A 72,089-nucleotide genomic window follows, 5' to 3' on the forward strand; every position below is an offset into this window, starting at 1 on the left:
TGAGTGGTTTATATTTTTAATTATCCATGCATCCTATGGAATACCACCATCCAAGGAACTTGAAGGCTCTATGTTTATTAGATAAACAACAATATCTGCAACATTTTCCCAAAATTGTAAGGGCAATCTTGCATGCAATCTCATGCACCTTACACACTCCATAATTGTCATGTTCATCCTTTCTGACACACCATTTTCCTGTGGTGTTTCTAGAACTGTCTTTTCTAGATGAATCCCATGCTTTGAACAGTGGTTATAAAACTCTTTGTTGTATTACTCACCTCCATTGTCGGATCTGAGACACTTCAAATTCTTTCTTGTATCATTCTCAACCAAAGATTTCCATTTCTTGAAAGTATCAAATACATCAGATTTATTCTGAATACAATAAATCCAGGTTTTTATAGTTGCATCATCAATAAAAGTAACATAATAGTGAGAGCCACCGAGAGATGATACCTGAGGAAGTCCCCATATATCTGTATGCACAAGCTGTAAGTTTTTTTTGTTCTTTTCCTTCCCAACTCTGACAAATCTGACTCTCTTCTAGTATTTTCCATAAACACAATTTTCACGGAAATCCAAATCAACATGCTTCAAACATGACAACAAATTTCTTGAGTGAAGAATCTACATCCCTTTCTCACTCATGTTCCAAAGCCTATGATGCCACAACATCATATCTACTCCTATGGAGGTCAAAGAATTAACATAATAAGAAATATTGTTGCATAAATACAATGTACTAACATTTTCTCATTTTGCTATTACCAAAGCTCCTTTAGTGACCCTCTAGGTTTTGTGTGTGAATGTAGTTACACAACCTTCACCAACTAAATACCCTATTGAAATTATATTTTTCTTTAGATCTGGAACATGCCTTACCTCCTTCATGTAGAATTTTCTCTACAAATCAGCTAGCTCACTGATATCATATAGAAATTTCACCTGCAAATCCAACTGATATATGCAATGTACTAAAGCATAATACTAGATCTACATCTACCATAAACTTTGGGGAAGCTTAATCAAACATGAGAAACATCAAGCATGAATAGATACAACTTAGAATGAGAAGTAATCAACCATAACATAGAAGATATAACTTGGGGAAGGCACCAGCCTAAAACCCCATCTATGTATTATCAATCAAGTGAAATTCCTCAACAACATACAAAAAGAATCAGCTCAAAAGCTATCTTGCTCTCTCTGTACTCTGATGATGTGGCTCATGGACTACCTAGGCCTATATATATAGGCTGCACAAGTCCTCCAAGCTCCTATTTCGTTGAGTAGTTTTGATTGGGATCCAATGTTATAACATGTATGAATTGGCCATATCATACCTGTTGTAACCTCAGGTTCAACTACGCAATCCATAAGGAATAATATTCCTTCTACATGCAAGGAATATTCACCAAGGAATATCTTAGCAACTGATAGTACATTTTCCCTCCATCTGATCTCAACTGGGTCTCTGTCTGAATTGACATGCATGAGTTATCCATGAGTAAATACTTAGTTATCTGAAATACAGTGGTTACATGCACGCAAACATTAACTAACTGAACTCTCATTAATTTAGCAACTTGTTAAATTAATCTAACTATGCTTGACTCAATTAACTGAGCCAACTAATTACAACTCATCCTCATCCTTTAACTGATGGTTAAATCCCTCAATCAAAGGAGAAACTGTTGCATGTCCTCACATAGACTTCAAGTTCATAATTCCTTAACTAATTAACTCAAACTAAATTAATTAATTAATTTACAAATTGCTGTTAATATCAAATTCGAATTTTACTTCCTATTTTTATTCCAGGGACTGGCTAAAATAGGAATCCTTCCTGAACTGCGAAAAATAGAATACTATTTTTAGCACTTCCATTTTTCATTCCCTGTTGCTCAATCCAACACTGGTACCCAAACTACTATTTTTAGCAGTGTTATTTTTAGCACTTCTATTTTTAGCATTTCTTGTTGCCATTTTCAACACTCCCTCTCAACAAGAAAGGCTTCAACTCGAACCCGATCTTGTACTTCTAGAATGTTCTGCATGTAACACTTCTACCAAGTGTGGTTGCTCCAGCAACTCTCGGAACAAAAAAAAACTCCCAACTGACCTCTCTGTTGGGCTAGAAACATACTCTGATGCTGAAGCTCTACCTGTTGCTGACAAGTACTCCCTCTCTGACCTCTGCGCTACTGCAACATCTCCATGCATATCGTACCGCTGCACACCTCTCTGTGCTACCCTACACTGTGCAACACACTTGTGCCTCTTGCATTGCTACAACCTGCTAGCTTTGCGCTGTCCTGAGATTCCCTGCACTGTAGCTCTCTCTGCCGCTCCATCCATATATGTCTCTACCCAATCAGTCAATTCTACTACTCCTCATCGGGACTCTTGTAGCAAAGTCGAATCAAAGAGGTTAGGTACCTCAAGGATCCTGCCCCTCCTCCTTGGGACGATCACTCCACATCACCCCACCTCCTATTTGGAGGTATGGCTGCATGTGATCCCTCAGCCCACATGGCTCGAATTTTCCCCCTATTGGAGGTCTCTACATGAGTAGATGTCTCTACTCGATCTCCACTTAGCTTCCCCTATTGTGGCTGCTCCACAACCTCCTGAAGCTGCTGCATGAATCGTGGCTCCTCCACAATTGTCTGAGACTTCTAGCACTACATGTTGAGAGGTAATATACTCTCCCTCTCAACCACCAGTCTCCATTAGTTTCCTTGCTTCTCAAGGCTTTGCATGCATCTTGAACCTCAAGAGCATACAGGTTCTAGACCCGTGAATCGCTCTCCTTCACCTGTCTAGTGATGATGTGTCTAAGGAAAACCTTTCCCTTACTGAAGACTACATCATAGCCTCTGTCTTCCAGCATCGTGATTGACACCAAGTTTCTCTTCAGTCCTGGTACATACTTGACATCGGTCAAGGTAAGGCGAGCTCCATGCTTCCTCTGAAAAATAATCGTGCCTACACCTGAGACATTATACTTTTCATCATTACCCATCGCTATGAGTATCTGGAGATCTTTCTCCTCCAAAGTACTGAACAAACTCTTGTCGCTGGTCATGTGGAAAGAAGCTCCACTGTCAAGAAACCAACCACTTCCCACCATGGATGAAACCATGCATGCGAAGAGTGTGAAATCCAACTCGAACTGTGAATCAAGTGCCTCACCTTCAGATCCTTCCCATTGGATTTCCTCTGTGGACAATTTGTAACAAAATAGCCCACCTCATGACAATGAAAGCATCGCACTTTCGATTTTTCAAACTTCTTCCCACCATGGGAAGAACTGGACTCGGAAAGAGAAACCTTCTCCTTCCCCTTCTTCACCTTACTCGCTAAGGCACAATTTTCTTCATTGTCCATGGATGAAGAACCATCTCCGGTGCTTCTTCTTATCTCCTCTTGCATCAAATCCGACTAAAGTCGTTCCCAATCTGGCAGTTTCTCTCTTCCATTAACTGAGTCCTAGTAGCTATGCCAGCTCTTAGGAAGACCAAGGAGTGCAAGACTCACCATGTCATCATCAACTGTCATGATCCCTACACTTCCAAGCTCATCCCTGCATGAGGTGAGCTTGTTGAGATACATAGAGATCATGTCACCCTTTCACACTTGATCTTTCAAAGTTTATCCTTCAGTGCCAGCTTCCTCTGATCACTGCTATTCTGATAAAGATCTTTCAATGTTTTCCAAATCGAAAACAGAGTCTCCTTCCCATGGAGGCTCGAGACAATGTGATCTCGAACTCCCTCCAGGAGGATTCTCCTAGCTCTAGCCACACACTTCTTCCATTCTGCCAGTTGAGTAACATCAGTCGGCTTCTGGACTTCTTGATCAATGAAGTCCTTTAGACCATTATCTTCTAATACTGCCTCCATGTGATCCTTCCAGGCTATATAATTTGAACTGCCATCAAGGGCATATTCGAGTCTCAAACCATAGAATGCCATCGGTGAAATAGATGTGATAAGAACTCAATTCAATATTTAGAAACCACAAACTTCAACTTCTCCCTTCTTGTCTACTGTTCTTCCTTGATCACATGTGCTCTGATACCATGTAGAATTTTCTCTACAAATCAGCTAGCTCACTGATTTCATGTAGAAATTTCACCTACAGATCCAACTGATATATGTGATGTACTAAAGCATAATACTAGATCTACATCTACCATAAAATTTGCGGAAGCTTAATCAAACATGAGCAACATCAAGCATGAACATATACAACTGAGAATGAGAAGTAATCAACCATAACATAGAAGATATAACCTGGGGAAAGTACCAGCCTAAAACCCCATCTCTGTATTATCAATCAAGTGGAAATCCTCAACAACGTACAAAAAGAATCAGCTCAAAAGCTATCTTGCTCTCTCTGTACTCTGATGATTTAGCTCATGGAATACCTAGGCCTGTATATATAGGCTACACAAGTCCTCCAAGCTCCTATTTCCTTGCACAGTTTTGATTGGGATCCAATGTCATAACATGTGTGAATTGGCCATATCATACCTGCTGTAACCTCAGGTCCAACTACGCAATCCATAAGGAATAATATTCCTTCTGCATGCAAGGAATATTCGCCAAGGAATATCCTAGCAACTAATAGTACACTGTCCCTCCATCTGATCTCAACTGGGTCTCTATTCGAACTGACATGCATGAGTTATCCATGAGTAAATACTCAATTATCTGAAATACAGTAGTTACATGCATGCAAGCATTAACTAACTGAACTGTCATTAATTTAACAACTTGTTAAATTAATCTAAATAGACTTGACTCAGTTAATTGAGCCAACTAATTACAACTCATCCTCATCCTTTAACTGATGGTTAAATCCCTCAATCAAAGGAGAAACTGTTGCATGTCCTCACATAGACTTCAAGTTCATAATTCCTTAACTAATTAACTCAAACTGAATTAATTAATTAATTTACAAACTGTTGTTAATATCAAGTTCGAATTTTACTTCCTATTTTTAGTCCAGGGACTGACTAAAATAGGAATCCATCCTGAATTGCTAAAAATAGAATGCTATTTTTATCACTTCCATTTTTCATTCCCTATTTCTCAATCCAGCATTGGTACCCAAACTGCTATTTTTAACAGTGCTATTTTTAGCTCTATTATTTTTAGCATTTCTTGTTTCCATTTTCAACACTTCAATAGCCATTTCTTTCCATTTTGTTTCTTTATAAAAAACTTACCCATTCCAATGATTTTATAGGGTTTATCATCACCCAAACAAACATGTCCAAAATCTCCTTGAACATAGTCATGAAAATGTTTCCTATCAGGTGTGGCATGAAATGAGGCCCCTAAATCTACCACCTAGGCATAAACAATATTCTCTAATGAAAGAATCAAAGCATCTTGCAACACATAAACTGTCACATTCACTTCATGATTGTTCTCTTGTTGTCCATCTCTTTCTTTTACTTTTCGAGATTTGCATTCTTTCTTCACGTGTCATTTCTTCCCGCATTTCCATCACACTATCCCTGATCTAAATTTGCATATTCCCTTTCTTGACTTACTGTGATTTCTTGGGTTCTTTTCTCTTTCCATCTTTCTTCCTTTAGTCTCTGCAATCAAATAATTAGCTGATGTCTCACCTGAGCTTTTTCGTCGCATTTCCTTGCTAAGGATAGCACCAACAACATTGTCAAACTTTAAAGTACCAAATCCAGAGACAATGTTATAGTTAGCCATAACTAAGCCATTCCATTTTTTTGGCAATGAGCACAGAAACAACATATCCCTAACTTCATCATCAAAATTTACCCCTACAGAACTTAACTGACTAGTAACTATTTTAAATTTATTTAAATTATCAACAAAAAATCCACCTTCTGACATATTCATCTTAAATAGATGCTCAATAAGAAATACCTTATTTGAGGCCAAGTGTTTTTCATATAGTTTTTCCAATTTCGTCATTAAACATTCTATTGTGATTTCCTTTCAAATGTTGAATGCCACTAATGCTTCCAAACGCAGTTGTAATGTTCCTAGTGCCTTTCTGTCGAGAATCTTCCATTCTATGTATGTCATACTTGTCAGCTTCTTTCTTTTTCCTCTCAATGGTAGGTACAAATATTTCTGATACATATAATCTTCCATCTACATCTTCCATAGCTGGTAGTTTTGGTCGTTAAATTTCTCGACCCTAAACCTACCATCTTCTTCCATTTCTCCCACTTGAACTAGGAACCCTTCTCTCCTGCGAGTTTATCAACCAAATAGACCTTTGGATCTGATACTAGTTGTTATAAATTAATTAATGGAACAATTAAATAAACGAAATATTGTGGAAACACAAATTTAGAAACCCATAAAATAAGGGAGACACAAATATACGTGGTTCACGCAATTTGGGCTACGTCCACAGAGAAACAACCAGTCCTTCCTTTTATATTTTCCAACAAAATGAAGAGATACAACCTACAACAAATTTGTTATAATTTCCTCTTCACTTTCACACAACCTCCTCTATCTTTCTCGCTTAGAATAATAATCTGCAGTTGTAATACAATTCCCTCATATAAATCGAGGGGTGCCTTCTAGGGCAAAAAACCTTAAATTAACATAACTTCTACCGTTAGATCATCTAGATTGACTACGAAATTACAATATTTTACAAGGCAATTTTTCATCTATTTTTAGCTTTAGGGGTGCTACCCCAAAAATCCCTTTGGGGGGGCTCATAAAATCATCGTCGCCCTCCCCCCCCCCCCCAAAGAACCCCCTGACGGCGATTAAAAACTAGTTTTGTCACCTCGTTGGGAACAAGGGTCCAACGCGACTTAAACAAAAACCTCTGAATAATCAAGAAGATAATCAGGCTCCACATCCAACACATGTTGATATATGATTAGTTGAAACATAAAATCTTAGGTTACTATGCTAGTTAGAAGATAAAATAATACATCAAATCTCTTATACCAACCATCTTATTAGTTAAAATTCTGAAATCAACAGACATATGCATACAAGAATCAATTATTAGTTTATATACTATAATTCTCTACAATTCTTAACATAGATTCTAACATTATCCTTCTAGGCCTATCCAGTTCGAGTGATGAACTTGGGTGCTCTGGTACCACACTGTAACACTCCCTCCCACCTCCTTGTTCCTTTCAAGCTATGAGAGGTGTTACACTATAATTAAATCAACCTATAAAGTATATTCATTAGGGGAATTTTGAGGTAAAAATTTAGCCTGAAAACAAAAGAAGTATTAACAAAGTTAACACGAAAATGACCAAAAATAAAATAAAAATAAAAAAATTTATCAAGCATTCAAGCTGTTTAGTTATCCATTGTTTCAGTATTGTAAAATTTCTATCAGCTACTACATTCTTATTAAATGGTTGCTTCTTCTCCTTTATTGTGCCAAAAATGGGTGCACACAAACTCTGAAATTATTTATAAACTTTCGGTAGGAACTTGTAAGACCGTGAACAATTCTTACCTCAAACAAATTCCTTAGAATAGGTTAGTTAATGATTGCCTTCACTTTATCTAGATCCATATTCAATCCTTCTTTCGAAATCATAAATCTCAGGTATACCAACTCATTCTTCATGAAGCTACATTTATTTAAAATTTATCAACAACTTCTCTTGTTGTAGGGTGCTCAAAACTAATTTGAGATGCTTGAGATGCTCTTCTTTTGTTTGGCTACACACTAAAATGTCATCCAGATAAACAATAACAAATTTACATGTAAATTCTTTCAAGACTTAATTCATTAATCTCATAAATGTGCTAGCTACATTCGTAAGGCCAAAAGGAATTACCAACCACTCATACAATCCATTGTTTGTTTTGAAATTTGTTTTCCATTCATCCCCCTCTAAGTCTAATATGGTGATAGCTATTCTTAAGATCAATTTTAGAAAAATACTTAGCACCACTCAAACAATCAATCGGATCTTCAATGCGAGGAAGTGGAAATATGTACCTGATTGTAATTTTATTGTTGGCCCTTGAATTAGTACACATTCTCCATCCACCATCTTTCTTTGGGATGAGAACGGTGGGAACAACACATGGACTTAATCTCTCCTTTATTAATCCTTTTTCCAACAACTCCTGCGCCTGTTTCTTTATCTCTTCATTTTCTTGTGGAGTCATGTGGTATGTTGCTTTATTCAGAAGGATTTCTCCTGGAATTAGATCTATATGATGACTAATGCTTCGAAAAGGAGGAAACTTACTTGGAAATTCATCAACAATTATATCTGCAAACTCATCCAACATAACCTTGACTTCTTTAGGCAAATCATTTAAACTTGTGCTAGTAAGAATTACCTTGGGCTTACCAATCAAAGCAAAATGAATTTCTTCTTTCTTTTTGAGCTCTTGCAGTAGTTCCTTCCCGTCCATAAGTAGCACACTAGGACCAACTTCCTCTTTCAGATCCTTATCCTCCAAAGGAAATAACATATGTTTTTGGCCATTTTTCTCAAGAGTGTAGGTGTTCTTCCTACCATCATGAATGGATTTCCTGTCATACTTCCATGGTCTTCCCAACAACACATGACACACATCCATTGGCATTATATCATATAATACCTCATCCTTGTAATTACCAATATGGAACTTCACTTTACACTGCTCATTCACCAATATATAATGGCCTTTTTGTAGCCAAGACACCTTGTAAGGTGTGGGATGTGCTATTCTCTACTTCAATCACCACTTTGCAACACTTTCCTCCTGATTTGCATGTGGTTCTAAATAAGATTTTTCTTTGTGCTACTTCATTAACTTCTTTTTTAGACTTAATCAACATTCTCTTCTTCAATACTGATTCTCCTACCTCTGTTGTTTCTTCATGGATAAATGCAATTACATTTTCTTGTTATGCTTTTGTTATATTTTTCCTCTTTGTCTTGTAGGATTATTTTTTAGACAACCCCATGACATATGTCCCAATTTACCACATTTGTAACACTGAACTTGGTAACCTCTACCTCGACCACGTCCTTTCGAGAAATGCCTTGTTCCTCTTGATTCACCTCCTCTTGATGGTTTACTGGTTGAACTACCTTCACCTTTCTTTGGAGTCTAAGTTTTCTCCTGATAGTTGGTTTTTCCTCTTCTCCTTATAAGACTCCTCCCTCTATTCCTTTGGCTTTGCTTTCTATCCAAATTTTCCTTTGTTTTCAAGGCGAATTAGTAAGCATCTTCTACAACCCTAGATGAAAATAGGCTAAACTCATCTTGAACCTCAAACCGCAACCTATTGATATATATGGAAACCTTTTTAGGTGTTTCTTCAATGTATCCTTCTCTAATATTCACCTTGTAAAATTCTTCAGTATACTCTTTCACAATCAATGACCTTTGTTTCAATTTTTTCATTTTCCTAAATAAAGACAACTGGTAATCTTTGGGCAAAAAGTTACCTTTCAGCTTCGCCACCATTTTGCTCTAGCTTTTGATCTTGCCTTTGTTCTTTCTTCTTCTTTCTTCTTGGAATCCATCCCACCAAAGAGATGCGTATCCTCTCAATCTAGTAACATCAAACTTCACCTGTTTGTCTTCAACTACCTCGTACTCAAAATGCTTATCTAAAGAATTGGATCTAATTTATTAATTATTTCGTTCAAAGCTACCACTGTAGGTAGGCATCTTCATTTTAGGCCTCGAAATATCCCCAATCATTGACCTCATCAATTTAATTTATGCAGGCTCTCTGGCATGTTCTTCATCTTCTGCTGGAGACTCTACCTTATATTCGTTGTTGTCTCCAGTATCTGGATCTCTTTTCTTGTTCATCTCTAAGGCTTCTAGCCATTCTTGGACATGTCTCATGTCCTCCCTACCTACAACATCTGCTACTGGTCTTCCCTTTCGACTTCGTCTTCCCCCTTGAGCGTGAAATGTCATTTCACACTTTTTTTCTATTGTCGTAGCTCTAATACCAAAATTGATACCAGATCATGCAACAAGATTAATGGCTAGAGTGTGCAAGCAACATTAAATAATTCTCACTGTTAGAATTACATTTTCAATTCACATAACCTCCAACAACTTTCTAATATATATTTTTATTTTCTTCGGAATTGCAAAAAACTAAGTACATACCTTCATAGATAATCATATATAATCTAATTCCTCTTCTATCATTACTAAAACTACTAAAAATTGGATGAGTTGGAATTTTCCAAAAAGGAATCCAAGCTCCCTGTTTTTTTCAAAAAAGTCTTAGCTTTCTTCAGATTTTTTTCTCCTACAAATCTATTCTATTTTCTAGACTTAATAAAAAAAACTACTTCCATCTCTATCCACAAAAGCGGATAATATTTTTTATTTTTTTTCTAACATCATTCCTATCCAAACTTTTTTATTGTTAACCTAAGACAAAAATAATTTACTAATAAAATAAAGGAATCTAATTCCTTCCACATTTCATTTGTTTTTTCCCAATTTCAAGAGTAATATGCTCTTGTATCACATATTCATGTAGATAACTCTGTAGCTTATGAGAATATCAACAAACACACAGATCCATAAGTTCAACATAGCCATGATAACATAAATCAAATCATTCATCATAAACATATAGAAATATCAACATTCCTCCATAGGCAGTGTTGATCCATACACTCTCCCATCACAACTTAGACACTGTTCATAATCCAGCGTACAATGGATACAAGTAATTATTATATTATCTATTCAACTTGAATGGCTGGAAACTAAGGGAGGGAAATCAACTCTCCACCAAACCATATGCCAACTCCATGCAATATTTCTTACAACTGAACATCCTCACACCATATTTAGAGTTTGAGGAGTTAATTGTTCAAGGAAATTTCACACTGATGTCAAGTTAACCAGATGAGAGAGGGAGTGCATTGTCTAGGTTCTTTATCAATTGCCTCATGCAGTAAGCACAATAGTGACTCCTTTTCCTCTTTAAAATAAATCACAGTGATTCAGCCAAGGCTTAGTGATTTTTTTATTTTTATTTTTTATTTAATTATTATTTATTTTATTTATTTATTTATTATTATTTTTTTTTTTTATTTTTTATTTTTTTAATTTTTAATTTTTTAATTAATTAATTAATTAATTTTTTTATTTTATTTTATTTATTTTTATTTTTATTTTTAATTATTATTATTATTATTATTATTATTTTTGCAGTCCAAAAGAATGATCTCTCTTTAAGGGTGGTGTATCAACTTGATTTTAAAGGCAAGCACCGTAGGAATCTAGATCCCACTATCTTAGTGGTTTATTAGCTTATTTCGAAAGCACTTAAGTGGTTTATTAACCCCAAGGAAATCACTTGGTGGTTTATTAGCCTGTCCAACAAGATCTAAGTGGTTTACCAAACCCCAATGCAAGCATTTATAGGTTTATCAACTACTCAACAAGCACCAAATGAGTCAATGTCTCCATTGAGTCTTCACTGGCCAATCCAACACTGATAAACAATATTGGGCACACCAAAATTACACAGAATGACGTCCCATTACATAGTATTGGCTCATATCCATTTGTTCTTCTCTTCTCTTCTCTTATGTGCTTCCTCCTCTCTCCTTTGTGTGCTCTCTTACACCCACATGTCCTCGTCTTTCCTTTTTCCTTTTCATCATATTGCCTCCTCGCCCGCCTTTTTCGCGCCCTTCTCTTCCCTTGCATGATGACTTTCCCGAACACATCCCACAAGAACAAGGACAACGTGGGGCCTTGTCCTTCACTTGGGAAATCCATACTCAACTTCATTTTCTATTGTGCAGTTAATTTGTTATAGGATAGGTATAATGGAATAAATGAAGTGGCAAGGGTTAATCACATCACAAGAAACCTCTCCTCCTTAGATCTTTGAATCTGTGTCCACTTGTCTAGCTCAGTCATAATTTGCATTTCACATAATTTACATAAAAAAAATTCATATAATGATATTTACATGGTGGGGGGGGGTGGGGAACAAAAAGGATTATTACAGATCCTCACAAATCTAAGTTCCAATGTGAGTTCTTTGTCTTAATTTCAAATTTTTTTATTTGCAGTAAAGTAATCGATGCTCAACACTAGTTCTTAACCTCTCACATTCACCAAGTAAAATAAATTCTTAGCAATATAGGAATTCCTTTTGAAGGATTAACTACATGTATGAAACCATGGGAATCCAAAACCATGTGCCCAAAACCACCATTTCTTGACTACATAACTTTTCCTCTTTCACTAAGTCAAGTTTAACCTAACAATTTATATATTTTTGTATTATCTAGGAAAAATTGATTGAAATTTCATAGAAGCAATCACATATAAAGACGATAAGTTCAATGAGTATTTTGTTTCAATATATTTTTCAGTTATTACCATGTTTGCTAATATGTTTTTGTGTGTGTGTGTGTGTGTGAGAGAGAGAGAGAGAGAGAGAGAGAGAGAGAGAGAGAGATTCAGTTTATAGGGAGAAAAGCATTAAAAAATAAATTACAAGGAAACAATAGTAAGCATTGTTGTCTAAAATATAAATTTTAAGGGGTTATCCCATGGGGTGTAGAGAAGACGGTGACAGGGTGTTCAGTTGAGGTACTCTATGGTGTAAAGGTCTCCATTTTGAAACTTGGTGGGAAAAAATATAGCCATTCTAAGGGCTAAAGTGGCACAAGACAGGTGCGTTCCCCATGTGATTTTGATGGCTTAGATGCGTCTGGATAATGGCTACTCAAGCCACAAGTTAGGTGTGCTAGTCATATCAGGACTCATATAACCTAGCAAAAAAGGAATGGTTGAATAATTTTACTCTACATCAATGTTAACAACATCCTACCACATCCTACCTCATAATTTTCCCAAACACTATTAGGTCTTTTCAGTGATTAGTGTATCTATGATATATATAATCCACTACACACATTTGTTTACCCATGTTTAATAAAATTAGAAATATATATATATATATATATATATATATATATATATATATATATATATATATATATATATATATATATATATACTTTTGATCATGTCTTAACATCATATTTTTTATTGACCTCATCAAAGAATAATACTTTGGTTAGCTAAAATATGTGGTAGGATACTTCCACACTTAAAAAACATTTCTCATCATGCTCTCATAGTAAAGAATAGTGCTTTAGTTTATTAAAGTATTTATTAGCATAACTCCACATTTAAAATGCACCTTCCATCATGTTTCCATTTTAATATAGTTATGTTCTACTATTTTAATAAGAGTAAGTTAATATATGAACAAATTTGAACATTTAATGAGTTCATTTTTGTTGATGAAAACTTCTAGAGAACTATGTTTTGTGTTCATGGATATGCACAACGTTTTAGGTGAACACTTCACCCATCTTCAGGAACATGAAGCTTAACTGATGATGTGAAGTGTTTTAGACCCAGAGAAATAGAAGATGAAGTTAAAATATAATTGTTAGGGTAGGTAAAAATATAATTGTTAGGGAAGGTAAGAATGATGAGACCATTGATTAATATTGACTTTAATGAAAGATAGAAACTATTGAAAAAGGGGAATATAAAAGAAGAAAAGAAAAAAAGAAAAAAAAAGAATTGAATTATTTCAAGATATTTTAAAGGGTTATTAAGAGGTCAAATAGGGAAAGTAAAATTAGCTGCTCAAATTAAAGTAGGTGAAATAATCTAATAGATCAAAAAAAAATTTAGTATTTAATTGTGAACTATTATCATTAATAATAGGTCAAAATATTAATATTAACTTAACTTAGTATGAATTAGAGAAAAACATATTGTTTTATTGGAATGACATATTATTTTATTAAAATAAAATTTAGATTAAAAAATATTATCATTAAATAGGAAGAAGAAAGAGTTTAACTTTGGTAAAATTAAATTAAATATAGAATTAATCTAGAATTGAAAATTTAGGGATTTAAATTATATTAAGACTTATAAGAATTGATTTAAGGAAAGAAATATAACTATTAAATAAGAATCATTAAATGAAATTGGAATAAATTTTAAAATAATTGTTTTTCAAAATAAATAAGATTAAATAAGTAAAAGAATGAGGCTGAAAATTAGATAGAATCTAAAGAAAATTAAGTTAAATATTAAAGGAAAGAATATATAAATAGTGTTAGTTCATCTTTGGATTTTCTTATGTTTCTACTGTAATGGTTTTATATATATGGTAAAGTAATTCATTTAGGTAATATCAAGGTCATGCTAGCTATGGCTCATAACTACATGGTATCAAGTCTCTAGGAAACACGAGGAAAGTAGACTTCATATGTTGTTTTGTAAATTTTTGACTAGGCAGAAGAATGTTAGTAGTGTGATGGACAAAAGACTAACAAAAACCTGGTATCACTACGATTGATCTGGTTTCCAGAGTGGTAGACCAGCTTGCAGATGGTGTAATTATTTTAAATAGAAACAGAACTATCAATGCTTACGTGCATAAAAAATAAGATATTACTAATAGAAATAATACAATAAGAAGGAAGAGAAAGGGGGAATTTGAAAATTAAAATATTTATTAAGTGGATAGAAGGGAACAATCAAAAGGATAGGAGAAAGAGGAATAAAGGAAGAAGAGGGAGGGTGGAGCGTGGTGCATGAGGGGTTAGAATTGATATTAAAGAGATGAGGTTTAGAGGACAAGAAATGGATATTGGCTTTCACGAATGGTTTAGTTGATGTCCATCATCCGAATTAAAGTTGTTAGGGTGATTTTCAATTTCTAGGGCTTCCCTAATGACACAGTTGGCTCGGAAGGGGGCACAGGCTAAGATTTGGGTTTTATCAAAACAAATAAAATGCTTGGTATTATGGGAGTGTTCAACGATGACAGATTTAACAATGTGGTTATGGTAGGTCACAGCATATACTCTTTGAATCGAGCTTTGAATTCAATCTTGAGTTTTTTTCAAGATTTCAATAATTTAAATTATTTTAAATATTATATATAGAGACAAAATTTCCGTCGTTCATGGAAAAAAATAAAACTTTCATTTGATATTCTCTTATTAAATTTGTCTATATTTTCATTCTAAAATAGTTATGTCTCACTGTTTTGATAAAAATAAGTTAACATATAAACAATTTTTAACATTTTAATTAGTTCATTTTTTTCAACCAACAAAATGTGAACTATCATTATTTTTTTTCTTCAAAATTTCAATAATCTAAATTAAAAACAAATAAAATCAAAGTTTCCGTCCATTAAGGAAAATCATAAACACGTAAAAGCAAAGTTTCCATCAATTAAGGAAAAGGACAAACACATAAAAGCAAAATTTCCATCTAAACACATAAAAACAAAGTTTCCATCATTTTTTGGAGAATGATAAACACATAAAACAAAGTTTCCATCAATTTCCATTTAATATGTTATTATTAAATTTGTCCCATACATAACAACTTTTCAAAGTTTTTTTAGTGATAAGTTGCATAGCAACTTTTCAAAGTTTTTAGTGATAAGTTGAATCTTAATGTGAGAGCTTTTCCACTTCATTATGTGGTTTTTTGGAGAATGATAAACACATAAAAACAAAGTTTTTATCAATTTCCATTTAATATGTTATTATTAAATTTGTCTTATGCATAATATTTTTCAAAGTTTATTTAATAATAAATTGAATTTTAATGTGAGATCTTTTCCACTTCATTATGTGGGTATTCCTTAGTCTTATCGTTATAATACCTACCCCTTGGACCACTTATACGGAAAAAAAAACTAACATGTACTGAGGCTAGGGATCTTCAATTTTTTGGATTATGTGATTTGTAAGCTTATATAGAATACTACTAACAAGATTGTTATAGGCACTTTAAATCAGATTTTGAATTGGAAATATCATTAAAGTTTGAAGACAAAATAAAGTTTGAAGACAAAAATGATTAAGCTTATCAAAGTGGTATTATGCCCCTAAATTTTATATATATATCTATATATATATAAAATGAATTGGAAAAATTTTAATTTTATTATTTATTTAATTTTTTCTAATTAAAAAATATGTTATATAATTAAATATAATAAAATTGAATTAAATAATAAATAAATATAAATCTATTTTGGAATTTTAAAGTTAATATTTTATTTAAATAATTATTTTTTTAAAACAAATGATTATATTGATTATTAAAAACCTATTCAAAATATACATTAATTTATATTTAAAATAAAAGAATAACGTTTCATTTATCTTACTCTACTAGAATGTTTTATTATAATAATTGGGACAAGAGGGGCTCTCCAATCTAGTATGGTGGAAATGTTGTAGTGTAATGTCATATAACAAAATAAAAATAACCCTATAAAAAATAATAAAAATAAAAACAAAAATGACCCATGGTATTCATGTGGAATGTACCCTATTTAAAAGGGTAAATTAAACCAACCTAGATACATCTAACTCGGGATCTACCAAGCCTCCACTCAGCACTTGGTACATCCGAATTTAAGATAGATCTAAACATGTTAATATTAAGTTCTTGAATAAAGAATATTGTGTTTTTATATGTCATTCTTGTTATTGTAAGTAGATATAATAAAGAGCTATATGCTTTGATAGGATTAAAATTAATAAATATTTATCAATTATAATGTTAATATTTACATTAATAAAATTTTATTATATTGTGTGTGTGTGTGAGAGAGAGAGAGAGAGAGAGATTCAATTTATAAGGAGAAAAGCATTAAAAAATAAATTACAAGGAAACAATAGTAAGCATTGTTGTCTAAAATATAAATTTTAAGGGGTTATCCCATGGGCTGTAGAGAAGACGGTGACAGGGTGTTCAGTTGAGGTACTCTATGGTGTAAAGGTCACCATTTTGAAACTTGTTGGGAAAAAATATAGCCATTCTAAGGGCTAATGTGGCACAAGACAGGTGCATTCCCCATGTGATTTTGATGGCTTAGATGCACCTGGGTAATGGCTACTCAAGCCACAAGTTAGGTGTGCTAGTCATATCAGGACTCATATAACCTAGCAAAAAAGAAACGGTTGAATAATTTTACTCTACATCAATGTTAACAACATCCTACCACATAATTTTCCCAAACACTATTAGGTCTTTTTAGTTATTAGTGTATCTATGATATATATAATCCACTACACACATTTGTTTACCCATGTGTAATAAAATTAGATATATATATATATATATATATATAAGTTTGATCATGTCTTAAGATCATATTTTTTATTAACCTCATCAAAGAATAATACTTTGGTTAGCTAAAATATGTAGGATACTTCCACACTTAAAAAACATTTCTCATCATGCTCTCATAGTAAAGAATAGTGCTTTAGTTTATTAAAGTATTTATTAACATAACTCCACATTTAAAATGCACCTTCCATCATGTTTCCATTTTAATATAGTTATGTTCTACTATTTTAATAAGAGTAAGTCAATACATGAACAAATTTGAACATTTTAATGAGTTCATTTTTGTTGATGAAAACTTCTAGAGAACTATGTGTTGTGTTCATGGATATGCACAACGTTTCAGGTGAACACTTCACCCATCTTTAGGAACATGAAGCTTAACTGATGATGTGAAGTGTTTTAGACCCAGAGAAATAGAAGATGAAGTTAAAATATAATTTTTAGGGTGGGTAAAAATATAATTGTTAGGGAAGGTAAGAATGATGAGACCATTGATTAATATTGACTTTAATGAAAGATAGAAACTATTGAAAAAGGGGAATATAAAAGAAAAAAGGAAAAAGAAAGAGAATTGAATTATTTCAAAATATTTTAAAGGGTTATTAAGAGGTCAAATGGGGAAAGTAAAATTAGCTGCTCAAATTAAAGTAGGTGAAATAATCTAATAGATCAAAAAAAATATTTAGTATTTAATTGTGAACTATTATCATTAATAATAGGTCAAAATATTAATATTAACTTAACTTAGTATGAATTAGAGAAAAACATATTGTTTTATTGGAATGACATATTATTTTATTAAAATAAAATTTAGATTAAAAAATATTATCATTAAATAGGAAGAAGAAAGAGTTTAATTTTGGTAAAATTAAATTAAATATATAATTAATCTAGAATTGAAAATTTAGGGATTTAAATTATATTAAGACTTATAAGAATTGATTTAAGGAAAGAAATATAACTATTAAATAAGAATTATTAAATGAAATTGGAATAAATTTTAAAGGAAAGAATATATAAATAGTGTTAGTTCATCTTTGGATTTTCTTATGTTTCTACCGTAATGTTTTTATATATATGGTAAAGTAATTTTAAAATAATTGTTTTTCAAAATAAATAAGATTAAATAAGTAAAAGAATGAGGCTGAAAATTAGATAGAATCTAAAGAAAATTAAGTTAAATATTAAAGGAACGAATATATAAATAGTGTTAGTTCATCTTTGGATTTTCTTATGTTTCTACTGTAATGGTTTTATATATATGGTAAAGTAATTCATTTAGGTAATATCAAGGTCAAGCTAGCTATGGCTCATAACTACATGGTATCAAGTCTCTAGGAAACACGAGGAAAGTAGTATTCATATGTTTTTTTGTAAATTTTGACTAGGCAGAAGAATGTTAGTAGTGTGATGGACAAAAGACTAACAAAAACCTGGTTTCACTGCGATTGATCTAGTTTCAAGAGTGGTAGACCAACTTGCAGATGGTGTATTTATTTTAAATAGAAACAGAACTATCAATGCTTAGGTGCATAAAAAATAAGATATTACTAATAGAAATAATACAATAAGAAGGAAGAAAAAGAGGGAATTTGAAAATTAAAATATTTATTAAGTGGATAGAAGGGAACAATCAAAAGGATAGGAGAAAGAGGAATAAAGGAAGAAGAGGGAGGGTGGAGTGCGGTGCATGAGGGGTTAAGAAGGGTTAGAATTGATATTAAAGGGATGAGGTTTAGAGGACAAGAAATGGATAGTGGCTTTCACGAATGGTTTATTTGATATCCATCATCCGAATTAAAGTTGTTAGGGTGATTTTCAATTTCTAGGGCTTCCCTAATGACACAGTTGGCTCCGAAGGGGGCAGAGGCTAAGATTTGGGTTTTATCAAAACAAATAAGATGCTTGGTATTATGGGAGTGTTCAACGATGACAGATTTAGCAATGCGGTTATGGTAGGTCACAACCGTATACTCTTTGAATCGAACTTTGAATTCAATCTTGATTTTTTTTCAAGATTTCAATAATTTAAATTATTTTAAATACTATAGATAAAAACAAAATTTCCATCGATCATGGAAAAAAATAAAACTTCCATTTGATATTCTCTTATTAAATTTGTCTATATTTCCATTCTAAAATAGTTATGTCTTACTGTTTTGATAAAAATAAATTAACATATAAACAATTTTTAACATTTTAATTAGTTCATTTTTTTCAACCAACAAAATGTGAACTATCATTATTTTTTTTTTCAAAATTTCAATAATGTAAATTAAAAACAAATAAAAGCAAAGTTTCCATCCATTAAGGAAAATCATAAACACGTAAAAGCAAAGTATCCATCAAATAAGGAAAAGGATAAACACATAAAAGAAAAATTTCCATCTAAACACATAAAAACAAAGTTTCCATCATTTTTTGGAGAATGATAAACACATAAAACAAAGTTTCCATCAATTTCCATTTAATATGTTATTATTAAATTTGTCCTCCTGCATAACAACTTTTCAAAGTTTTTTTGAGTGATAAGTTGCATAGCAACTTTTCAAATTTTTTTTAGAGTTTCCATCATTTTTTGGAGAATGATAAACACATAAAACAAAGTTTCCATCAATTTCCATATAATATGTTATTATTAAATTTGTCTTCATGCATAGCAACTTTTCAAAGTTTTTTTTCGTGATAAGTTGCATAGCAAATTTTCAAAGTTCTTAGTGATAAGTTGAATCTTAATGTGAGAGCTTCTGAGAGCTTCTCCACTTCATTATGTGGTTTTTTGGAGAATGATAAACACATAAAAACAAAGTTTCTATGAATTTTCATTTAATATGTTATTATTAAATTTGTCTTTATGCATAATATTTTTCAAAGTTTTTTTAATAATAAATTGAATTTTAATGTGAGATCTTTTCCACTTCATTATGTGGGTATTCCTTAGTCTTATCGTTATAATACCTACCCCTTGGACCACTTAAAAGCCTTGATAAGGTACCAAAAACATAAAGCGACGCGAATGAAATTATAAGATAAATAGAGCTTGTCACTTATATGGAAAAAAAACTAACATGGACTGAGGCTAGGGGTCTTCAAGTTTTTGGATTATGTGATTTGTAAGCTTAAGATTGTTATATGCACTTTAAATCAGATTTTGAATTGGAAATATCATTAAAGTTTTATGACAAAAATATTAAGCTTATCAAAGTGGTATTATGCCCCTAAATTTTATATATATATATATATATATATATATATATAAAATGAATTGGGAAAATTTTAATTTTATTATTTATTTAATTTTTTCTAATTAAAAATATGTTATATAATTAAATATAATAAAATTGAATTAAATAATAAATAAATAAAAATCTATTTTGGAATTTTAAAGTTAATATTTTATTTAAATAATTATTTTTTTAAAACAAATGATTGTATTGATTATTAAAAAACTATTCAAAATATACATTAATTTATATTTAAAATAAAAGAATAACGTTTTATTTATCTTACTCTACTAGACTGTTTTATTATAATAATTAAGACAAGAGGGGCTCTCCAATCTAGTATGGTAGAAATGTTGTAATGTAATGTCATATAACAAAATAAAAATAACCCTATAAAAAATAATAAAAATAAAAACAAAAATGACCCATGGTATTCATGTGGAATGTACCCTATTTAAAAGGGTAAATTAAACCAACCTAGATACATCTAACTCGGGATCTACCAAGCCTCCACTCAGCGCTTGGTACATCCGAATTTAAGATAGATCTAAACAGGTTAATATTAAATTCTTGAATAAAGAATATTGTGTTTTTATATGTCTTTCTTGTTATTGTAAGTAGATATAATAAAGAGCTATATGCTTTGATAGGATTAAAATTAATAAATATTTATCAATTATAATGTTAATATTTACATTAATAAAATTTTATTATATTGTGTGTGTGTATGAGAGAGAGAGAGACAGTTTCAATTTATAAGGAGAAAAGCATTAAAAAATAAATTACAAGGAAATAATAGTAAGCATTGTTGTCTAAAATATAAATTTTAAGGGGTTATCCCATGGGCTGTAGAGAAGACGGTGACAGGGTGTTCAGTTGAAGTACTCTATGGTGTAAAGGTCACCATTTTGAAACTTGTTAGGAAAAAATATAGCCATTCTAAGGGCTAATGTGGCCCAAGACAGGTGCATTCCCCATGTGATTTTGATGGCTTAGATGCGCCTGGGTAATGGCTACTCAAGCCACAACTTAGGTGTGCTAGTCATATCAGGACTCATATAACCTAACAAAAAAGAAACGGTTGAATAATTTTACTCTAAACCAATGTTAACAACATCCTACCACATCCTACCTCATAATTTTCCCAAACACTATTAGGTCTTTTTAGTTATTAGTGTATCTATGATATATATAATCCACTACACACATTTGTTTACCCATGTTTAATAAAATTAGAAATATATATATATATATATATATATATATATATATATATATATATATATATATATATACTTTTGATCATGTCTTAACATCATATTTTTTATTAACCTCATCAAAGAATAATACTTTGGTTAGCTAAAATATGTGGTAGGATACTTCCACACTTAAAAAACAATTCTCATCATGCTCTCATAGTAAAGAATAGTGCTCTAGTTTATTAAAGTATTTATTAGCATAACTCCACATTTAAAATGCACCTTCCATCATGTTTCCATTTTAATATAGTTATGTTCTACTATTTTAATAAGAGTAAGTTAATACATGAACAAATTTGAACATTTTAATGAGTTCATTTTTGTTGATGAAAACTTCTAGAGAATTGTGTGTTGTGTTCATGGATATGCACAACGTTTCATGTGAACACTTCACCCATCTTCAGGAACATGAAGCTTAACTGATGATGTGAAGTGTTTTAGACCCAGAGAAATAGAAGATGAAGTTAAAATATAATTTTTAGGGTGGGTAAAAATATAATTGTTAGGGAAGGTAAGAATGATGAGACCATTGATTAATATTGACTTTAATGAAAGATAGAAACTATTGAAAAAGCAGAATATAAAAGAAAAAAAAAGAGAATTGAATTATTTCAAAATATTTTAAAGGGTTATTAAGAGGTCAAATAGGGAAAGTAAAATTAGCTGCTCAAATTAAAGTAGGTGAAATAATCTAATAGATAAAAAAAAAAAATATATATATATATATATATATATTTTGTATTTAATTGTGAACTATTATCATTAATAATAGGTCAAAATATTAATATTAACTTAACTTAGTATGAATTAGAGAAAAACATATTGTTTTATTGGAATGATATATTATTTTATTAAAAATGAAATTTAGATTAAAAAATATTATCATTAAATAGGAAGAAGAAAGAGTTTAATTTTGGTAAAATTAAATTAAATATAGAATTAATGTAGAATTGAAAATTTAGGGATTTAAATTATATTAAGACTTATAAGAATTGATTTAAGGAAAGAAATATAACTATTAAATAAGAATCATTAAATGAAATTGGAATAAATTTTAAAGGAAAGAATATATAAATAGTGTTAGTTCATCTTTGGATTTTCTTATGTTTCTACCGTAATGTTTTTATATATATGGTAAAGTAATTCATTTAGGTAATATCAAGGTCAAGCTAGCTATGGCTCATAACTACATGGTATCAAGTCTCTAGGAAACACGAGGAAAGTAGACTTCATATGTTTTTTTGTAAATTTTGACTAGGCAGAAGAATGTTAGTAGTGTGATGGACAAAAAACTAACAAAAACCTGGTTTCATTGCGATTGATCTAGTTTCCAGAGTGGTAGAACAACTTGCAGATGGTGTTTTTATTTTAAATAGAAACAGAACTATCAATGCTTGCGTGCATAAAAAATAAGATATTACTAATAGAAATAATACAATAAGAAGGAAGAGAAAGGGGGAATTTGAAAATTAAAATATTTATTAAGTGGATAGAAGGGAACAATCAAAAGGATAGGAGAAAGAGGAATAAAGGAAGAAGAGGGAGGGTGGAGCGCGATGCATGAGGGGTTAAGAGGGGTTAGAATTGATATTAAAGAGATGAGGTTTAGAGGACGAGAAATGGATAGTGGTTTTCACGAATGGTTTAGTTGATATCCATCATCCGAATTAAAGTTGTTAGGGTGATTTTCATTTTCTAGGGCTTCCCTAATGACACAGTTGGCTCCGAAGGGGGCAGAGGCTAAGATTTGGGTTTTATCAAAACAAATAAGATGCTTGGTATTATGGGAGTGTTCAACGATGACAGATTTAGCAATGCGGTTATGTTAGGTCACAACCATATACTCTTTGAATCGAGCTTTGAATTCAATCTTGATTTTTTTCAAGATTTCAATAATTTAAATTATTTTAAATACTATATATAAAAACAAAATTTCCATCGATCATGGAAAAAAATAAAACTATAATAAAACTTCCATTTGATATTCTCTTATTAAATTTGTCTATATTTCCATTCTAAAATAGTTATGTCTCACTATTTTGATAAAAATAAGTTAACATATAAACAATTTTTAACATTTTAATTATTTCATTTTTTTCAACCAACAAAATGTGAACTATCATTATTTTTTTTTAAGATTTCAATAATCTAAATTAAAAACAAATAAAAGCAAATTTTCCATCCATTAAGGAAAATCATAAACACGTAAAAGCAAAGTATCCATCAATTAAGGAAAAGGATAAACACATAAAAACAAAGTTTCCATCATTTTTTGGAGAATGATAAACACATAAAACAAAGTTTCCAACAATTTCCATTTAATATGTTATTATTAAATTTGTCCTCATGCATAACAACTTTTCAAAGTTTTTTTTAGTGATAAGTTGCATAGCAACTTTTCAAATTTTTTTTTATAGTTTCCATCATTTCTTGGAGAATGATAAACACATAAAACAAAATTTCCATCAATTTCCATTTAATATGTTATTATTAAATCTGTCTTCGTGCATAGCAACTTTTCAAAGTTTTTTTCGTGATAAGTTGCATAGCAATTTTTCAAAGTTTTTAGTGATAAGTTGAATCTTAATGTGAGAGCTTCTCCACTTCATTATGTGGTTTTTTTTGAGAATGATAAACACATAAAAACAAAGTTTCTATCAATTTTGTTATTATTAAAATTGTCTTATGCATAATATTTTTCCAGGTTTTATAAATAATAAATTGAATTTTAATGTGAGATCTTTTCCACTTCATTATGTGGGTATTCCTTAGTCTTATTGTTACCTCTTGGACCACTTAAAAGCCTTGATAAGGTACCAAAAACATAAAGCGACGTGATTGAAATTATAAGATAAATAGAGCTTGTCACCTATATGGAAAAGAAAACTAACGTGGACTGAGGCTAGGGGTCTTCAATTTTTTGGATTATGTGATTTGTAAGCTTATATAGAATACTACTAACAAGATTGTTATATGCACTTTAAATCAGATTTTGACAAAAATGATTAAGCTTATCAAAGTTGTATTATGCCCCTAAATTATAATTATAATTATAATTATATATATATATATATATATATATATATATATATATAGATAGATAGATAGATAGATAGAGATATATAAAATGAATGGTTAAAATTTTAATTTTATTATTTATTTAATTTTTGCTAATTAAAAAATATGTTATATAATTAAATATAATAAAATTGAATTAAATATTAAATAAATAGAAATCTATTTTGGAATTTTAAAGTTAATCTTTTATTTAAATAATTAATTTTTAAGTATTTTTTTAAAACAAATGATTGTATTGATTATTAAAAACTATTTAAAATATACATTAATTTATATTTAAAATAAAAGATAATATTTCATTTATCTTACTCTACGAGAATGTTTTATTCTAATAATTAGAATAAGAGGGGCTCTCCAATCTAGTATGGTAGAAATGTTGTAATATAGTCATATAACAAAATAAAAATACCTTATAAAAAATAATAAAAATAAGAACAAAAATGACCCATGGTATTCATGTGGAATGTACCCTATTTAAAAGGGTAAACTAAACCAACCTAGATACATCTAACTTGGATCTACCAAGCCTCCACTCAGCACTTGGTACATCCGAATTTAAGATAGATCTAAACAGGTTAATATTAATTTCTTGAATAAAGAATATTGTGTTTTTATATGTCATTCTTGTTATTGCAAGTAGATATAATAAAGAGCTATATGCTTTGATAGGATTAAAGTTAATAAATATTTATCAATTATAATGTTAATATTTACATTAATAAAATTTTATTATATTATTCACTTTTTAAACTTTTTTAATTCATTGTAATTTTAAATTTTTTATATAATAATAATAATAAAATGTTAAACAATTTTTAATTTTTAAAAATTACGAAAACTAATTTTAATCTAAATAAACATTCTTAGAGTATAATTTATTTATTTTTTGTAGGTTTGGGAAGACTACATCTTCATCATATCCAATATATCACGTGATCAAAACTGAGAATTAAAGTGACTTCACATAAAAGAATGCCTTAACAAAAAACCGTCTATCCAAAATCCATATATAAATATATATATATATATAAAATCAATTAATCATAAACTATTTATTAAACAAATATTCACAAAAACTCAAAACCTTTCGATTTATTTTCTGAAAATAATGACTAATATTTTTTTAAGAATTAAAAGTTCACAAGTAAATTCTTTATTGACTCTAACTAAGTGACAAAAATTTTGCATACATTTTAAATATTTTTTTTAATTAAAATAAAAAATTCAAAACTAAAAATTTAACTAAATAACAAGAAAGATGCAAAGATCGAATTGTTATTGAATTTAATACACCAAAAGATTCAAAAGTCAGTGGTCATTGACTTTATTAATTTTTTTAACAATTAAAATTTATAAAATAATTTTTTTTATTAAAAATTAAAATTGACATGAACTTTAAACTTGAAGATTTAATTAAATAACAAAATTAAAATTTACAAAATATTAAATTTAAAAATTCAATTAAATAACCAAAATATTTCACAATCAAAATTCAAAATATAACTTATTGACCCTAGCAGTATATACACTTTTAGATCATCAAATGTATTTAAAACCACCGAAAATTTTAAAACCAAATTAATAATGAAATTCGATTAAAGCACAATAAAACAAATATATTAGACACAAAATTATTACATTTGTTTTTATATTTTCAAATTATTATACATATTTTGTATTTTTTTTAATTTATTAAATTAATAATTGATTTAAAAATATGAAAATGCATTATAATATTTATAGAAAAAATAGTAAATAAATAATATTTATAACTATGATTTATAATATAATTATATTCTTAGATTGATAAAGCATTTAATCGCATTTTGAAACATAATTTAAATCTTTCTCACGGCGGATGCTCATATTTGCCATACGTCTCAAAAATGATAGAATTGAGTGGTTTTGAAAGCCACTTGACTCATGGCATGAGCCTCTCAGCAGGTTGGCACACTTTGTTAAATGCACATGCGATGGAGATATCTACTCGCTCCTATGTTCTCATATCTTGATCTTCCCATTGTTTTCTATCTCATTAGGCAACTCCATTATTCTTAGAAGTGTTTTCCATTAGGGAAGTACTATGAAGGCATCACGGTTGTTGCGCACGATTCTTCAAGCCCGCCTCTAGAATTGGTGCCTTGCAAACTGTATTTGTCACCGTCGCGAATTATGCTTAACGTTTTTGGGTTTCTTATCCATGGAAGCCATGTTTGTTACCTTTGTTGAAATAAGGAATTACTGAGAGGGGGTGAATCAATAATAATGAAGTTCTTTCAAATTTTAAATATAAGTCGTTAACTCTTTTCACTATGGTCAACTTGTGAGAGCTTTCATACACAATACAAAGGATTAGTGAGATATGGCATTCACATGTACATACAATCCATCACATTAGAAACACACACATATTGACACAAGTATTTTTACGTGGAAACTCAAAGGGAAAAGTCAACCTATCTATTTGTTATTATGATGTGAATTAAGAACCTACTTAATTACATCAATTTGTTTGTGAGCACCCACTCACAGGTGGCACCAATCCCTTAAGATAGAAATCACCTACTTACTAAGAGGCACCAACCTCTTATGAATGCAGCCACCACCTGCTCTAGCCACTGTTCTACCTTTCATACAAATTTCAAACTGAAAACAGGGGAAATTACATATACAAATAAATACAAATCAAATTCATTACAATATCATACTTCTTCTCTTGGCCCTCTGCACTTCCATAGGAACTCTCGGCCTCACACAACAATATTGGCCCACTTCGCCCCTTTTCTCTAAATTGTGCTCCTTTAGCTCTTAGTAACAACTCTCTGTGACACTCTGCCTCAGTTCATCACTTGGGCCATTTTCTCAAATTTGCATGCTCCACTCCACTCTCTTCAGCTCACACAACAATATTGTATTACCCACTTTGCTCAATTGCGCTCCACTGTTTTGTTCATCTCCAGTGCTAGAAATGATGCTCTCTCTCTTTGTTGACCATTAACATGCCATTCTCACCGCCCAAGAGTACTCCTGCATGGTTGTCCATGTTGTTGTTGCATCAAACATTCTGATATTTTCAGCCACATTAAACATTGGGAATGGGCTCCAGAGAGTTTCCATGCTGAGAAATAAATTCTCAATCAACCTACACTCCAATGAGGCTCTCCATTCTTATTAATGGGTCACAAAGCTTGACAGGTACTTCGGCATGGCTTCTTTGTTCTTCATTTTAATCAATGAGGCGTGCATAGGGGATTAAAGGTAGCTTATTTCTACTTCGAGACAGGCCCAACATTATTATCTAAAGATCTTTACAATCACCATGTATTCCAGCGACAAACTCTCCTGAACGCATTTACTCCTTAGCTGCCAACTCATACATCTTTCATACGCCTCTCTACTATAATATTAGAGCCCCTACATATCGTAACTTTTATTAAATTAATGTTACGACATCACGAAATTTTGATTGCCCTTTGGGCCTTGTTGCTTAGTCCCCTCTTGTTTTTCCTCCATGGGATCGGGCGCTGTGATCGACGGCACATACACCTCTATATTGAAATTTTGGAGCTACCACATATCATAATTTTTTATTAATATAGTCTTACAATATTATGAGATCTCGATTGGCCTTTAGCCCTTTTTGCGTAGCCCCTTCTTGTTTTTCCTGCATGGGACTGAGAGCCGTGACCGGCGCTAAGACCTTCAGAATCCCACTGAGGGCCTATCTCCTTGTGTATTTTCTCTCCATCCTTGGTTCTTTGGGATTCCACAACCAAGCGCCACCAACATCGGAGCTCCCAGGCATCCAAAATTTTCTCAAAATTCAATTATAGCAGAGTTCTGAAATCTCCAACCTCTTTTATGCTCCATAGAACTTAGGTGCAAATTCTTCTCTATGTCCTTTGTTCTTTGGGTCTCCACGACCAAGTTCCAATCAACATCGGAAGCCCTCAACATCATAAATTTTTCAAAATTACAATTAAAAAGGAGTTATGAAATCTTGACCTCCAATATTTCAACCTCCGAGATGATGTCATGCTCTCGTTATCATCTCCACGTGGCTTCTCCTTAGTGGTGACATGTGTCACCCATGTTTGACCCATTAGGCCACACGACTAGTATATACAATTATAGATCATCAAATCTATTTAAAACCACTGAAAATTTTAAAACCAAATTAATAATGAAATTCGATTAAACCACAATAAAACAAATATACTAAACACAGAATTATTACATATGTTTTTATATTTTCAGATTATTATACATATTTTGTAATTTTTTAAAAATTTATTAAATTAATAATTTATTTAAAATATGAAAATGCATTATAATATTTATACAAAAAATGATTAAATAAGTAATGTTTATAATTATATAATATAATATAATAAATTCTTAGATTTATTAAGCATCTAATCACATTTTGAAACATAATCTAAATCTTTCTCACGATGGATGCTCATAATTGCCATATGTCTCAATAATGATAGAATTGAACGGTTTTGAAAGCCATTTGGCTCATGGCATGAGCCTCTCGGCAGGTTGGCACACTTTGTTAAATGTAGATGCGATGGAGATATCTACGCGCTCCTATGTTCTCATTCCTTGACCCTCCCATTGCTTTCTATCTCATTATGCAACTCCATTATTACTAGAAGTGACTTCCATCAGGGAAGTACTATGAAGGAATCACGTTTGTCACGCACGATTCTTTAAGCTCACCTCTAGAATTGGTGCCTTGCAAACTGTATTTGTCACCTTTGTCAATTATGCTCAGCGTCTATGGGTTTCTAATTCATGGAAGCCATGCTTGTTACCTTTGTTGAAATAAGGAATTACTGAGAGGGGGCGTGAATCAATAATAGTGAAGTTCTTTCAAATTTTAAGTATAAGTCTTTAACTCTTTTCACTACAGTAACTTACTTGTGAGAGCTTTCATACACAATACAAATGATCAACAAGATATAGCATTCACATCTACATACAATCCATCACATGAGCAACATCTACATATTGACACAAGTATTTTTATGTGGAAACTCAAAGGGAAAAAACCACCTATCTATTTGTTATTATGAAGTAAATTAAGAACCTACTTAATTACATCAACTTGTTTGTGAGCACCCACTCACAGGTGGCACCGACCCCCTTAAGATAGCAATCACCTACTTACCAAGAGGCACAACCTCTTATGAATGCAGCCACCACCTGCTCTAGCCATTGTTCTACCTTTCATACAATTTTCAAACTGAAAATGGGGAAATTACATATACATATAAATACAAATTAGATTCATTATAGTATCATAGTTATGCTCTTGTCCCTCTGCACTTCCACAGGAACTCTCAGCCTCACACAATAGTACTGGCCCACTTTTCCCCTTTTCTCTAAATTGTGCTCCTTCAACTCTTAATAACAACTCTCTGAAACACTTTTCCTCAGTTCATAACTTGGGCCATTTGCTCAACGTTCGCATGCTCCATTCCACTCTCTTCAGCTCACACAACAATATTGTATTCCCCACTTTTCTCAATTGTGCTCCACTTTTTTGTTCATATCCAGTGCTAAAAATGATGCCTCTCTCTCTCTCTCTCTATTGACCATTAACATGCCATTCTCACCGCCCAAGAGTACTCCTGCATGGTTGTCCATGTTGTTGTTGCATCAAACATTCTGATATTTTTAGCCACATTAAACATTGGTAATGGGCTCCAGAGAGTTTCCATGCTGAGAAATAAATTATCAGTCAAACTACACACTCCAATGAGGCTCTCCATTCTTATTAATGGCTCACAAAGCTTGACAGGTACTTTGGCATGGCTTCTTTGTTCTTCATTTTAATCAATGAGGTGTGCATAGGAGATTAAAGGTAGCTTATTTCTACTTCGAGACAGGCCCAACATTATTTTCTAACGATCTTGACAATCACCAGTTATTCCAGTGACCAACTCTCCTGAACGCATTTACTCCTTAGTTTCCGACTCATACATCTTCATACTCCTCTCCGCTATAATATCAAAGCCCCTACATATCATAACTTTTATTAAATTGATGTTATGACATCACGAAATTTTGGTTGGCCTTCGGCCCCTATTGCTTAGACCCCTCTTGTTTTTCCTCCATGGGACCAGGAGCTATGACTGATGACACATACACCTCTATATTGAAAATTTGGAGCTCCCACATATCGTAATTTTTTATTAATATGGGATTACAATATTATGAGATCTCGATTGGGCTTTAGCCCATTTTGCGTAGCCCCTTCTTGTTTTACCTCCATGGGGCTGGGAGCTGTGACTGGCACTAAGACCTTTAGGATCCCACCAAGGGCCTATCTCCTTGTGTATTTTCTCTCCATCCTTGGTTCTTTGGGATTCCACAACCAACAACCACCAACATTGGAGCTCCCAGGCATCCAAACTTTTCTCAAAATTCAATTATAGCGGAGTTCCAAAATCTCCAACCTCTTATATGCTCCATAACACTTAGGTGCAAAGCCTTCTCTATGTCCTTGGTTCTTTGGGTCCCCATGACCAAGTTCCGATCAACATCGGAAGCCCTCAACATCATAACTTTTTCAAATTTACAATTAAAAAGGAGTTATGAAATATTGACCTCCAATATTCCAACCTCTGAGATGATGTCATGCTCTTGCCATCATCTCCACGTGGCTTCTCCTTAGTGGTGACATGTGTCACCAAGATTTGACCCATTACGCCACCCAATAGTGTTGATTTTGACTAGCACGTGTCCTCCATAATTCCACATGATGCTAATGTCACTTGCCACCTTTAGCTCCTGAGTTCCAATCAACAGTTCCCATGTGTCTTGTCAAAGGAGAGAGAAAGGGTCCCTCGGTCCTTGGTTTGCAAACGATTTCCTTTGTATTTATCACTCCCCGCAATCCTCGGCTCTTTCAAGGAAATGCAATTTGTAAGGAGTTATGAAACCCCAAAATCTAAATTTTGGAAGGGTTCTGATGTTCCATCCTTCCGAGGTTCTAATGTCTCTAAGCCTCTAACGTTCTGAATTTCAGACTGCTTCCTGGTTTCGAAATTCGACCTCCGAAATTTGGCCCTTTCGACATCACAATATTCTAACCTTCCGAGGTCCTGAGACTCTTACCTCCGAACCTCCGACTCTCTGAAATTTCAGCCTTCCCCTCTGGTTCTGAAATTTGGCCTGCTTCTAGGACATCAAAATCCTTACTTCGACTGACAATAAATTTTGATCCCGAGATCCATTCATGGACTTCCACATACCATTGGAAATATTTTTCAGAGAACTTTTCAATGGAGAAGGTTTCATGCATTCTATGAGCCCATTTTCTACCTGAAACATGGCTGCAAATTCTTTTCCTAGAATCTTCCTCAATGCTAGTTCAGTTGACATCAATTCCAACATACCAAGTGCCACCAATCAATCAGATAATGTCAATTTTCCAACAATTTCCCCCTTTGGCATTGATGGCAACAACATAAGATCCCCCTGAAACCAAGCATGGTATTCTTCTCCGATGCAATAGTAATATTCTCCCCCTTTAGAATCAATGACAAAGGATTCTCTTGAAAACTCCCCCTAAACCACTGTAACTTACTCTTCAATTGATCCCACACGCTGAGTAGCTACTAACACATATTATAATTGAGTCATTTGGAAAGAAGAGTCACAACTCCTATCTGTTTCATGAGATATTCAAAGGGTTCTCTTGTTAGTGGCTTAGTAAATATGTCTGCAAGTTGGCCTTTAGTGGCCATATATTCGAGTCAAACAACATTAGTTGCAACCTTCTCTCTTAATAAATGGAACTTGATAGGAATGTGCTTGGTATTTGAGTGCATGATAATATTATTAGATATATGAATGGAACTAGTATTATCACACATGATTCGAATGGGATTAATCAACTCTACCTTAATTTCCTTCAAGGTATGCTTCATCCATATAATTTGTGAGCAACAAGTGGAAACTGCAATATACTCTACTTCGATAGTTGATAAATAAATGGAGTTGTGTTTCTTACTGACCTAGGACACTAAGCAGTTTCACAAAAATAATGTTGTGCTAGAGGTGCTCTTCCTGTCATCAATATTTCCTGCCCAATTAGCATCAATATAGGACTTCAACTTAAACTCTCTACTTTTAGCATACCATAGTCCATAATTAGTTGTTCCTTGAAGATATTTGAAAATCCTTTTCACAGTGATGACATGAATTTCGTGAGGGAAAGCTTGAAATTTGGCCACAAGACCCACTGCTTCCATGATGTCTGGTCTCGAAGCTGTGAGATACAAAAAGCCTCCTATCATTGATTTGTACTCAATCTGATTTACCATTGATATCTCATCTTCTTTGTACAATTTGCAACCTATAACCATAGAAGTGATAACTGGCTTGCAATCTTCTAGCTGAAACTTATTCAAATTTTCTTGTAGGTACTTGGATTGGGAGATAAATACCCCATTTTTTGACTAAAAAATTGCATTCCTAAGAAGAAGGAAATTTCTCCAATCATGGACATCTTGAACTTTGTCTACATACAGTCTACGAATTGATGTCCCAATTGTTCCAAATCGTTGCCAAAGATTATGTCATCTACATACATAACCATAATTAGTAGATGATCATCTTCATACTTTATTTATATATTTTTGTCTACAATACCTTTCTTAAATCCTTGTTGCCGAAGCTAGTGATCCAACCTTGCATACCAGGCTCTAGGAGCCTGTTTGAGTCCATATAAGGTCTTTTTCAGTTTGCACACAAACCCTTCATTTTTGGTGAGCGTGAATCCTTCTGGCTGCTCAATATAAACTTCTTCTTCCAGATATCCATTGAGAAATGCCGACTTCACATCCATTTGATATACCTTGATGTTTTTATGACTAGCAAAGGCAAGAAACATTCTGATAGCTTCTAGTCTAGCTATTGGTGCAAAGGTTTCCTCAAAATATATCCCTTCTATCTAAGAATACCCTTTGCAAACTAATCAAGACTTGTTCCTAATTACTCGACTGTACTCATTTAGCTTATTTTTGAAGAACCATTTTGTACCCACCACATTTTTCTCTTTGGGTCTTGGAACAAGCTTCCAAGTGTCATTATTCTCAATTTGGTCAAGTTATTCATTCATATCTCTCACTCAAAACTTCTCCTCACTTGCCTGGCTAAGGTTTTTTGGCTCAACCTAAGATAACAGAGCAAGATTTACACAAATTGAACTGCCAACAAATTTCCTCTTAGTCTAAACACTAATTATTTGATATCCAATAATTTGACTCTCACGGTGTTCTTTCAGTACATAGTTGTAAGGTATTTTGGACTTGGAGTTGTGCTTGTTTCCATGTCTTCATTATCTGAATCTGTTTCATCTTTTTCTTTGGGCTCGATGTCTGAAATCTCTTCTCCATATAAGTTCATGCTTCCCTTTGAGGACTCAGGTTGTGAAGTTATTTCATCTACTACTACATCAATGCAATCCTCAACCCCCTTTGTTCGTTTGTTGTAATAATTGTATCCTTTACTTCGAGAAGAATACCCAAGTAATATACCCTCATCAACACATGAATCAAAATTTCTAGGATTTTTATCATTCCTTTTGATAAATCATTTTCTCCCAAACACCTTGTAGTGTTTAACTGATGCAGGTCTTCCCTTCCATAACTCATAGGGAGTTTTATCACTATTAGGCCTGAGTTTTGTTTTGTTTGATAGGTACACTGCTACTTGTGTTGCTTCTCCCTAGAAGATGTGAGGTACATCTTCTTCATCCATCATAGCTCTAGCCATTTCCTGGATTTTTCTGTTCTTTCTCTCAACTACTCCATTTTGTTGTGGAGTTCTAGCCATAAAATATTGCCTCCTTATGCCATGCTCTTCATAGAATTCTTCAAATTCTCTTGAAGTGTATTCTCCTCCTTTGTATGATCTTAAGCATTTGATATTGAGATCTTTCTCATTTTCTACTTGAGCTTTAAAATTTTTAAAATGTTTAAATGCTTTTGATTTTTCCTTTAAGAGCATGATCCAAGTGGTCGTGGTAAAATCATTAATAATTAACATAAATACTTTTATCCTCTTGGGATTTTTGATCTAGCTGGGTTGCAGTTATCTGTGTGAATTAGCTCCAGTGGTCTAGATGAATAGAACTCTTTTGGCTTGAAATGAGTCCTAGTCTGCTTACCAAATTGACATGACTTGTAGATTGAATTACCAGGCCTTTACAGTCTTAACAAACCTCTCACAGCTCCTAAGTTGTTGACTCTTATGAAACTATCAAAATTCATATGACCAAGTCTCCTGTTCCATAACCGAGCTTCACTCGACTTTCTCAAATAGAAGCTTACTATGGAGTCATCAAACACATATACATTATTGTGAGTTCTGACTGCTTTTCCCACCAACTTTCCATTTTCTTCATTTCAGATCTCACAGTCCTTGGATTGAAAGGTCACATTAAATCCATTATCAAACATCTGAATTACACTAAGAAAATTGTGCTTGAGACCTTCTACATACAACACATTTTTGGATTTAGTCTTTTCATCAAGACTAACTATGCCCTTACCCTTAATTCTTGTTGGGGCATTGTTGTCGAAAGTGACATTATTCCCTCTGTCATTTTCTTTTAGCAACATAAATTTTCTCTTATCCCCAGTCATATGCTTGGAGCAACCACTATCCACATACCATATGTTTTCTTGATTATGTTTTTATAGAGAAAGTCCACATTCTATGCTCTTTCCAGATTTTCATTTCTAATTCCCCTTATCTTTTAGAAAGGATAGCTTCCAAGTGTTTTAAGACATAGATGGTACTCAAACCTACTTCTACACTCACTTTCCTTGTGCCTAAAATTATTACATTCGAAACATTCAACATCATTCATTAGGGGAGAGAAGGCATTTCAATTTATGAGAGTAGAGTTTTCAGATATAAAATTCTAATACTTATAATATCTAAAATTTCATCTTTTTCAACCTTGATTCTTTTACAATCAACAACCTTATTCCAAATATGTGACATTTATAACAATGTGTTGCGGGTGAGAACACCCTAGGGTCTTGGTTTGAGAACCCCAACAGAGCGAAGGGAAAACCACAACAAGAAATGCTTAGGAAATCAACCTAAATGCTTATTCTATTGAATTGTGCAAGAGTGTCCTTACCCGGAAGTCCTACGTTTTAGTATATCCCATAGGGTGCAAACCCTCAGCTTCTCTTGATGTCTTCGAAACTTGAAAATTATTCAAATGAAACATATACAACAGTAGAAACATAAATAATGTTCATGATATTAAACTTAAATCATATAAATGACTGAATAATTACACATCAATGTAAGATTCATAAATGAATTGCAATATATATCGATGCATAAACACATTTAATATCAGAAAAAGAACACCATTCCTTTATTGAAGTTAGATACAAGTAAAGTGGAGAAATATGACCTGAGTCCTTCTTTGGCTCCAAGTGGAACCGTCCTTGAGATCCATCCTTTCCCGGCCTCAGCGATCTTCCTCCATCACCAATACAAGGATATCTCAATAAAGATGAAGGATATCTCCAACAAGGAAACAAGGGTTTGGATTTAAGACTTCTGTGGTTAATATCTTCTTTAGTAACCGGAGAACCCACAGTAAAAACCATTATTTCTGTCAACGTTTCAAATCCCAACAGGGATCCATCATCAGGACTACTATTGAGTGTTGATAGAAGAAGAGCTTGATAGCGAGATATAAATAGTTATGAGGTAAGCTATTTTGATTTAAGGAAAAAAGTTGAAGGTCGGCTGTTTAATAATTAATAATATCAAAATATTTAAGTTTTTATTAAAAAACCTAATTTAATAAAAACTTAAATATTTTGATATTATTAATTATTAAACAGCCGACCTTCAACTTTTTTCCTTAATTCAAAACAGCTTACCTCATAACTATTTATATCTCGCTATCAAGCTCTTCTTCTATCAACACTCAACAATAGTCCTGATGATGGATCCCTGTTGGGATTTGAAACGTTGACATAAATAATGTTTTTACTGTGGGTTCTCCGGTTACTAAAGAAACAAGGGTTTCCTGAAGCTTTGGGGAGTACAGGAGGCCTAGGTATTTCGTTAGACTCGATTAGGGATAATCTCACTATAGTATCAATATCTCATATCTTCTCCCTTAAGGCCTTCCCATGGAGGTTTATTTATACTTCTCCAAATTAGTTTTTTTCTTTTTCAATTGGGAAACAGTTGGGCCACGGGAAATAGGAGGTGAGTAAGAGGTAAAACTCGTGAACTTCGCCCGAAATTAAAGAAATTAAATTTTTTTAAGTGTTTTAACATATGTACGCGGGTTGGGTATATGCTGACCCACGTGTACACACTTTTATCACAGGGAAAAGTAGCATATAAGGAATAAAACACTATTGTTTAAATTTTGGACCAAGTTTGAAAGGAAGGGTTGCCCTAGGCCATAATCAGAGCATCAGATCTACCAAGAGTGGTAAATGGTGGTATAACAGATGCCCCCTAATATATGAGGTCAGAAGGGGTACATGATGGCCGAAATGTATTAAGTGTATAGAAGGAACCATGCCGAGACTGAGGAGGAGTTCACCATAATTTAACCTACCAAGCCAGTGAAAGAGATCAGAAAGAAACTGTTGTCTGAGGCGGGCATACCCATGCTCAGAAATAATAAAGAAAGTCTACATGTTAAGTACACAAGTGGATCCAGTATGCATACAAGTATAAAGGAACTGAAAATACATAATGGATCATCTGATCATAATCAAGAAAGTACATGTCTGAATATCACATATAAAGAGTTGATCAATGATGTTGAAGTATGAAGCTGATCACTGAAGTCAAGAAACTGATCCAAATAGTACCAAGTGAACATGATGGAATAAATGGTACTACACTGTAACTCAGGTGCCAACATATAAGATATTGTTGTAAGGAACTGCAATATATAAGGTGGATGGTGTCAACTAGCAGAAACAGGAGCAACTGACAAGTGAACCAAGACATGTTGATGCAAACCCGAGGTCTTCACCGACCACCGTGGTACATTTCTACACAATGGGAATAAATGATCTGAAGTCGACCATGTGAGAAATCGTTTGATTACTGGTCATTGATGTATACCATTAACAAATGCGAGGCTACTCACCAATAATGATGATGAGAGTCAAGGTACCCAGTACAATCTAACAAGTGCGAATAAATGAGTTGTAGTTGAACACTTGGAAGAATATATCAATTAGGAGACAATGATGTTTTCCCACTGTCGATAGTGAAAGAATCTGCCACTGATGACTACAAACCTTGAGGTACTACCAAATGGACTCTAGATCTCTTTCCTTGAGCAATGAGCTGAAGTCGATGGGAAAAGATCCGCTAGAAGGAAGACATTAAGGCATCCTTCACCAATCTAGCACGAGTGTAACCTGTAGGCCAATAATGTGGAAGGAATCAGATGAACAAAGATGTAGTAACCCAATTGAAGCATGTTTCTGGTGTACACAAGATGTGGCTAGCGCACGATAGAAACCCTCTAAACCAACCAATAATGAAAGCTGACAAAGAGGCGAGGAATCCACCAATAGGGTCAAATGGAAACCAAGCATTGCACGAATCCCAATGTGTGATAATGAAAGTTGATGTCGAACAAAAGGGAAACCACTCAGTCAAATACCCATGATACTAATCGATGTTGAGCACAAGGTGACCTATCAATAATGAAAATAGGGCTAGGGTGCGGCTCTAGATCTTCCCTTAGAAACATTTGTCATTGTCGATAAGAGCAAGATCTGCCAACAAGAAGTCAATGGAGACCTTCTCAAACCGGCACGAGTAAAGGACCAATATCGCTGATGTGATAACGAACATGACACTAACAAATAGGGATGGTCAACTGAAAAATAGGTCAAGAGACACTGCAAAGAGGCCGACTCAGGTTTACTTCCCTTGAACAAAAGCACGACTCAACTGTGACTACATGGTAGCATATGATAACTTTGTATAATTTCGTCATGCAGGAGGCATAAGCAAACTCTCCATATGATTGGAAGAGGTAACCAATCGGAGGAGTACTGACTCAATAATTGTTGGGTTGTGTTATATTCTTTCCATGACTAGCCCACGTAGTTAACCGGGGGGTTAGAGGGGGGCGGAGCACCCCCTCGTTGTGCCGATTGCATAGTGAGGGGGTCACAGGGGTTTTGAGGGGTGCAGGTAACCCCCCTCTATGGGGTCTAGGGCAGCGCCTCGATTTTTTTTTCTTTTTGGACCCTATTATAGGTTGGGCGGACCTACTTATGGTTTTGTGCATGTTTTTCACACATGGTTTTGGACGCAATGGTTTTCGGTCCATGGTTTTGGATGCAATGCTTTTCGGTCCATGGTATGGGATTCTTCGGCATGTATAAATATGTATTGTAAAATTGGAAGGAACACAATGAAAAATCAAGCTTACAGTCCCGGTTTTGGGATCTAGGGGAAAATCTATTTGTATATGTGTTTTATGTGTTATGCTCTCGCATTGTTTATTTTCTGTGTTTTAGAATTCGTATGCAGGTAATCTCTGTACGGGGTTAAAACCTACATTTGGTATCAGAGCTGTTTTGGCTTCAAGGGGACGCCTTTGTTGCTGAGGGGTTTCGCTCAGGCCTGTGGTAGACCTTATTCAGTGGGAGATCTACAAGATCGATTCTGGTGGTAAAAGAAGATGGCGAGCAGTGGAAAGATAGAGATCGAGAAATTTAATGGTCAGAGTTTTGGGTTATGGAAACTCAAGATGGAGGATCTGTTGGTGGATAAAGATCAGTGGATTGTGGTAGATCCAAGTACTAAACCAACGGGAGTGTCCGATGAAGAATGGAAGAAGTTGGATTGGAAGGCAAAGAGCACAATATGATTGTGTGTCTTAGATTCAGTATTGTCGAATGTATCAAGGGAAGCTACGACGAATGCTTTGTGGGACAAGTTAGGTAATTTGTACCAATCTAAGTCTCTAGTAAATAAACTGTTCCTACGGAAAAAGCTGTATAACCTGAGGATGAAAGATGGAGACTCGGTGATAGAGCATCTGAACGAATTTAATACTGTGGTAAGTCGGTTATTATCTGTTGATATTAAAATTTCAGATGAAGATAAGTGCATCAGTTTGTTGTGTTCTCTACCAGATTCATGGGATAGTTTGGTTATTGCAATAGGTAGCAATGCAACTGCCTTGCAGTTTGATGAAATAGTCTCATCCTTGCTGATGGAGGAAATGAGACGGAAAAATATGGAAAGCCAAAATGGTGATGCCTTGTCTGTATGAGGACGGTCCCAAAACAAAAACAAAAATAAGTCATCGAGTGGGAGGTCTAAATCTAGAGGGAGATCAAAATCTCCAGGAAAACCTGTAAAGGTGGTGTGCTGGAAATGTAGAAAGGAAGGGCACTACAAAAGGGACTGTAAATCTAAAGCTCTTGATAAAGGAAAGGGATCTGATGATGCTCCTTCTGCAGAGGTGAAAACCACCTCAGATGAAGGTGGGGATGTGTATTTGGCTTCTTCAAGTACACATGTAGATCATGAGGCATGGTTGATTGAATCAGGTGCATCATTTCACTTCACTCCCCATAGAGAGTGGTTCTGTGAGTATGAGAAATACGATGGTGGTGATGTCTTCTTGGGGGATGACAAGAAGGCTACAATTGTTGGTCGTGGAAAAGTAAAGTTGAAGTTGCAAGGTGGAAGGGTTAGAACACTTCCAGGTGTTCTTCATATTCCTGCATTAGCCAGAAATTTGATTTCAATAAGCAAGCTGGATGATGCAGGTGTAAAAATAGTGTTCGAGAAGGATAACTGCAAGATGGTTCGGGGGGCACTAGTACTGATGTGGGGAGTTCGAATTGGAACTCTGTACAAGCTGCAAGGTAGCACTGTTGTTGATGGGTGCAACAGTTCTGTGGTTCCTGAAAGTGGAGTAGAAAATCTAGTGGTCTCTGGAGGGAAGACCATGTTGTGGCATCAAAGGATTGGACATATTGGATATAAGGGCCTTCGAATACTTCATGGTAAAGGTATGGTAGAAGGTATAAGTAATAGCTCTTTGGATTTTAATTTGTGTGAAAATTGTGTATATGGGAAGTAAAATTGTGTGAGTTTCCCCTCTGGTGGTAAGAGGGTGAAATAGATATTAGAACTTTTGCACAGTGATGTGTTTGGACCTATGAAGGTTCCATCATTGGGTAAGTCTGTGTACTATGTATCATTTATAGATGATTTCTCAAGGAATACATGGATATATTGCCTTAAGAAGAAATATGAAGTCTTTGACAAGTTTAAAGAATTTAAGGCTTTGGTGGAAAACCAGACAAAGAAGAAGATAAAAGTATTGAAGACAGATAACGATGGAGAGTTTTGCAGTAAGGAATTTGAAGAATTCTGTAAGAAGTGTGGTATAGGATGGTAGAAGACTACTCCATACACACCTGAGTAAAATGGAGCTGCAGAAAGAATGAACAAGAAGTTGATGGAAAGGGCAAGAAGCATGCTCAGTGGTGCTAGGTTAGGACATGAATTCTGAGCAGAGGCGGTGGAGACATCATGTTACCTATTCAACATATCACCTTCATAAGCATTGGAGGGTAAGACTCCACAAGAGGTATGGACTGGTAAGAAACCCTCTCTTTCACATCTGAGGGTATTTGGATGTGATGAATATGTACATGTTCCAAAGGAGAAACGAACCAAGTTGGATAGTAAATCTGAAAAGTGCATCTTTATTGGGTATAAGGATGGTTTAAAGGGTTATACGCTTTGGAACCTAGTAATAAGGAAGGTTGTGTACAACCAAGATGTGATGTTCAGAGAGGTGAAATATGTTATTAAACATGAAGTCAAACCAAAGGAACCTGAGAAGATAGAGTTTGAGCTTAAGGAGGAAGAATCAGACTCTACAACAGAGGAGGAATCTAAAGATGAAGAGCCACAAACTCTAGGTGTGAGAAGATCAGTTCGAGAAAGAAGGCAGCCAGAAAGGTATATTCCATCTGCTTTCTGTTCAAATTTTGCTTCATCTATTACTGATGATGATCCCAGAACTGTGAAGGAAGCAGTAGATTCAGAGGATGGCAAACTTTGGAAAGAGGCCATGGTTGATGAAATGGCATCTTTGCACAAAAATGAAGCTTGGGATCTGGTGGAGTTGCTGGCTGGAAGGAAACCCATTGGCAACAAATGGGTGTTCAAGAAGAAGACAAATGCAGAAGGAAAGGTGGAGAAATACAAAGCTCGGTTGGTAGCAAAAGGTTATTCCCAGGTGCCAGGAATTGATTTTGGTGATATTTTTTCTCCTGTTGCCAAGGTAACTTCTATTAGATTACTTTTATCTGTTGCTGCTGCTTTTGATTTTGAGGTAGAACAAATGGATGTGAAGACAACATTTCTTCACGGGGATCTGGAAGAGGAGATCTACATGAAGCAACCTGAAGGTTTTGCGGTGAAGGGTAAGAAAGAAATGGTATGCAAGTTAAAGAAGTCTCTGTATGGGTTAAAACAATCACCAAGTATGTGGTATTAGAAATTTGATACATTTATATGGGGACTTGGATTCACCAGAAGCAAAGTAGATCACTGTGTGTATTTTAAATTAATTGGTGACCGTGTTATTTACTGGTCTTGTATGTGGACGATATGTTGCTGGTTGGAAATGACAAAGAAATTATCTAGGAATTGAAGACCCAATTGTCCTCCAAATACGACATGAAAGATCTTGGTGTTGCAAACTATATTTTGGGCATGGAAATTAAAAGAGACCGGGAAAATAGGAAGCTTTGGTTAAACCAGAGGAAGTATGTCAAGACAATACTGCAGAGGTTTAATATGTAGAATAGTAAACCGGTGACGGTTTCTATTCTTGTAGGTGTGAGGTTATCTGCTGAACAGTGTCCCAAGACACAAGAAGAGGAAGAAGACATGTCTCGTGTTCCATATGCAAGTGCAGTCGGTAGCCTGATGTATGCAATGGTCTATACTAGACCAGACATTGCACATGCAGTGGGAGTATTCAACAGGTTTATGCCAAAACCAAGGAAGAAGCACTGGACAACAGTGAAGTGGGTTTTTGTTAGGGTCCCACCCTAACCCCCTTATTTATGTAATAGGATTGAGTCATAGTTATAGTTAAGTAAAGAGTCCATAAAGCCCATATTAATAATTGTAAGTGGTTAACCTGCATTTAATGATGGGACTACAGTTAGTTGCAAATGGGCCATGGTATTAAATAGATGGTATTAATAAGAGCCATGGTATTGCCCCATGGTATTGCATGTATGAATCCTATATAAAGGGTAGAGACTCCCTGCGAGGAGCATCGTGTCTTATTTTTTAATCAAGCTCAGCTCTATTGGAGGTTGCTCCCTCGAAGAGGCAAGTGAACTTTTCTTTTTGAATAATAAAATACTTGCTGTTATTGCTCTCATTATATGTTCTGGGTATATTTTTTCACATATTTGGTATTCTAGTATCGTCTTGCAGGATTAAGAGCATAACAAGTGGTATCAGAGCGCTTTCCAGGGCCGGTGGGATCTCCATTTTTTAGCAGATTTTTTTTTGGCTAGAGACGTGTTCCGACATCTTTAAACCACGAGATATGTCGTTGAGTGCATAAACCTGTGGATTTGGGGAGGAATGCACGCAGGAAATACAAGAGGTGGTCACGCTCGTTGGACTCCCTTGTAACCCCTGTGGGTACCCCTTTGAGTAGTAGCGCATTAGACAGAACAGTGCATAGAGTGTCTTCCAAGTACCTTCTGGGTATATCGGAAGCCCCCTAGCTCCCTTGAAACCTCACCATAGATAAAATCTCGTCGTCTTGCTGCTACAGTACACCGAGAATAGAACTCGGAGAGATTACTCACCCATACGATAGGGCAGTTGGATTTACGGCTAAGGGTATGGTTGATCCTCCTTGGTTAGTGCCCTAAAAAATTGGGCCGAGTACTACTGTCAGACCCTTATGTATATTGCGATCTGTAGCACCTGACACTCTTGGAGACCATAGTTCGCTGATCTCTCTCTGGATCATACATAATCTTTGCCAGATCAGATCTCGCTAGTGGGGTTTTTTCTGCCGCAACAACAATCAGTTTCGCAGTTCAGATATATCAGATCAGCCATCCAGATCTCTCGATCCATTAGTTCCACAACAACAATCAGTTTTGTCGTTCAGATCCACTAGATCCACAATCCAGATCTGAGTAGTTGTGTGGGTTCCTATACCCGGGGCGCTTATTGGTGACTTAGCCCATAAGAATCAGGATGACGAGTTGAGAAAGATGGTACCATTCAATTGTTAGTGCCAAAAAAAATTCGGGCGGTCCCAAATTTCAAGTAAATCGGCTCGGTGCATGGTACAAACTAGAAATCAAGCTATGGCGAATGAAAGGATGGACAAACTTGAAGCATCCTTGAAAGACATCCAAGATCAGTTGACGAAATTAACTACAACACTCTCTATGGGTAAGGCGGAAGCCCGAGGAGGCATATATTGGCAATGAACACAATGAGGGTGAGTCTAGCCACTCTCTTCACCTTTGGGGCACCCACCAACAATCCTGCCCGCGACCACCCAAGCTAGACATGCATAAATTTGATGGCTCTCACCTGACAACATGGATAGCACAAATGGAGCAATATTTCAATCTGAATTACATCCTGGATAATGCCACTCAGCTTAGTGTGGGGATCATGTACTTGGACAATGAAAGATGGCAATGGTGGCAATGGCATCAACGTTGCTATGGAAGGCCCTTGACTTGGGACACATTAAAAAAAGCTCTTATGGATCGCTTTGACCATGACTCTGCTTTTTTGGGTCATCTCACTAAGCTCTGATAGATTGGAACAGTGGATGAATATATTACATCCTTTGAAGCCTTAGCTTTTCACACTTTAGGTCTACAAGATGAGTTCTACACGGAATGTTTTATTAGCGGTCTTAAAGAGGCTATACAAGCCCACTTCTGACTGCACCACCCTCCCTCATGGCTAGAGGCTTGCAAGATAGCTCGTGAAGTATAACATGCGTTAGCGGCCCAGTCCAATCGCCTAAATTTCACCGCCAAGGGTCACCCTCCACAAGCTCACAACACTACCCAAACACTCAAGGTTCAAAAGGTGTCACCTGCAGAAATGGCGGAAAGAAGAAAGCAAGGATTATGTTACTATTGTGATGAAAAATACTCCCCCGGGAATAAATGCAAGGAGCCCAATTTTTTTCAAATTGATGCTACTGATCATAGCCCATCGAAGGAAGCCCCACCACTTGAGGAACCAGAGGAGGAAGAAGAGGACAACTAGAAGGACAATGTACCTAAAGAACCAGTTATTTTGCTGCATGCTTTGGTAGGGATTTCTTCGCCTCAAACTCTCAAAATTAGAGGTTTTATTAAGCATCGTCCAGTAGTAGTCTTGATTGATAGTGGAAGTACACATAATTTTATCCATCAAAGAGTCGCGGAAGCAGTGCATTGTTTTGTACGAGCAGTTTCTAATTTCCAAGTCCAAATTTCTAATGGGGGCACAATGAAATGTGAAGGCCGCTGTGAAAATGTCAAACTTCAAATGGGGGATTATCAGTTAAAGACCCACATGTTTGCCATACACATGGGAGGGTGCGACATTATCCTAGGTGCTGAATGGCTTCACACACTTGGCCCAATCAAAATGGATTTCCAGGAGTTATATATGAGCTTTAAGCAGAACAACCACACACATACCCTCCGCGGACTCCAGGTGGGAGCTCCATCTATCATCATCTCACATCGGATGGAATTTTTTTTTAAAAAGGCCATCATGGAGTTATAGCTCAATTTAATGCCATCCAGGCCTTCCAACCCAATTCTCTTTCGGTTCATCCTGAGATGCAACAAATCTTAAATAACCATCAGCCAGTCTTTGACAAGCCTCATGAGCTTCCACCCTCGAGAGCGGAACATGATCATAGCATCACTTTGGTCCCAGGGGCACAACCACCAAATGTGCACCCATATAGATATCTATTTGCCTAAAAGAATGAAATAGAAAAAATAATCAAGGAACTTTTGGAAGCAGGCGTCATTCGTCCCAGCATTAGTCCTTATTCCTCACCGGTGGTCATGGTGCTCAAGAAAGATGGGGAATGGTGTATGTGTCCAGACTTCAGGGCCCTCAATAAGTTGATAGTCAAAGATAAATTTCCCATCCCGGTTGTTGATGATTTGTTGGATGAACTAAATGGGGCTCAATTCTTCACTAAGCTTGATCTTCGCTCAGGCTACCACGAAATTCGCATGAAAGAAGTCGACATTCCAAAGACTGCTTTCAGAACTCATGAAGGCCATTATGAGTTCTTGGTCATGCCATTTGGTCTTTGTAATGCTCCATCCACTTTTCAGAGTCTTATGAAACACCTTCTCAAACTATATCTCAGAAAATTTGTCCTTGTTTTCTTCGATGACATCCTCGTCTACAGTTGCACTTGGGCCGCACATCTTCAGCATGTAGATCTGCTCTTGCAACTGCTCCGCGAGCATAAATTATTTGTTAAGATGTCCAAGTGTTATTTTGGCATGGAAGAAGTTGAGTATTTGGGCCACATTGTGGGGCGTGAAGGTGTCAGGGTGGACCCCAAAAAGATCCAGGCAATGCAGGATTGGCCTCAACCTAAGACCTTGAAGAGCCTGAGAGGGTTTTTGGGTCTCACGGGCTACTATCGTAAATTTGTCCGCAATTATGGTCGCATTACGAGGCCCCTCACTCAACTCCTCAAGAAAAATTCGTTCCTCTGGAATGATGAAGCACAACAGGCCTTTACAGCTCTCAAAAATGCCATGTGTTCCACTCCAGTATTAGCACTACCTGACTTCACCAAATCTTTTGTCACTGAATCTGATGCTTCGGGTTGGGTATTGGGGTGGTCTTAATACAGGAAGGTTGACCCTTGGCCTTCACAAGACAACAAATAAGTGGGAAGAATCTGGGACAATCAACCTATGAGAAGGAGATGATGGCCATCTTACATGCCATAGATACCTGGCGGCCTTACTTATTGGGGCGATGCTTTCCAAATCCGCACATACCATCAAAGTCTTAAATATTTTTTGGAGCAACGCCTATCCTCACCACAATGAAATAAATGGCTCGCCAAAATGCTATGATATGATTATGAGATAATTTACAAGAAAGGGTGCGAAAATATTGTAGCAGATGCATTATCTTGCCAATTTGAGGAGGAAAGTACCCTGCTCGGATTTCCCTTCCCATTCTAGAATGGATTGAAGAGGCTCGCAAGGAATGGTTTTCACATCCCTTGCTTTCCCAACTCATTACTCAATTGCAGGTGGATCAAAATTCAACCGAGGGCTACTCGTGGTAGGATGCGATTCTTCGCTACCAGGAAAGAGTCGTAATATCACCAACATCCACCCTCAAAAGCCGCATTTTGGCAGAGTTGCACTCATCTCCCACTGTAGGACATTCAGGCTTTCAGAAGATGTATGCTCGCACTCGAAGATCATTTTTTTGGACAGGCATGAAAAAGGATATTCTTACTTTTGTAGCTGAATGCGACGTCTGTCAGTGCAACAAAGGAGAGACAGTCAAAGCACCAGGCACATTACAACCATTGCCCATCCCGACATCAATATGGACAGAGGTTTCTATGGATTTCATTACAGGTCTTCCAAAGTCAGGAAACAAGTCAGTCATCATGGTGGTTGTGGATAGACTTTCTAAGTATGCTCATTTTTGCGCCCTACCCCACTCTTTTACACCGACTTTGGTTGCTCAATCTTTCATGGATCAGATCTTCAAATTGCATGGCATGCCCACTTCCATTGTGTCTAATCGTGACCCGGTCTTTACCAATAATTTTTGGCAGGAACTCTTTCAGCTACAAGGTACCCAACTAAAACTCAGTACTTCCTATCATCCACAAACTGATGGTCAAACGGAAGAAGTCAACAAATGTCTAGAAACCTACCTTAGGTGTTTCACTTTAGAAAAGCAACATCTCTGGGTATAGTGGTTACCTCTAGCTAAATGGTGGTATAACACCAACTATCATGCCACCACCAAAATGACTCCATATGAAGTAGTTTATGGTCAACTCCATCCTTCCCCTACTTCTTATATCAAGGGGTTCTTGAAGGTACAAGCAGTGGATCAACTCCTACAGAACCGCACAACCATGCTCGCCCATCTTAGAGAGAATCTTCATCAAGCTCAAAACCGCATGAAGCAATAGGTAGATCAACATCGCTCAGAACGCCAATTTCAAGAAGGGGATAAGGTATTTTTAAGGTTGCAACCATATAAGCAAACATCACTCAAAGACAAGGGTTGTCAGAAACTATCTCCAAAATTCTACAGACCATATCAAGTACTTCAGCGCATTGGAGAAGTGGCCTACAAGCTAGCTTTACCACCCACTGCAAAAATGCATCCAGTTTTCCATGTATCATGCCACAAGAAAGTGATTGGGAACAATTGCAGAATTTAAACCAGTCTACCTGAACTAGATGAAGAAGGGTCAATCTGGCTCCAACCTGAACAGGTCCTGGACACATGAGAACGGCACCTGCGTGGCCGCATGATCAAGGAAGTCCTCGTCAAGTGGAAAGACACCTCTCTAGAAGATGCAACCTGGGAACCAGCCACTATTCTTCAGCAGTTTCCGCAGCTTCAGCCTTGAGGACAAGGCTATTCTTATGGGGGAGGGCATGTTAGGGTCCCACCCTAACCCCCTTATTTATGTAATAGGATCGAGTCATAGTTATAGTTAAGTAAAGAGTCAATAAAGCCCATATTAATAATTGTAAGTGGTTAACCCACATTTAATGATGGGACCACGGTTAGTTGCAAATGGGCCATGGTATTAGATAGATGGTTTAATAAGAACCATGGTATTGCCCCATGGTATTGCATGTATGAATCCTATATAAAGGGTAGAGACTCCCTGCGAGGAGGATCATGTCTTATTTTGTAATCGAGCTAAGCTCTATTGGAGGTTGCCCCCTCGAAGAGGCAAGTGAACTTTGCTTTCTGAATAATAAAATACTTGCTATTATTTCTCTTGTTCTATGTTCTGGGTATATTTTTTCGCATATTTGGTATTCTGGTATCGTCTTGCAAGATTAAGAGCATAACAGTTTTCAATTATTTGCGTGGCACTAGTGATTATGGTTTGTGCTACCAAGGAAAGACCAGGATTGGACAAAGTGTTGGATATTCGTGGCTTTGTTGATGCAGACTGGGCTAGAGATCTGGATCAGAGAAGATCTACAACTGGGTATGTGTTTAACCTATTTGGAGGTGTAGTTAGTTGGATGAGTATGAAACAATCTGTAGTGGTACTATCAACTACAAAGGCAGAATACATGGCAGCCACTCACGCAAGCAAGGAAGCAGTTTGGTTGCAGAGATTGTGTTCAAGTATGGGGTTAGTACAGGGAGCTATAAGGATAGATAGTGACAACCAAAGTGCAATTTTCTTAGCAAAGAACCCTACATATCATTCAAAGACAAAGCACATTGATGTTCAATATCACTTTGTGTGGGATACGATAGAAGACAAAAAGGCGTTGCTGGTAAAGGTGGACACTTTGAAGAATACTGCAGATGCATTGACAAAATCTATGAACTCTGAGAAGTTCTCTTGATGCAGAGAAACAATGGGCATTGCAGGAATGGATAAATGACTAATCTCTTTTGTGGTCCCCTGTGGAAAGAAAACAACAAGTGGGAGAATGTTGGGTTGTGTTATATTCTTTCCACGACTAGCCCGTGTAGTTAACCGGGGGGTTAGAGGGGGGTGGAGCGCCCCCTTCGTTGCACCGATTGCGTAGTGGGGGGGTCACAGGGGGTTTGAGGGGTGCAGGTAACCCCCCTCTATGGGGTTTGGGGTAGTGTCCCAGAAAATTTTGCTTTTTGGACCCTATATTAGGTTGGGCAGAGCTACCTATGGTTTTGTGCATGATTTTCGCACATGGTTTTGGACGCGATGGTTTTTAGTCCATGGTTTTGGATGTGATGGTTTTTGGTCGATGGTATTGGATGCTTCGACATGTATAAATATGTATTATAACATTGAAACTTGGAACATAATGAAAAATCAAGCTGGTAGTCTCGGTTTTGGGATCCAGGGGAAAATCTCTATGTATATGTGTTTTATGTGTTATGCTCTTGCATTGTTTATTTTCTGTGTTTTAGAATTCATATGCAGGTAATTTCTGTACGGGGTTAAAACCTAAAATAACAAGGTTAAGGCTCTCCTAAGGCAAACTAAAGCCCATCCCAATGGAGGAAAGACTTACTTTTGAGTGCCTTGTTCAAGGGTGACACAAATGACTCTAGCTGCCATCAAATATGGAAATAATGTCCCATTCCAACTCTTTTTGGAATATATAATTCTTTTGTCTTTTTCTTTTATATGAAGCTTGAAAAAGAATAAAATAATGCTATAGTATAGTGGAAAGAACGAGTGTCGAAAAAACAAATGCTCTAGTTCCTAGGAGGGGAACATTCCTATGCTCAATGCAAGGTGGCGAAACTGGTCAAGGACACTTAGACATGGTCAAAAAGTGGCTTAAACATGAGGCCAAGTGAAGCCAGCTCAAGGCCAAAAGGTGAAAATAGTCAATATGAAATGCAACAGTACAACTCAACACAAAGGAGCCTCTAGGGTACAAAGCCAGAAAAATAGCGAAGAAGTAGAGGAATGAGACTTCAACGCACAAGTTAGGACTAAAGAGGACTCCCGAGCCTAAGAACAAAAATTCAGCATGGGTGCCAAATGACAACAAGGTACTATCTAGGGCACCATGATAAGGTAGGCTCTACCACACAAGTCATGACACTTCTAAGTAATGAGAAGGTTCTGCGTCATAACTTGGTGGGGTTGATACTAAGGAAAAAATGGGAAAGGAAACTGATAAATGCACAATGTAGGTGAAAAACCTAACCTATATGCCAGCTTTGAGAACCAATACCTATCAGAACGTATAAACCATAAAAATGTCCAAAGGAGAAATCTTCCAAGTTCTATAGACATAAATAGGAACACTAGACAAGAAGTTAATACATCCCACATATAAACTTCAGATAAAATCTTGTGTTATAGAATACAAAACTTGAAAATGCATACCTTATATATACAATATGGTACAAGGAACCACGCAGCCTTGCGGCTTACGTATAATAGTTCTTCAGGTCAAACCCCTTGTAGGGCTCAAGCCAAGGACTCCTTTGGTAGTTAAAACTCATGGCTTCAAAGAGTTCCTCCTATGAAGGAAAATCAAATTCCAAGAAATCATGAGAACTACAAGGATCAAAAGAGGGGATTAAGGGGTCCCATGTCCCCATAGGAGGAATCACTCGGTCAACTACCAAGACCAAGTCCCAAGAAGGAAAATAATAGTTCAAAGGATCCTTCTCATAAGAATTTGAACATTGAGGATTCAACGCCACATAGTTAACCCGTGGCGGGGTAGAGTCTACTTGAACACTTGGAAAAAACCAAAGGGTATTCTGTAGTAAATTTGAATTAGGGTGGTGATTATGAGACGCAAGCTGATCAATAGTGACAATATTCCCGTTATGAGGAAAACACATCACTCGAAAGAGTGAAGACACCCCAACATTCATAGCATAGACATAATCACGCCCAAGTAGAATTTTAAAGTCTAAAGGGCGATCAACCACCATCCTATCGATAAAAATAGTCTTCCCACCTAAAGTAATAGGAAATTAAGGAAGAATACCCATAGATTCACCCAGTCTTCTATCATAGGCTAACAACTGACTATCAGCTGACAACAACTTTGGAGAACCCAAAGCTTTCCAAGTTAAGGAGGATATAATACTTGCAGAGGATCCTTCATCCACCATACATCGATAGATGTTTGTGGAATTAACTCTAACCTTTATTTGGAAAGGTGCAGCGGAAGGAAGACGAGGCTCGACAAGACTATCCCAATCAAAGGAGACACTCCTAGAACTTGGAGGGGGAACATTTGAAGAAACCAAAATGCCCCCTATACCAGAAGACTCTGTACTAGAAATCAAATAGACTCTGTTGTTAGGCACTTCACCCCCCAAAAGAGGAGTGTAATCAGCCAGAGATTGCACTGGCTCAACCACGTTATCAACCAATGGTTGATGAGACTGTTGAGAAACCATATCAGATTCAGGAGTAGAAGAACTTTCAGACTCGGACCATATCCTTTGTACCTCTGGAATACTAGGGCACAAATGAGTAAGATGGTCTCCCTTGCATATCTTACAAGGGAACTTAGGTTTAAAACTTCCACACCTAGGTTTCTTATCAACATCCATTCTGCCAACATGACTAGCAGTGGTTTGCGGAGAGTCCCGAACATGACTTGAAGAGGTCAATGACTCTTTCCCAAGAGATATAGGACTAGTGCCCCCAGCCCTACTCACAGGAGTAGTGAGTCAACAGAAATATGACTCATAGAGGTAGGTAACCCATTGCTAGTAGTGACTAGACTTATGCCCCCAGTGTGACTTGTAGCGGCTGAAAGCTCATTTCCAACATGACTAGCAGAGGTTGATGATGATTCATCGCTAGTATGACTTGCAGTGACTAGTCGTATGCCCCTAGCATGACTTGCAGTGACTAGTCTTATGGCCTTAGCATGATTTGCAATGCCTAAAAGCTCATCTACAACATGACTAGCAAAGGTTGGTGATCTATGGATATAATTATTCTTGTTCTTTGTCTTCCTCTTTCTCCTATTTTTAGATCTCTTATTACAAGAGGGAGGAGGAAGAGGAATCCCAGATTTCTCTTTGAAATAATATGAACAATTAACACCCATTTGATGCCCTTGAAATAAAGCATTCATCTGAGAAGCTCCAAGAACATTAGGAATATTTGGAGTGGACCATAGCCAAACTGGTAGTCTAACATTCAATCCAAGAATATTCAAAGTGGCCATCAAGGGGGTAACAATGTTCCCAAAGAAAGGAAAAGCACATGGATCCCATTTTGGAAGGGTACCTTGGTTGGTCTCTACAGGAATATTGGCCATACCAAACTTATTCGCAGATCCTTCCCTTGCGGGAATGCACAAAATACTTTCCAAGGAAAAGAGATGAACAATCAAAACCTTTGCCCTTAAGGAGGCAACTCTACCACTTTCAAAAGAAGATCAAAAGCATTTCAAGATCGGCGGAGTGGTAGGTCAGTCACTCAGAATCTAAAGCCCAAAAGTGACAAGACAAATCCACCTAAAGCCAACTAGATACAAAGAGCAAAGATCACTCGACTATAAAGTCCCAAAATATGCAACCAATCAAGAAACTTCCAAGTATTTCTGCTCTGGGTGTTGAGGACTGGACACAAAAATATAAGAAAGTGAAGTAAGGGACCTTCCGAAGATAGTTTGGGATAATAACGGCCCAAGCCTACCAGCAAAGGTAACAAAAACAGTTACGTTGACCTCTAGACAAAGTATTTGTCGGTGCAAGTACCCAAGCTTCGCTAGGGTACCCTCCAGAAGTACTAATGAATGTGATGCAACGTCTGCCTCAGGTGCCACGGGATTCCCCTCCGCAGCCACCTATGTGATCCCTAGGAAAGGAAACTACAGGCACCAACTCATATCAAAAGCTAGGCAAAACAGTCATGAGGCAGGATCCAACAAGTAGGAGAGGGGGTATCTCTCTTCCTTGTCTTCACTCTCCCTTGTGCTTAACTCTCAGTCACAGAGCTTTCCCAGTCTTTCTAACGATATTGGATTTCACTCATTATTCAACTTCTAAGTTTTATAATTTGAGCGGCCTTGGAGAGTTAACTCTCCACTCACCTATTCCAAGGCCCTAATGAACCTAAACTTGTTGGTGTTTGTTAATGACAAAAATAAAAGTTCTAGTTCATTTTATTAAAGCGCTTGATTTTATAGGGTTGTTCTTTAAGTCATGGGTAAAAATGAGAGTGAAACTAATGATGTTTTGACGCAACAAAAACCAATAGAAACTTAGCTACATGAAAATGTAGTTATTTTCTTCAATGAAAGGGGATTTCTATAGAGTTCTACGAATAAACTTGTACAAGCAAATTTTTATTTTTCTAGAAAACACACTCCACACACACAAAAGCTAACAAAAATACTAAAATGTCTACTATGCAAACTATCCTAATGCAAACTATAATGACGGTGCATGGACACTCATACAAGAAGCAAATGTGTTGCCTTATAAGATCAATAAGCCAACTTGACAATAAAGAGGGCAAAAAAATTAAAAACAAATCTACCTACAAAGCAAGCAAAACAAATTGCAAAAGATCCCAATTTCTTAACAACAACAAAACAACAGAAACCGAAAACCAAAATCTTGGAAAAAGAAAAGCAAAGTTTTTGTGTTTTTCTTTTAAGGAAACGAAAGCAACTTTTGAGGTCACAAAAGAAACTACCAAATTTGAAAGATCAAGAACTAAGCACAAGGAATCGACTCTCAAAAAAGCACGAAAAGAAACAAGGCCATGAAAAATGAAAAGAAAAGCAAGGGAACTTGAAATCTGGGCTGAAAACGAAATCAAAATCAATTTCTTGTTCTGGAAAACCAGAACATCCAAGAAATTCAAAATGAAGCCTTGAACCCAAGAAACAAAATACAAACTTGCTTAAGAAGCAATCCTAGGCCAAACAAGACTTTTCAGTGAGAAGGAGATTTTGAAAAAGAAAGCTTGCAGGAAAACTGAGTTCTCCAGATAGTAGATGACCATACAACAACATAAATCACCAAGCAATAACCCTAACTGGGCAAAAAGATTTGAAAAAACAATTCAAAAAATTGCATACACAACTGTGTAAAGACAGAGAAGCGTGCACATGCGTTTCTAATACAAGAAACTCGTGTATACGCAAGTCTGCTTGAAGAAACCTGCATGTATACGTGACTGTAACCCAAGAAAACAACGTATACAAAGCTCAATTAGGAAAAAAAAAAAATCAAAGTCTGATCAAGAAGATCAAACTTGATGCCTGGGACACTAATGGATCAAACAACATTGTAAAAGCAAGCAATCAAGAAATTGAACCCTGATTGAGAACAAACAACCCAAACCAGGAATAACAAGAATGTTATCCCCAGTGGAGTTGCCAATTCTATTGTGGGTGAGAACACCCTAGGGTCTTGGGTTGAGAACCCCAACAGAGCGGAGGGAAAACGACAAAATAAATGCTCAGGCAATCGACCTAAATGCTTATTCTACTGAACTGTGTAAGAGTGTCCTTACTCGAAAGTCCTACGTTTGAGAAGATCCCGCAGGGTGCAAACCCTCAACTTCTCTTGATGTCTTCGAAACTTGAAAATTATTCAAATGAAACATATACATTAGTAGAAACATAAATCATGTTCATGATATTAACTTTAAATCATATAAATGAATGAACATTTACACATCAATGTAATCTTCATAAATTCTTTTAATATCAGAAACAAAACATCGTTCCTTTATTGAAGTTAGCTACAAGTAAAGTGGAGAAATACGACTTGAGTCCTTCTTCAGTTCGAAGCGGAACCGTCCTCTGGATCCGTCCTTTCCTGGCCTCAACAATCTTCCTACATCATCAATACAAGGATATATCAAGAAATATGAAGGATATCTCCAATAAGGAAACACAGGTTTCCTGAAGCTTTGTGGAGTGCAGGGGGCACAGGGATTTCGTCAGACTCGATTAAGGATAATATCACTATAGTATCAATATCTCATATCTTCTGCCTTAAAGCCTTCCCATGGAGGTTTATTTATACTTCTCCAAATTAGTTTTTTTAGTTGGGAAATAGTTGGGCCACGGGCAATAGGAGGTGACTAATAGGTAAAACCTGTGAACTCTGCTCGAAATTAAGTAAATTTAATTTTCTTAAGTGTTTTAACATATGTACGTGGGTTGGGTATATACTGACCCACGTGTGCACACTTTTATCATAGGGAAAAGTAGTGTATAAGGAATAAAACACTATTTTTTAAATTTTGGACCAAATCTGGAAGGAAGGGTTGCCCTAGGCCATAATTAGAGCATCAGATCTACCAAGAGTGGTAAATGGCGCTATAACACAATGACCATAAAATAAATGAGAATACCTTAAGTTGGAAAGTTCATGAGTTTGTGCATGAAGGTACCTCCGTTGTTTAGCTAATTGATTCATTCTCTGCTGGTTTGGTTCCTTGGGGTAGATGGAGTTATTATTTCAGTGATGGGATCCTCTATGGCTTTCTCCCTTTTTGTCTTCATTGATTCTTTCTTGATACATATTTGCATAGCTCTGAGGTTCCTCAAATCCTGCGTACCTAAAGTTCATCATTCCCATAGAGGATTCCTATGGTCTGGAGTATCCCAAGCTTGTTCTTTTTCTTGAAGACCTTTGAATACTTAGAATCTGATCTAGCTTTCTTGTTTCTTATAAAAAAAATCATTTATGCCTTTCTCAGTCTTCATTTTTTCAATATCCATTCTCAGAGAGATGACCTCTACCTCGAGAATATGACAAATTTCTTCCCATTCATGAATCAAATATTGAATAACTTCTTCCTCTCATTTAGCTTATTCTAATTTGACTTTCAAGGACATAAATTCATCCTAGAATGTTTTTGAGATTGTTTCCTTCTTTACCTTGAATAAATCTTGTTTTAAATGGTTTTTCTCTTCTTCTAGTTTCTCACATGTTCCTTGTTTTTCTTCTAGTAGAAAGGCTAAACTATATTTTCTTTTAATGGCTTCCTCAAGTTTTTATTTTTGATAAAAAAAAATCCTCATTTTCAGAGTTTTACATACCTTCTTCAACATGTAGTTATTCTCTTAGCTGCTTGTTATTTCTCCTTGCCTTATTTAACTCATCACAAGCACTGATGAGTTCCCCTTCAAATTCCACTCCTCCTACTTCTTCTTCTTCCTCTTCAGAGTAAGTAATATTTTGTTTTTCGGAGTCTACTCCAAATGCCATAAGTAAATACTTATATGAATCATCTTCTGAAGATTTTTCACTATCTAACTCTGGTGTTGAACTATCCTCTTTGGAGTAGAGCCCCTTTTTCTTATAGAACTTATTCTTCTAAAGTTTCTGCGATTTGTTTCTAAATTTCTGATCATCTTCCTTTTCTATCCTTTCTTTGTAAGGGCACTTGGACAAAAAATTCCAAACTCTTCCACAGTCAAAGTATTTAAAGGGAAACTTCCCTTTATATTTTCCTGAGCCATGCTTCAGTTTCCTAGCAAATTGAGCCAGCTCCTGATCAGATTCACAACTAGAGAAATCTTGATGATATTTGTGCTCCTTGGCCTTCTTGGAAACTTTGAACATTTCCTCCTTGGGTTCAAACTTCTCTCTTCCTACTCTCATCTCATAGGCTATGAGAGTACCAAGCAACTGATCCATCTTGAGATTCTTTAAATCAATCATTTCTTCAATAACAGAGACTTTGGAATTAAATCTCATAGGTAGAGATGTTAAGACCTTTTGAACAATCATATCTTCCTTGACTTCTTCACCAAGTCCTCTAATCATATTGGTTACTTTATCAACTCTGAGGAAATATTATGTAATTCTTTCTTCTTCACTCATTTTTAAGATTTCAAACCTCATTCGAAAGGTTTAAAGTTTGGCATGCTTGACTTTGTCATCTCCTTCATGACTCTGATTGAGCTTCAACCGCACTTCTTTGGCAGAATTACAATCCATAACCTTTACGAGTTTAGATTAACTAAGGCCAAAGAGTGGAATTATTGGCTTTAACGTTATTTACATACAATTTCTTACCATCTGCATTAGTGGGAGGGACATAAGGGACATCATAATATACTAGTATAGAGCTCCAAACATCTACTCTAAGAGACATAAGATAGGGTTCCATCCTAACTTTCCAAAAAACATAGTTTGTCTCATAAAACATTAGTATCTTGCTTGAGTAAGAATCTTGAATCTCTTGACTAGACATAATTTCTTATGGGTCTACCTTATAGTGGTTAGACTATTACTAAAGGAACTTGTCTTTGATACCAATCGTTGAAATAAGGAATTACTGGGGGGGGAGTGAATTAGTAATAGTGAAGTTCTTTCAAATTTTAAGTATAAGTCATTAACTCTTTTCATATGGCCAATTACTTGTGAGAGATTTCATACACAATACAAATGTTCAACAAGATAAGGAATTCACATGTACTTAAAATCCATCACATGAGAAACATACACATATTGACACAAGTATTTTTATGTGGAAATCCAAAGGGAAAAACCACCAATCTGTTTGTTATTATGATGTAAATTAAGCACCTACTTAATTACATCAATTTGTGTAGAAATTCCCACTGTAGATCACCTAGTAATGCAATGTAGTAAAGCAAAACACTTGATCTACTTCTACAAACAATTCAGTGGCACATTAATCGAACATGAGCAACATAAAGCATGAACATATATAACTGAGAATGAGAAGTAATCAACCATAACACAGAAGATATAACACTGGGGAAAGCACCAGCCTAAAACCCCAACTCTGTATTATCATACAAGTGGAAATCTTATTCAAGTTACAAAAAGAATCAGCTCTCAAGCTATCCTGCTCCAATGATATCACATGTGTGAATTGGCCTCATCACACTCACTGTAACCTCAGGTCCAACTGCGCAATCCATAAGGAATAATATTCCTTCTGCATGCAAGGAATATTCACCAAGGAATATCCTAGCAACTGATAGTACACTATCCCTCCATCTGATCTCAACTGGGTCTCTGACTGAACTGACATGCATGAGTTATCCATGAGTGAATACTCAGTTATCTGAATTATAGTAGTTACATGCATGCAAGCATTAACTAACTGAACTCTCATTAATTTAACAAACTGTTAAATTAATCTAACTGGACTTGACTAAGTTAAACTAAGTCAACTGATTACAACTCAATATTACAACTCATCCTTATCTCTTTAACTGAAGGTTAAATTCCTCAATCAAAGAGAAACTATTGCATGTCCTCACATAAACTTCAAGTTTGATTTTCCTTAACTAATTAACTCAAGATGAATTAATTAATTAATTTCCAAACTGTTGTTGATATCAAATTCGAATTTTACTTCCTATATTTAGTCCAGGGACTAACTAAAATAAGAAGGGATTCCGAAATGCTATTTTTAGAAAATCTATTTTTAGCACTTTCACTTTTCACCCATTGTTGCTAAGATCACCAATGGCTAAACTGCTATTTATAGCAGTGCTATTTTTAGAATTTTCTATTTTTAGCATTTCTTGTTGCACACTTTTCAACACTCCCTCTCAACAAGAAGGGATTATCAGTAACCCCGATCCTGTCTTTGTGGAACTCGAACTTGCATTTTGACAATGCTTTTGTCAAAATATCTGCATCCTGCTCCTCGATCGAAACATACTGCAACATCATGATCCTCTTGACCACACAGTCCTGTAGGTGATGGTAACAGATATCTATATGCTTGGACCTGTCATGAAACACTGGATTCTCAGAGAGTTTTATGCAACTCTGATTATCACAGTATATCACTGTAGGATCCATCATCTGACCAAACAATCCCACTAGAATCTTCCGCATACAAATGGCCTTGCATGCTACCTGACTGACAGCCATGTATTTAGCCTTTGCTGAGCTAAGTGCAACTGATCTCTATTTCCTTTTGTACCAAGACATTGTAGTTGAACCAAGGTTGAAGATTCCTCCAGAAGTGCTCTTCTAGTCTGATGGACTACTTTCCCAATCTGCATCCGTGAAGCCTTGCAACTTCACTCCCTCTGTCCTTCTGTACCATAATTTGTACTGTGTAGTGCCTCTAAGATATCTCAACACATGCTTCGCTGCCTTCCAAAACAGTTTGGTAGGCTGAACCATAGCTTGACTCAGATGGTTCACCGCAAAGCATAAGTCAGGTCGTGTGTTCACCAAATACATAAGTGAACCCACCAACTGTCGATAAACAGTAGCAGCTACTACCTCACCTGAAGTAGCATCCTCCTTCCTCTAGTTCCCAGCTAGAGGAGTCTGCATGGGCTTGCACTTCTCCATGTGAAAGTGCCAAAGTATCTCATTGGCATACTTGCCTTGAGACACAAATACTTCCCCATCTTTCTGCCACACTTCCATGCTTAGAAAGTAGTGCATGAAGCCCATGTCCTTCATCTTGAACTCTCTTGCAAGGTCCTCCTTACAAGATTGTATCAGTTGGTCATCACCTGTCAAAATCAGATCATCGACATAAAGTACAATAATCAATGGCTTACCTTCTACCATGATGTGGTAAAGGTTTGCATCTGCTTCACTCTTGGTGATGCCTAATCTGGTGAAATAGCTATCAATCCTGGTATACCAAGCATGGGGTGCTTGCTTCAGCCAATACAGTGCTCGCTTGAGTCGGCAAACATGCGACTCGCGATCGAAGGTCTCAAATCCTTTGGGTTGCTCAATGTATACCTCTTCCTCAATCTTCCCATTGAGGAACGTCGTCTTCACATCCATCTGATGGATCTTCCAACCCATCTGAGCTGATAGAGCTAACGTCAATCTGATAGATGAGTACCTTGCTACGGGAGCAAAGGTCTCATCGTAGTCGATCCCCTCAACTTGTGAGAAACCTCAGGAAACAAAGCTTTCCTTGTGTTTCTCAACACTGCCATTAGCTACCTGCTTTACCTTGTAAAGCCATCGGGAACTAACCATTGACTTGTCCCTAGGTCTAGGGACAACATCCCACACACTATTCTGTATGATAGAATCATACTCTTCTACCATTGTATCAACCTAGACGGGTTGCTGCATTGCCTCCTGAAAAGAAGAAGGCTTTGTCGCTACACACTCCCCAACCAGGGCCATGTAGCCAGTGTATCTCTCGGGAGATCTCCTCTATCTGCGCTGAGAGGATGGCTGCCCCACATTCTCTCTCGCATCTAGCATCAATCTGTCAGCTTCCCACGAGCGTTTCCGCCCGTCTCTGGAAGACTCTCTAGGAGTGGTGGTCTCCACTACTGGATCCTCTGCATGTGGCTGATACACATCATTAGGAGGCTCCTCCTCCTTTGGAACTAAAAGTTCCTCATCACCATGCAACTTGAGCTCCCTCTCAAGTGACACTCGCATGGCTCTCTGCTCTTCGAACTTCAGATCCCTGCGCACTACGGTCCTCTGATTAGCAGGGAGAAACACACGATAGTTGTGGGGTGTATCTATGTACCGCACAAGTATCCCAAACTCAGCTGTTGGGTCTAGCTTCTTCTGAGCATCTTTGGTAACATGACAGAAAACTGGTGATCCAAAGATGCGGAAGTGACTCACATCTGGTCGCTTCCCTGAAAAAGCCTCCATAGGTGTCTTCATCCCCAAGATACAATGAGGACTTTTGTTCTGAAGGTACACTGTTGTATTGCATGCCTCATCCCACAGATGAAGTGGTAGGCTTTGGTCATGCAACATCACTCGAACTGCTCCCTTAATAGATCTGTTCTTCCTTTCGGCCACCCCATTCTGTTGTGGGTTATGGGGTGCCATCAGTTCCCGTTTAATTCCTTCTGCAGCACAGAAGTCTTTAAACTGCTAGGAAACATACTCTCCACCATTGTCACTATGCAAGGCTTTTACTTTCTTCCTAGATTCTTTCTCTGTGGAGGCTTTAAACTCACAAAACCTCAAGAAGGTTTGATCCTTCTTTTGCATAAAGTAGATCCAACATCTACGAGAAAAATCATCAATTAAAATAGCATAGTACCTTTGTTTAGCGGTGGTGGCTGTAGAGAATGGTCCACATACATCTGAGTGAACTCACTCCAGGATTACTCCAGCTCTACTATCCATATCCTAAAAGGAAGCTTTCGCATACTTACCCAGGATGCATCCTTTGCATGTATCTGTTTGCTCTAGTTTTCCCTTGGGTAAGTCGGTAGAAATTTGTTGCATGATCTTCAAGGCCCCGTGATGCAAGTGGCCCAGTCTTCTATGCCACAGCTCGGCAACATCTTGGCTTTGCACCACCTCTACTTTGGAACTCAGTGCAACACAGTGTTCTACCTCCAGCTTGTAGAGATTCTTTACTCGAATCCCAATTCGCTTGGTTTGTCCGGTGCCGATATGCCTCAGGAAAACTTTTCCTTTATAAAGACTACATCATAGCCTTTATCTTCTATCATAGCAATAGACACAAGATTCTTTTTCAAACCTAGTACATACTTAACAGCAGATAAGGTGAGAGGAGCACCATGCTCCCTCTGAAACACAACTGTACCTTCACCTGAGACAGAGCACTTTCCATCGTCACCCATCTCGATCTGCATCTCGAGATCCTTCTCCTCCAATGTACTGAAAAGATTCTTGCCACCTGACATGTGGAAAGAAGCTCCACTATCCAGGTACCAAACACATCCCACCATGGATGAAACCATGCATGTGATAAGAGAGAAATCCAACTCAAATTGTGAAGCTAGTGCATCACCATCAGATCCCTTTGAGGAACCTTTCTTGGATTTCTTCTGTGGACAATTCATAGCAGAATGGCCCACTTCATGACAGTGAAAGCATCGCACCTTCGACTTTTCAACCTTCTTCCCACCATGAGAAGATTTGGATTGGGACACCTTCCCTTTCCCTTTCTTAGCTTTACTCGCTAAAGCTAGATTTTCTTCATCATCTTGTTTTGATGAAGATCCATCCCTGGTGCTCCACCTTATCTCCTCCTGCATTAGGTCCAACCAAATTCCTTCCCAATCTAGCAGTTTCTCTCTTCCATTAACCGAGTCCTAGTAGCTATGCCAGCTCTTAACAAGACCGAGGAGTGCTAGACTCACCATGTCGTCATCAGCAGTCACGATCCCTACACTTGCAAGCTCATCCCTGCAGGTGGTGAGCTTGTTCAGGAACATAGAGATTGTGTTGCCCTTTTCACACTTGATCTTTCAAAGTTTGTCCTTCAGCGCCAGCTTCCTCTGATTGCTGCTATTCTCATAAAGATCTTTCAATGTTTTCCACATCGAAAACAGAGTCTCCTTCCCATGGAGGCTCGTGAAAATGTGATCTTGAACTCCCTCCAGGAGGATTCTCCTTGCTCTAGTCACACACTTTTTCCATTCCACCAGTTGAGTAGCATCAGTCGGCTTTTGGACTTCTTGATCAATGAAGTCCTTAAGACCGTTATCTTCCAATACTGCCTCCATGCAATCCTTCCTGGCTATATAATTCGAACTTCCATCAAGGGCATATTCGAGTCTTAAACCACTGAATGCCATCGGTGAAATAGATGTGATAAGAACTCAATTCAATATTCAGAAACCAAACTTCGTACTTCTCCTGCTTGTATGTTGTTCTTCCTTGATCACCTTTGCTCCGATATCATGTAGAAATTCCCACTGTAGATCACTTGGTAATGCAATGTACTAAAGCAAAACACTTGATCTACTTCTACAAACAATTTAGCGGAAGCTTAATCGAACATGAGCAACATCAAGCATGAACAGATATAATTGAGAATGAGAAGTAATCAACCATAACATAGAAGATATAACACTGGGAAAAGCACCAGCCTAAAACCCCAACTCGGTATTATCATACAAGTGGAAATCTTGTTCAAGTTACAAAAAGAATCAATTCTCAAGCTATCTTGCTCTCTCTGTAATCAAACAATACAGCTCACAGACTCAATACACATAGAATATATCTTCCTCAAGCCCTCCAAGCCTCCTATTTCCTTGCGTAGTTTTGATTGAGGTCCAATGATATCACATGTGTGAATTGGCCTCATCACACTCACTGTAACCTTAGGTCCAACTGCGCAATCCATAAGGAATAATATTCCTTCTGCATGCAAGGAATATTCACCAAGGAATATCCTAGCAACTGATAGTACACTATCCCTCCATCTGATCTCAACTGGGTCTCTAACTGAACTGACATGCATGAGTTATCCATGAGCGAATACTCAGTTATCTGAATTACAGTAGTTACATACATGCAAGCATTAACTAACTAAACTCTCATTAATTTAACAAACTGTTAAATTAATCTAAGTGGACTTGACTAAGTTAAACTAAGTCAACTGATTACAACTCATCCTTATCTCTTTAATTGAAGGTTAAATTCCTCAATCAAAGGAGAAACTGTTGCATGTCCTCACATAGACTTCAAATTTGCTTTTCCTTAACTAATTAACTCAGGATGAATTAATTAATTAATTTCCAAACTACTGTTGATATCAAATTCGAATTTTACTTCCTATATTTAGTCCAGGGATTGACTAAAATAAGAAGGGATCCCGAAATGCTATTTTTAGCACTTTCACTTTTCACCCATTGTTGCTAAGATCACCAATGGCTAAATTGCTATTTATAGCCGGGCTATTTATAGCAGTGCTATTTTTAGCATTTCTTGTTGCACACTTTTCAACAATTTGTTTGTGAGAAACCACTCATAAGAGGCACCGACTCCCTTAAGATAGAAAAAACCTACTTTCCAAGAGGAACCAACCTCTTATGAATGTAGGTCACCACCATCTCTAGCCACTGTTCTACCTTTCATATGATTTTCAAACTGAAAACAGGGGCAATAACATATATAAAGAAATACAAATTGGATTCATTGCAGTATCATACTTATTCTCTTGGCCCTCTATGCTTCCACAGGAACTCTTGGCATCACACAACAGCTCTGGCCCACTCTGCCCCTTTTCTCTAAATTGTGCTTCTTGCTTCTCCTTCAGCTCTTAACCAAAACTCTCTGCAACACTCTACCACAGTTCATCACTTGGGAAATTTTTTCAATTTTCACATGCTCTACTCCACTCTCTTCAGCTCACACAACAATAACATATTCCCCACTTTTCTTGACTATGCTCCATTTTTTTGTTCATATCTAGTGTTAGAAACAATTCTATCTCTCTATTGACCATTAACATGCCATTCTTGTTACCCGAGAGTACTCCTGCATGGTTGTCCATGTTTTTGATGCATCAAATAGTCTCACCTTTTTAGCCACATTAAACTGTGGGAAGGGGCTCCTGAGAGTTTCCATGTTGAGAAATAAATTTTCATTCAACATGCACACTCGAATGAGGCTCTCCATTCTTATTAATGGCTCATAGATATTGTCAGGTACTTCGGCATGGCTTCTTTGTTCTTCACTTAAATCAATGAGTTGTGCATGGGATATCATAGGTAGCTTATCTCAACTTCAAGATAGGACCAACATTCTTCTCTAGTGATCTTGACAGTGGCCATTTATTCCAGTGACCAACTGTCTTAAACACATTTACTCCTTAGTTTTCGACTCATACATCTTTCATACTCCTCTTTACTATTATATCAAAGCCCCTACATATTGTACCTTTTATTAAATTGATGATACAAAATCATGAAATTTCGATTGGTCTTTGGCTCGTGTTTCTTAGCCCCCTCTTATTTTTCCTCCATGGGACCAGGAGTTGTGACCAATGACACATACACCTCTGTACTGGAATTTTGGAGCTCCAACATATAATAACTTTTTTATTAATATGGGCTTACGATATTACAATATTTCGATTGGCCTTTAGCCCCTTTTGCGTAGCCCCTTCTTGTTTTTCTTTAATGGGACTGGGAGCTATGATCAACGGCACACCACTTAGTTGCTAACACCTCAATATCCCATCAGGGGCCTATCTCCTTGTGTATTGGCTCTCCATCCTTGGTTCTTTGGGCTTCCACAACCAAGTGCCACCAATATCGGGGCTCCCAGGCATCATAACTTTTCTCAAAATTCAATTATAGCGAAGTTCCAAAATCGCCAACCTCTAATATGCTCCATAACACTTAGGTGCTAAGCCTCCTCTACAGCCTTGGTTCTTTGGGTATCCATGACCAAGTTCCAATCAACATCAGAAGCCCCTAGCATCGTCACTTTTCAAAATTACAATTACAAAGGAGTTACGAAATCTTGACCTCCGATATTCCGACCTTCGAGATGACGTTATTCTCTCGCCATCATCTCCACGTGACGTCTCCTTAGTGGTGACACGTGTCACTCATATTTTCCCCATTAAGCAACCAAATAGTGTTGATTCTCACTTCCATGTGTCCTCCATATTGCCACATCATGTTGACGTCATCTTCCACCGTCAACTCTTGGGGGCCAATTAGCTGTTTCCATGTGTCCTGTCTAAGGAGAGAGAAAGGGTCCCTTGATCATTGGTATGAAAATGATTTCCTTTGTATTTCTCACTCCCCACAACCCTCGGTGATTTTCAATGTGTAAGGAGTTACAAAATCTAGAAACTCCAAATTTCCGAAGGGTTTTGATGTTTCACCCTTCTGAGGTCCCAAAGTCTCCAACCCTTCAATGTTCTGAAGTATGACCTGCTTCCTGGTTCTGAAAATCGGCCCTTTCAACGTCACGAGCTTCCGACCTTCTGAGGTCCCGAGACTCATACTCTGAAACTCTGACTCTTTAAAATTTCGGCCTTTCCCTCTGGTTTTGAAATTCAGCCTGCTTCTAGGACTTTAAGATCCTTACTTCGATTGACAATAAATTTTGATCCCGAGATCGATTCATAGACTTCCAGAAACCATTGGAAATATTTTTCAGAGAACTTTCCATTGGAGAAGGTCTGATGCAGACTTTGAGCCCATTTTCTACCTGAAACATGGCTACAAACTCTCTGCCTAGAATCTACCTCAATGTTAGTCTGGTTAACATCAATGCCAACATACTAAGTGCAACCATTCAATCAGACAATGTCAATTTTACAATAATCTTCATCACGTCCTCACTTCCAATGGATGGCCCATACTTTGGATTGCATTGGCATACTTAAAACTGGAGAGTTTCCATCGTCATCCTCCCTCGCCTCGGAAATCTTCATCCACCAGGACTTGCATGGTGGATATTCAGTTGGCCACCGAGACTTATAATGACAATTCAGCTCTCCAAGTCATCGTTTTGCCTCCCTTTGGTCAGCCAAAGATTTTAATTTCTTCTTAGTCTTTCAGTCTCTCCTATTTAAGGATCCCATTGTCTCTAGTTTGCAATTGGAGGAGTAATTTTGCTTCGCTGGTCATAGGGGACACAAAGTTGGTCATTGTATTGCTTGTTTCCCTTGCTTTGCTACAACCCACATTTCATTATGCTAGTAGGAGAAGCCTCTTAATGGCCACTCATCTTTCGACTTCCTTAGCCTATGTAGTCACAACTCAAGATGGTGGCTCAATGATGGTTCTCTATGATTGGAGTTTGAACGAGGTTGTGAAGGTTTTCAATGGTCATAGCTTGATCACGATTGCGTCAATTCTTAGTGGAAGCCAGAGTCAACACTCATGGCATGTTCCAAAGCTTTTATAGGTCATTGGGAATCCTAATCCTCTATTTTAATTGTAATGTCTAAGGAATTTTTGTTCTACATAGATTGAAATCGCTCTGGAAAGCAAAGCTCTCATATCCATGTTCTCATGTATACTCGTGCTCTTTGGAGAAAATTTTGGTTTTTGTCTATCAATATGTTGAAGAGGGATACTTTTAATCTCAAGAAACTCAATCTATGTTACTGGTCTGGTTTCTTGGTGGGCAGACCAAAAACACGGAGCTCTATGACTTGTAAAACTCTACTTCAGTAATTTCACACAAAAAAAGCATAATCTAAATCTTACAAATATATAACATTAATGTAGATATAGAATGATTAGTAATGAATAAATGATGATGATGACATTGATTAATGCCTAGTGATACCTGATGTCTATTAGACCTTAATAAGAGAGAGATTAATTGAGATTTTTTAATATCTCATTTCTATGATTGAAGATGAGGGAAATAAGCGTTCCTAGATCACTATAGTTTTTCTGACTAGACAAGTAGTGTGGCAGATGTTTCAGAAATGGGAATGGATGTGACTAAGAGCATGGCAATCCAAGTGAAAGTGTTTTCATCTTCAACCCTCTTACTATAACACAATTAACATATTCTTTCATATCAACATGTTTTGGAGATAAAACAACAATTTGAATTTAGTTGAATAAACAATTTGATGTATAGGTTGGATTTATTTTACTTACCATTTTTTTTTAATTTTGTTATATATATTAATTAATGATATATTTTTTTTTTGGCTAAGGCAAGATTGGATCCTTCAATTCAAATAAAAAGAGAAATATTGTACAAAGGCAACCGCGGCTGTGAGGCCTGCCAATACGACAGGCTAACCCCAGAACAAAGTCGCAAAACGACAAAGCATATCCAAGGACACGGGCCTGCCAAAACAAACCTATAGTCCAAAACTGACCGTTGGATCTAGAACTGATGATCCAACGGATAAGAAAGATATCGGGTGGCTAACAAGCGCACCTTTTAACAAAAGAATCGGACCCGATATACCCAATAGACCGTAATCTATAATCTTATCGGGTCTATTTTTGGCTTAGCCTTCGATCAATTTAACCCTCCGAAATCCACCATATGCGCGCGATCCCGGAGAGGTCTTGTGAATTGCTCGAAACATAACCCCTGATATGGACCCACTAACTTGCACACAAAATCCTGGCCATAGATTATCCTCGCTTGATCCAACGGTTACAGATCATATCGCACAGGCTAAGAGTACTGATAGTTAGCGCGCGATGAAGGCGGTAATTCCACCCCACTCCTAGCCACGTGTCGCGTGGTGAGTGGAATCACTCCCAAATGAGAAAAACCGCTTCCTGCTTGATGAGCTTGCAAAATACCGGAAACCACCGCAAGGGCAGTAAAGTTGTTCACCGGAATAAAAGTTGGGGTTTTGCGGTTGCCGAGAAAATCCGGGTTCCGGCTCATGGGCCACAGGGAGATGAAGATCCTTGAGACATCTAGATTTCCATTACCCACATTAATGAGGTTTCCATAGACCTGCCACCTAAAAGGGATCACACTTGTGTCAAAACACTTCATGATGAAACCAGAATAATTGCACCTCGTTACTGTGGCTCTGTGTCAGCAAAAATAGTCTCTTGATTTTCTGAATGTTGTTGTCGGTCGCTAAGGGCTCTGGATGAACATCCCTCCTTCAACCTGTCATCTGTTATCTCCTCCCACCAGCAGCAGAGATCAATATGCTTATTTCGTACCCCCTCATTGGCAAGCCAGTCCGCCACTTTGTTGGCTTCCCTACGAACATGCACCAACCCGAGGGTTCTCAGCATTCTTAGGTGCGCTTGGATTCTTTGGTAGACTTGTAGAAGCCACCAATGTTATGAGATTTTCTCAGGAGTAGCTCCAACATTTATCCTTTTTACTGAGTTAATGAAAGTTCTGAATCAGCCTCAATGATGACATTTTGAATGTTGTACTTGAGCAGTATTTCCAGGCATGATTCCATCGCCATGAGCTCAGCCATATTGTTAGTAGCTTTGCCAAGATAACTGTGGAAGATGACCTGTATGTTTCCTTCCTCATCCCTCAGAACCCCTCCATAACCTGCTTCTCCCGGATTCCCTTTTGAAGCCCCGTCTATGTTGAATTTGAAAAAACCATTAGAAGGGGGTTGCCAAGAAGACTTTTCTGTGGTTTTCTTGATAATTTGCATAGAACCCTGAGGGGGATTAACCTTGAGCTATAATTTCTTCAATATTATTCCCTCTCTTTGTTCAATAGGTTTACCTGTAGCTTCTCGACCCAAGATATGAACAGTTTCTTTGAGTTGTTTAAGGACCAGTTTCAGGAAGTTATTCACCTGACTCACTTTCTCCTTGAAAATCCTATTGTTACACTCCTTCCAGACATTCTAGATTAAGAAACCTGGGGTCAGCATCCAGGCAAAGTTTACGATCTCATTATCCGAGAAATTTTTCCTCCAGTTCTTCAAAGTGGTGATGATGTCATTAGCATCTTTGTCTGTTTGCTCAAAGACTTCTCCAACCCAATTCCAAAGAGTTGTGGTAAAAGTGCATCTATTCAGGAGATCATTTGTAGTTTCTTCCCGTTGTCTGCATAAGTGACATCTTGAGGGGCCAACAAAACCTCTTTTTCCAAGGTTATCCCATGTCAGAATCTTGCCCTGTTAAACCAGCCACTTGAAAAGTTTTACTTTCATCCAATGAGGATTTTCCCAGATTTCTTTCCATGTCTTATCAGTGTTGGGATGTTTTAGCCTTGCCTCTATTCTTTTGGCTTCCTTAAGGTTGAAGAGACCTGTCTTGTTCTTTCCCCATCTTAGTTGATCATTCAAGTTTGAGTTCAAGATTTGTCTCTTGTCTAAAAGACCTTGAAGGGCTATGGCTTGAGTATGCAACATGCCCCTTCCACTATAATCTGGAAGTTTCCAAGTTCTCCATTTCTTATCATTCCTTGCTTGGTCCCAATAGTCCCTTACCCACTTTAGTCCTTTGCTGATGGTATCAGTGTGAATGTCTACTAATTCTTCACTTCAGAGATTGTCCTCCTGCTGCCAATTGTCCTCCCAGAACCAAGCCAGGTTCCCATTTCTGATCTCCCAGAAACTATGGTTTTGGACTAGGGCTTTGTTCTCCCATGCCCTATTCCAAATTGCAAAACCTTTTACCTGTCCTATCATTCTGATTAGATTTTCCTCTTGCCATTCGCTAGCATATTTGTGCTTCCAGAGTTTTTCCCAAGGGGCTTGAATTTCTTTCAGCCATCTCCACCAAATTTTGGCACCAAGAACTCTATTTAGAATTCCTAGGTCATGAAGACCCAAGCCACCATGGGACTTAGGTTTGCATACTCTGTCCCATGCCACAAGGGCCCATTTCTTCTTTTCTTCACCTTTCCCCCATAGAAAGTCTCTCTGAATGTTTCTTATATTGGTTATTACACTGGCTGGTGCTGGAATGGCAGATAGCATATAGATAGGGATACTTTGTAGGACAACCTTAGTGAGAACTAGTCTCCCTGCTAGATTTAGTGCTCTGTTTGTCCATTTGCTTATCTTATCTTTTAGCTTATTAAGAACTAGCTCCCAGATGTCCTTGTGAAGTAGTTTGTCAGTGAGAGGAACTCCCAGGTACTTCACAAGTAGTGTCTCCCTTTGAAAGCCCAAAATTCTGGAAAGATTTCTTTGAATTGAAATATCTGTATTGAAAAAGAAGATTTTTGATTTAGTGAGACTTACCTTAGTGCCTGTTGCCCTAGCAAACTCACTCAGAATCTGTTTGAATGCTTTGGCTTCCTTAACAGTGGGAGTGCCATGAAGCATAGTGTCATCCACAAATTGTTGATGTGTCACCGTGTCCCCACCATTAGTGAGTCTCAGACCCTGAATTCTCCCTTCCTCCTTAGCAGCTCTGATAGCTCTTCCTAACCCTTCCATCATTAGAATGAAGAGGAAAGGAGAAAGAGGATCTCCTTGCCTTAGACCTCTAGAAGGCTTGAAGGTTTTGGAAGGAGCGCCATTGAGAAGAATTGAATAGCTGGCTGTGGTAACTAGCGCCATAACCCATTTTATCCAATCATGATCAAAGCCATAGGATTTTAAATTTTCTGTTATATATGACCAGCTAAGTTTGTCATAGGCCTTTTCTATGTCCAGTTGCATTATCATTCCAGCCTGCTTGTTGGTAATGAGTGAATGAACTGTTTCATGTGCTTGTATTATATTATCTAGAATTTGTCTTCCTTCCACATAGCCTGTTTGTTCCTCTGACACTAGGGTTGGGAGGAGAGGTTTAAGACGATTGGCAATGACTTTGGATATTATTTTGTAGATCACATTACATAATTCTATAGGTCAAAATCTACCTGGATAGGTGGCCTTCTCCTATTTGGGGATTAAGGCTATGAAAGATTCATTGAGCGCCTTTAAGACTTTCTTAAATCTTCGAGAGTCTTCCACTACCTCCAGGATGTCCTGTTTCACTATCTTCCAACAAGCTTTGAAAAAGTCCACATTGAAGCCATCCGGGCCTGGTGCTTTCCCATTTTGCATCTCTTTCACTGCTTCCTCAATTTCTTCCATTGTTACTGGTCTATTGAGATTGAAATTATCTTCTCTGGTGACCAATTTAGGGATGTACTGAGTGAATTTTTTGTAAACTGGTATCTATCTTCTGAGGTTTCCTCAACAATTTTCTAAAAATGTTGGAGTAGAAATTTCTCCATCTCTTCATGAGTGTTTCTCTCTACACCATGTTGATCTGTAAGTTTCACAATTCTATTGTTGTTTCGGTGAGCTATGGTGGATCTGTGAAAGAATTTGGTGTTCCTCTCCCCTTCTTTGATCCATTGTACTCTGGATTTCTGTCTCCAGAGTATTTCCTCTTGAAGGCATCTATTGTCCCACTCCTGCTGGAGTGACTCTGCCATCTCTTTCC

Source organism: Pinus tabuliformis, chromosome 3_1 (genome assembly GCF_031772625.1).
Source record: "Pinus tabuliformis cultivar Carrire ecotype Pingquan chromosome 3_1, CPIR1, whole genome shotgun sequence".
NCBI classification, from domain to species: domain Eukaryota; kingdom Viridiplantae; phylum Streptophyta; class Pinopsida; order Pinales; family Pinaceae; genus Pinus; species Pinus tabuliformis.